Genomic DNA, 65447 nt, shown 5'->3' on the forward strand with positions numbered 1-65447 from the left:
GCATACCTTTCATAACACACTACATAATGCTCTTTAGTGGCATTTTCCAAACTGATCTCTGAAAAACTAAAGTTTCCAAGAGATGTTGGCAGGTATTTCACAGAAGACTGAAAACCATTACAAACCTTAACTTACCCACCTTCACAGTATCCAGTAGCATTTTAAAGACCTCCAAGTTCAGCAGTAAAGAAACCTGCCTTACTTTGTTTAACCTACTGTATACCACGCTTATTTCACCACATAATTTTTTCTTGGCACGTAAACATTTTTGAAAATTGCTCTGAGGGGGGAGAGGGAAAGGGGGATAGAGAAACTGGTAAAGGGACATGAAGATCAACTACATTGTATATTGATAAGTTAAAAGAAAAAAAAAGGAAATTGCTCTGTGGTTATTCATATGAATTCTCTATACCCAGTCCCCCTACCCAATCTGTGTCTAGCTATTAATATATATTGCCAATATACATATAGACTAAAGAAATGGACGAATGTCTTACCTTGTGTCACTCATTCCATCACAGCTCACTAGAAGTAGTTTGGGCATGACTAAGTACTGTGGAACAACTTAAGAGCTAATTAGTGATGCAGGGATTGGCTTCCACAAAAAGCAAATACGTCATGCTTTATAAGTAAAAGGAGGAAAACACTGTATCAAACTTTGGTTTGTTTTAAGTAACAAACCAAATAAACTTTTAAGTAGATAAATCTTAATTTGGAGGAATTATTGAGAAGGGAGAAAGTAAATTAACAGTGTAAACTCAGAGCAGTTTATTTAATTGTGGACTCCTGTAATTTTAAAGTTTAAAATGCACCACACTGATGTCATTTCATACCGTGTAGATGGATGTGAGTGTTCTGCACATAGATGATGGCTCATCTTCCAGGCATATCCTCCTCTAATTTCATAGGGGATGCAACAACCTATGTATGTACCCAAACCTGTCATTTATTCAGCAGTGCCCTGAAGTGATGAATTTTGAAAGTGAGTTAATGAGATACTCAAGATTATCTTTTTCTTTTAAAGTACAGAATAATACAAACAACAGAAATCACTAGACATTGAACAGCATTTTTATGTAAATATATATATATATATATATATTTTTTTTTTCTTAAAAGATGACTGGTAAGGGGATCTTAATCCTTGACTTGGTGTTGTCAGCACCACGCTCTCCCAAGTGAGTGAACCGGTCATCCCTATATAGGGATCCAAACCCGTAGCCTTGGTGTTACCAGCACCACACTCTCCCAAGTGAGCCACGGACTGGCCCTCTGTAAATAAAATTTAAAACATCCCAGTCAGTTGTCTGTACAAATCTTCATTTGTAACAGAAAAAGTTGTTTTACCTTTGGTGTATTCTATTCAATTTATCTGATCATATGACTGCTTTGCTTTTAAACTTTTCCTTAAAAGTTTTAAAACTAAGACTCCAGTAATTTACATTACTTTACCAAATACATAAAGATCTCCCTCTGAAAAATGTCAGTTTTGACAGAATTACATTTTTCCTTTCAAAATGTAGTCAAATAAGTCATTAATAGTATTCACATATACACAAATTTAAGCCAAAAATTCAGGCTTACAGGCAAAAATCTTGAGTACACTTTCTGCTGTGCCAAAGGAAAAAGCTTAGCCTGTATTCATATTTATGAAAAACGTATAAAAAAAATCATGATCTCTGATTAAAGTAAATGACCCTTAGCAGAATGTTAGCTATTGCCAAAAAGCTATTCTAAGAGCTATGGTTTTACACTTGCAGAACTAGTTCCTAGCAGTCATTATCATTAAGCAAAGGAGGTGACGACAGGCAGTTAAGGGTCATTGGCGAGATTTTCAGGGAAGTTAAAAAGAAGTTCCTCTGAAGTATCAATATCAAATGTGTTAAAGGGGAGAAAACTGGATGCAACGCTGATAAATGGCTTTGAAAATGAAAATTACTGTCAGTAATAGGCATTCTTTAACACCTTAAAGTAAAAAATGAAAAACCAAACATTTATTATTAATATACACGGTAGCAAAAGGTAATTCTTACTGACTGTCCTTGGTTAGTAGTATTACACTTGCAAATAAAGTTTTAAGACTTCAGCTATTCCTGCAAAACACCAAAAAATAAAAATATCTCTGCAACCAGTTTTTCTTTGCTACATATTGGCACTCAAAACTAAGCACTCGGGGAGTTCAAGTCAAGATGGAGGAATAGATGGTCCCCAGCGTCAGTCTCTCCCAGAAATCACCTAATTTACAACTATAAAAATGTAACATCAGCCAAGCCCGGGCCACTGGAGCTCAGGGGAAGAGGTGGAGAGACCTACAGAGTGCATGAAGGTGGGAGAAGCCACGATGAGAGAAAGAAAAAACTGCTCTGACCATTTTATGCCACAGCCACTTTCAGGCTGAAATTGCTGAGCACACAGAGCAGGAGCTGGCAGAAACCACAGCCGTGCCCTTCAGATGGAGTTGCTTAGAGACAATAGGGGAGAAGAGGGCTTTGGTGGCCCCAGGACAGCAAGACCACTAATAGGGTTCCCGTGGACTCACATAAGAATAAGGAGCCACAACAACTGAAAAAATGGAGCCACTCAGAGGACGATGAGTCATCTCAAGGAACTGGTACATGGCCCGTCCCACGGGAAGTGTGTGCAGCATGGGCAGTGGGAGAGACAGGCCCACAGGGGAATCATTGGGGCACAGCAAGGATGGCTGATCTGCCACCCAATCAGCATTGGACCACTCAGAAGACACTGGTCAGGAATACAGAATTGCATGAGGTGCAGTTTGATGAAAAGACTCAGGCCCAGATCAGAGTTTCTACACAACGCAGGTACACCAAGTCTCTGGAGAGCCAGAAGTACCTAAAAAGTCAACTGTTATAACCTGTGCTGCACAAAAGCCTCCCCCAGGAACCAGCAGCAAAGCAGCAATTTAGCTAAACCACAGAGCTCAAGTACCAATCCCAACAGAAAGATCCCCCACTTTAGAAGTAAGCAAAGGACAAAAAAATTAGTTCCAGCTCAGACACACTGCCATCACCTCAGGTCTGCCAGGGACCAGAGCCCCCTCCCACAACCAGGCACACCACCAGTGCCTTGAGGGCCGCCCACAACCAGGCACTCCACCAGTGCCTCAGGCCCCCCCCAGGACCTGAGGCATGGAGCCAGGGACTGGACCCCCCCCTCAACCAGGAACACTGCGCCAGTGCCTCAGGGCCCACCCAGGGACCCAAGGCATGCAACCAGGGACCAAACCCACCCTCCCACAACCAGGCACTCCACCAGTACCTCAGGGCCCCCCCCAGAGACCCAAGGCATGGAGATGGTGACCAGACCCCCCTCCCACAACCAGGCACACAATGCCAGTGCCTCAGAGCCTGCCCAGGGACCCAACGTATGGATCCAGGGACTGGACCCTCCTCCCACAACCAGGCACACCATGCCAGCACCTCAGGGCCTGTCCAGGGACACAAGGTATGGAGCCAGGGACTGGACCCTCCTCCCACAACCAGGCACACCACACCAGCACCTCGGGGCCCACCTGGGGACCTGAGGGATGGAGCCAGGCTCCAGACCCCACTCCCACAACCAGGCACACCGTGCCAGCACCTCAGGGCCTGTCCAGGGACCCAAGGTATGGATCCGGGGACCAGACCCCCCTTGCACAACAAGGCACACTGCACCAGGCCTTGGGGCCCACCCAGGGACCCAAAGCATGGAGTTGGTGACCGGACCTCTCTCCCCTCAACCAGGCACACCATGCCAGTGCCTTGGGGTCTGTCCAAGGACCCAAAGTATGGATCCAGGGACCAGATCCTCCTCCCACAAGAAGGCACACTGTGCCCGCACCTTGGGGCCTGTCCAGGAACCTGAGGTATGGAGCAGGGGACCTGATCCCCCGACAACCAGGCACAGCACCAGCGCCAAGGTGCATGCCCAAAACATCACCTGCATGTGGGTGGCCCACCACAGCCACCACAATAACCATGGCTGCTGCGAAAGCAGCTAGATGCCACAACCACCACGCAGATGGTCCGCCAGCCACTGGAGTGCATTGACACAAGGAGAGTCACCAGCAGAGATAAAGAAGAGGATGTCTCTCTCCACAAAGCCCATTCCACAGTGACAGAAGCATCTGCTCTATGATAATATTGGGGGACCTGATCACACCTCTCAGCATTGGACAGGTCATCTAGGCAAGAAGTCAACAGAGTAACCATTATCCTTTCAGAAGGAGAGAAGAAATGTAGGGTAACTAGAGGGGGGAGGGGGGTAATATCAGACAAAGTGCATAAAAAATAAGTATGATCTGTACAATACATATGCTAGTACTATTGATTTGATCAACATATCTCAACCTTGGACCCCCAAAATATGTATAATCAATTTTGATTCAATAAAAATTAAAAAAAAAAAAAAAACCTAAGCACTCAACAGGAAAGGAAGAATGTTAATCATCTATACTGTGTACTTATCAGATCTTATTTCTGAGCAATTTACGTTGAAAGGATCATTTAATTACTCTCAAACAGGGTCAGGAACATCTCTCTACCTATTACTAGCATCTGGGAAGATAATTTACCTTAGTAAAATGCTTAGAAAAATAATTATACAAAAATTTAAGTCAGTTGTCAAAGTTAACAATGAGTCATTTGGCTTCAAGTTTTAATGAACAGAGTACATAAATTCTTTCTTGTTATGGTAAACACTTTTGTTTTCTCTAAGACAATAAAATACTGTTCTTCATTTTAAAATCTCAATGATAAAATTAGAAAGATAACAGTTGAGAACAGGTTTGAATGTAGTTTATAAAATTAGGAATGGTCAAACGTGGATTTACTCGTTGATTTGAGAATACCCTAGAACAGGGGTCACTAATTTGGTCCATAAGCTAAATCCAGTCTGATCCTTAAGAATGATTTTTACATTTTCTAATGACTGAAAAAAAAAAAAAAAAAGTTAAAAGAAGACTAGTATTTTGTAACACATGAAGATAAGGTGAAATTCAGCTTTCAGTGTCCATAAATAAAATTTTATTGGAACATGGCACACTCATTCATTCTTGTGTTGTCTATTTCTTTCACACTGTAACAGCAGAGCCGAGTAGTTGCAACAGAGACTTAGGTGAGTGCTCTCATCATTTTGCACTGTTTGGCATTCTATAAATTGCAGTGGTGCAGTTATAACAGCAGCATTTTGATTGTCACACATATTGTCATAAAACAGTATTTCTTTACATTTTTTATTGCATATCTATAATGTCAAAACAAGAAGAAAAAAAACAGAAAAGTAGAATTCAAGTGACATGTTTTTAAGGCCCTGGATATGGATTATATTTTGATCAAGTTAGATGGCAAAGCATGGTGTTAACATGCAATGACATTCTATCTGTTCTGAAAGAATACTATGTATGTTGGAATTACCGACTACACACTCATCACAATATTCTCAATTCATAAGAATGCAGTGGTCAGAAAAATTAGAAAATTTTAAAACAAGATATCTCTTTTTGGCAGAATTAATTTTCAAAAATATAAAATGAAAATAAAACTGCAGCCAAAGCATGTAAAAAGCCTTTTGCCAGTGGTGAAAAAATGTGTCCAGAGTAAACTATTAAATTAGCCTTTTAGCAAGAACAGTTGCTTGATGAACTGAGAACACTGGAAACAAGGCCAAGAGTCAATTAAAACAAGGCAAATGACTCTGGTTTTCCTTGGCTCTTGATGAGTCAGCAGATGTTACTGATATTGCCTAGTTATACTTTATTTGATGAATCTACACCAAGGTTGAAGTGACTGAAGAGTTATTTTCTATGAAATGTCTGTGTGAGACAACTACAGACACGAATATTTTCTTAAAAAGTTAAAACATGAATTCCATAAATCTGAAGTAGAATCTGCTAAGATGTGTTACAACTGGTGGTGGTAAAAATACGTAGGGAGCAAAAGACCTCACTGGTTAAATTTACAAAGTTTGTGAAAAATTTAAGGTGTTTAAAGCCTATGGCTAATTTACTGTATTATTCATTTGATGCCATCTTTCTTGTGTTTTTGAACTAGTAGTGTCAATGGTGAACTTAATTTGCTCTCATAGATTTAACCATCAACAGTTCCATGATTCTTTGTCAGATATAGAAGTTGAATGTCCTGATTTGCCCTACCACATAGCAGTTTATTGGCTTAGTACTGGTAGTACTATTGTGAGTTTTTGAGCCCAGGACTGATATTGACAATTTTCTGAAGAAGATATGCCCTCAGCACTATTATGGAACACTAAATGGCTTTGGATTTAGTTTTTGCTGTAGTTTTGATAATGTTTTGTAAAGAACTCGACCAAAAGTTACAAGGCAAAAAAGTGTTTATATGTGAAACATATGTAATTCTGATGACAATATCATTTGAATTACAAGTAAAATCAAACTGCTTTATACGCATCCCATGCTATCAAAAGGTAAGAAAAAAAGCAAGATCACCATTCTCACATGAGTTTGTAGCTCAAACTACACTTCCAGCAGCATTTTTTGGATCTTGATGCAAACATAAATGAAATTTCAATTTTTCAAAATGTATTTAACTGTGCAATTGAGGAGTTTCCACCTAACCTACAGTTGCAAGTGATTAATGTACAATGTAATAACTAAAAGGTAAATTTAAAGAAAATAAATAACTAACAGAATTCTATCAATGTCTTCCACTAACTTTGAACCCCAATTAAGTGAAATGTTATCCTCCCCCAACGTATTTAATTTTTTTTGTTAGTAGAACCATATTAAGTTTATTTTTGGTATGTTTTGAATTTTGTGAGTAAAAATTTTGAGGAAATTTGTTCTCTCTCTAGTTATTTAAGTACCTACCTAATAATCTTAATCTTGCCTCTTATCCCATAAAGCCTAAATTATTTACTATCTGTCCCTTTACAGAAAAAGTTTCCTGCTCTAGAACCAGAAGACACCCTGGACACTTTAAAGCCAGATGGCCTGAGTATGCTGGCTCTGCCACTAGCAGCTGTATGATCATGAGTAAATTCCTCAATCTTTCTTTGCCTCAGTTTCCTCATCTGTAAATGGGGTTAAGTAATGACATCTATCTTACAGGGTTGTTGTGAGAGTTGAATTAGTAAATAAAATCATCAGAAACAGTGCCTGGCACAAACTAAACATTAACCTAATGTTAGCTGCTAGCGTAAGATAAAAGCACAACTTTACACAGCTTGTAGTCAAATTATGTATCTCCCCCTCAAAAGGCTCACTGAATAAAACATTTAAAATATTTACATACATTCATGGATGAAAAGAAAATCCCAGTGCATGAAAATAACAATGGAGGATAACCAAGCCCTTTTTCAACTGGCCCTTACTTCTTCCAACATGTTGTCCAACATGATCACCACTACTAGTCTCAAGTGAGACTAAACACTTGAAATGTGCAACTAAGAAACTGAATTTTTAATTAAATTTAACTAAAATGAAATAAAATAGCCACATATGGCTAGTGGCTACTGTATTTATTATACAGACAGTTCTGCAGGATCACTCTAGGGTATGTGGATGTTGGAATATAACATTTTGCCTCTGCATTAGTCTGTATTAGTCCATTTTGTGTTGCTATAACAGAATACCTGAGACTGGTAACTTATAAAGAACAGAGGTTTATTTGGCTTACGATTCAGGGACAGCTGTATCTGGTGCAGACCTCAGGCTGCTTCTACTCATGGTGGAAGGCGACAGCTAGTGGGTACAAGCAGATCACATGGCAAGAGGAAGCAAGAGAGAGAGAGGGGAGGTGCCAGGGTATTTTAAACAACGAGCTCTCACAGGAACTAATAGAGTGAGAACTCACTCATTACTCCCACCACCTAGAGAGAACATTAATCCATTCATGAGGGATCTGCCCCATGTCTAAAACTGCCACACTGGGGGCCAAATTTCCATATGAGTTCTGGGAGGACAATACATCCAAACTCCATCAGCCTTGAACAGAAAAATGAATTTTATTAACTACACAGTTAACATTAGTTTTCTATTCAAAACGGCCCTGCCTTTCATGCCAAAAAATATTTCCCGTCTACTTTCTTAGTAGCAGAACTAAATCAATTCATTATTGAACAAAACATGTTTGGTTTTTTTATTTTTTGTCCACCTCACAGCCCTCACTGTAGCTGATTTCTAATTATTTAAGGTGCTGGGGTATAGGGGGGAAAAATACACACACACATATACATATATAAATGAAATCCACACTTTTTTTATATATACAAATAAAATCCACATACAATTCAGAAGCCTTGAACCTTTCTCTCTGGCAAATTTTCAAGGCATCTGCTTAATAGTTGGAAACCTATTTTGTTTAGTAGTGTACTTCTTGTTCTTGATTATGCCCATTTTTTATATTGGTATAATCTAGCAGTAAAATGGAATCCAGAAGAAAAGTGGGAAAACTGCAAATTTTCCAGTTGAACAGTTAATGTATCAGCTCGAAAAAATAATCCTAACAGATGGAAAAACAAGTCTCTCTCCCAACTAGCTCTGATAATTTTGCACATATCAAACAAAATACTTGCCAGGTCATAAGGCTTACTAATAAGACATCCTTACGTGGAAATGTGAAAAATAAACTTTATTTTTGCATAAACATCATGACACTTTATTGCTCAAAGTATTCCTTTAAAGATAAGTTACAATTTTTCTGTATTATTATTTTATTAATCATATAATTATTGACTAAAGCATAACAGCAATGGTTAACATAAGTTAAAAAGAATATCAACCACTCACATATTCTTGAAGAAAAGTGCTTGCAATATTTTGTGAAAACATTTGCTTACATTTTTTCATGTTTTAATGGACAATTTCACATATTTCTTTCAAATCTACAAATGTCTTAATTCTCACCATTATAAAAATTAAACAAAACCATCCCCCCAAAAAACCCTACCAAGGGACATGAATTTTATTACAGAATATATACTAAGTCACTGAGTAAAGCTCTTTTTTATGTACACTTTTGGAAAGCTTGCATTCAGTTCTAGCACAGCTCTGTTATCAATCTGTGAACAGAAGGACACATCAAGTAAGGAAAGATCTTTACAAGATTCCAGGAGTCTTCTTAAGGATGCCAGACTTACCATTCTCGTTCCTGTTTAAAAAAAACAAAACAAAACACCATAAGTATAAATTTATATAATGTCCTAATAATGATAATGTCCCTTTAGTATTAACTGTTTGAAAAATACTTAAGGGACCTTTTAAAAACTTAAATGTATTTTTTAAAAACAAAAGATTTCATATTGAAATTGTCCTGTTAAAAACAACTGAATTTTCCCAGCCAATTTGGCATCTAGGACCTGAATCTTGTCAATACTCTACCCACCATCTTCATTCCTACCTCCTACCCTTTTAAATCAGCTCCACCAGACTTTCCTATTTCTGTCACCCCAGTTGTAAATGTTTTTCACATCGCATTTGATGTGAAACATGCAAGTGCTATCAGAGTTCACAAAGTACCAATTGTGTAGACAACTATCACTACTGTGGCACTGCTAGCCCCTCTGGCTAAAGTAAGAAGTGACAAAATCTCATAAGGTTCCTTGCTGATGAATGCAGAAAGGATACAAGGAATCCCAGAATTGGAAAGGATCTACAACAGATCTGCCTGGTGTAGAAGTAGTCCTAAAAATTAAAAGTATTGGGGATAAAGATTTCACAGCACTCCTTAATCAGAAGTTTAAATAAGAAGCTTTTTTAAAAAATCAAACTTGAATTCATTATACAAACAGCCTCATTTCTTTTTTTCTATCCTTAATAAAAATGTAGAACACAGGTAATGTAATTCTCATTCTTCTAACTAAACCAATAATTAATGGTTATTTAGAACTTTTGATAGGTCCAACTACAGAATTCTGTTTTTGTCCTCAATATTTTACTTAAGTAGATAATATTAATTATTCCCTAAATCAATCTATCTTGTACTTCCTATCAAGTAATCTTATCAGGACAAAATTTTTATTGTATCTCAGAAATTTTCTTTTTCCCTTGAAAAAAGTCTGAGATTAACTTTTATGTCATAGAAATAGGCTTGAAAATAAATTTACTATTGAATCCTTACCTAATATGTCCAGTTGCTGTAATCTGGTACAATTACTTGCCAGTTCTTCAATGTCTGTGTCACATACAGACCTGTTAGCTGTAAGAAAGAGTTTCTGCAAGTTTGGGAGCTGGCGTGCTAGTCTGATGAAGCACCCGGTGCTGCTCTGCAGAGTGGAGCACCAGCCAAGGTCAAGTTCTTCCAGAAGTGGACACCCAGAAGCCAGTTCTGCTATTCCATTCTCAGTAAAACTCTTACATCTCCACAGATCCAGGGTCCGGAGTTTTTTACACTTGGCTCCTATCATGCTAGCTATCACATCACAGTCTTCAATCTGTAAATCAAACAATCCAATCTTTTACATATTATGCTCAGAAACACACTGTTTAGAGCAAATTAGAACATTCTTAATCATCTCCTACTGTTTGCTTCCATGTAAACATATCCACATTCTTATTAATACAGATCTGCCCACTTATCTCACAGATTTGCCACTATTTCATAAAACAGCAAGAGTAATAACTTACTCAAAAATCTATTTAACAGAACTCCAGGCAGAGGATGTTAATAAATTAAATCCCAAAGTAGTCTGATGTCCCCAGTCTCTCATGAAGAATCTGAGGATTATGTGTTATCTTTTATGCCTACCACTTTGGCCTTGCTGCTGCTACTTGTAATCATGCCTAGTTTCTTCTATTTTATATATGATGAATACATTTTGGTAGATACAAAGATCTTCCTGATACAGGGGTGCACTTGGTAGCCTCTAAAACACCATGAGGAAATGCTGGTAGTACTAATAATGATACTAGTTTTGGGTTAAATGCATATTTGGGGACTAAATATACAATCTGAAAAAAATTTAGATTATAATATGTTAATCACTGTCAGTTACTAGAGGTGTCCAATACTTCACATGATTACAGAATAAGTCCCTACTAATCAAGGACTGAACATTTCAGTTCTTGGCTTTATATGCTATAATAATGTTTCTTTAAGTAGGATCTTTTTAGAAGTTCATTTGATTTTGTTATAATCACTTATCAAAATTATTACCAGAAGTCAAAAGGAAACCATATAGTAAACATTTACAATCATTATTTCCTTTTGTTCATTTGTTTTGTTAAAAGAAAACTTTTAGACAAATTACATGTATCATAGTTTAACTGAACAAAGGACGATTCACGAATTGGGCGGTCCCCAGAAACAGAATAGGTTCAGAGTGACTCCAGGGCTGCCATATGGTTAGATAATATTAATGAACAGAAAAAGAAAAGCAATATACAGAAAACAGAGGTACAGAAACAGCTGGTTTGGTTACAGCTGGGCGTTTGTCTTATTTGAAACTGGTTTGAACAGTTGGCTGCCTGTGGTTGACTGAGACTTGTCTACTTTTTACGAGAGTAGGTTACAGTCTGTTTACACATCATATTCATTATGTCAAGAGAAACCTTTAGGCCAAATTTAATTTAACAGTTTATTCATATTTTCAACAAATATTTATGCAACTACTATGTGCCAGCACCACTCCAGATGCTAGGAACAGTAGTAAACTAAAAGCACTGTCCATGTTTTTGTGAAAGACATACAGACTAATAAATGAGCAAAATAAATTCAGAGGGTGATCCTTATCTATTCTGTCATTGCTTTCCATTACCACGGATAAAAAACTTTAAATCAAAGAGATGATCAGCCCCCCACCTGACAGAAGGCAGGAGCATGCCTGGGGACCATAGCCCCCACCACTGCCACAAACAGTGCTTTCATATGGGTAGTCCACCACAGCCACCGCCACACCCACTGCCACTGCAAAAGTGGCTAGCTGCCACAGCAGCAGCCATGGCCACCATGCAGGTGGCCCACCAACCACTTGACTATATTGACAAAAGGAGAGTCACCAGAGGAGTCCAGAAAAAGAGGAAGTCTATCTCCTCAAAGCCTACTCCAGAGTAAAAAAAAGAAGCAACTGCTCTACCAGATGACTAGACATCAACATAGAAACACTAGAAATATGAAAAAACAAGAAAATATGACACCACCAAAAGGAATACAATAATTCTCAAGTGCTAGACTCCATAGAGCAGGAAAACCTTGAAATGACTGAAAAAGAATTCTGAGCAGCCATCTTAAGGAAACACAATGAGATACTAGCCTATGAAACAACTTACTAAGGTAAGAAATTGACCAGAGAGAATCTAGTGGGCTCCCAAGATTGCTTCCAGAGACCAGGATGGCCTGAGCCCATACTCAGCATTTAATAAGACCTAATCACCATGATTAATGACCATGGGAACATGGATAAATATGTCATTATAAGAGGCTTATCTAGTTTACATTGCCAAATCTTGGAGCATCACTGAAACTACTGCTGAGCTCTAAAAAATGTGTAAATGGGATCTGTTTTAGGTCAGGCACCATGACCACTGATTGCAAGCCTAAGGTAACAGAAGAACTTCTCTGAAATCTTGTAATCATCTTGCTTATTCAGGTCTTCCTACTAAGTGGATGTAAAACTGGAATGGTTTGGGGATCTCCTAAATCTGCCTGTGTTAGAGGGGGGGAGGGTGGAAGTGAAGAGGAATGGATTGCTCCACTGTCAGTTATACCAGAAGATTCATTTCCAGTGAGTATGTGTGTGCCTGCACACATGTGCAAATACATGCACCCCTCCCCAAGAATTCTACTGTCCTTTAAGTTTCAGCACTATTTATAAGCTATATAATTATGTAATTTAGACAAGAAAGATTTATAACTCTTTCCATGAGTTCTCTCGGGGACACAAAAAAATCATAATTTTAAATATGGAAGGAAAATTTTAAATATTTAAAGCTTACCTAGTCTAACAGACCCTAGGCTTTTGGATTTCACAAGCCAAAAAAATTTTCAAAAACTATGAGTTCCAGTGTAGGGTGTCAATCTTTTTATTTTGCACAGTAAGGACAGCAAAACAAATGCAAAAGCAAATAAAACAAACCTACCTACTATCATCAACATTTTCAGGAAATAATCTCAAAATTTAGAAACTAAAATTAGCCTTGTGAAAAACTTACTAAACTATTAGCATTTGGGGTATGACTGACATCTTATTTTGTAAAGAAATGCAGAGACGTAAATAGCCTGTCTGAGGTAACATTTGGCTTGGGGCAGAACTGAACTCTCCCACCACACTATACTTCTTTCCTTGCTCTTGTAGATAAATAATGTCAGTGTTTCAAAGACATACTCTCCAATTTAAGAAAAATGTTTGAAAGTGAAGTATGAAGTAGTCAACCATAAATATGAAAAGTTGTGAGTGGCTATGGGTGGCGTGGGTATGGGTGGCATGGTGTGGGTCAGGATAAAATTCAACCATGGGAAGAAAAAGAGAAGAAGCAATTGAGCATAAAGAATTTTCAAATACTTACCATGATACAACTGCCCAAACTGAGGTGCTGAAGCTCTGAACAGAAGTTCAAAATGCTGAGCAGTGCTGTTTGCTGCCATCAGGGACCACATCAAAGGCAAATATGGAAAGTGAATGAAAGTGAAACAAAGAGAAGAGGTCAATTAGACATTAAAGGCTGTCACTGCTTTTCCTGAAATACAGCTCAAAACCTAAGTTACAGATTCCACAAATGCCATTTAATGAGTCCCCAGATGCTCCACCATTGATTGGCTTGGAGTCAGGGTAATCATTACTAGTCTCCATGTTAAGTTGTCACTTTGTATATGGTTTCTCATGCTCTAAAGGTACGTATAATCCCCATGACCTCTCAGTTCATTTCCCAAAGGTAAGCAATTTGAAATTCTGGTTAAGACTGATTAACAAGACAAGCTAAGCCACCCTTTCCCCTCACTGCCCCCTGCCCCCAAATACCCACACGGTGCTGGTGACACTCTTGAAGAACAGTGGCAGCTCTGACATTCACTGATCAGCTGCAGCCTGATAGAACTGCCAATAGAGTCACCCAAAATCAGGATTGAGCTGGTGACTTTAATGTCAAAGGATTCTCTTTGCTGACAAGGATACGAACAACCATTGAGCACCTGTCAGTAGCAATGTGCTGACTGAAACTTATATAAACATGTACTTTCCAGTCATGTTCCTGCCATTTAAGCCCATGTATCCTGTGCAATGAAAACGGTCTCACCACTAAAGAAACCCTAAAGTATGCTAGAGTGCTACATAATCGTGGCACCTAAAATATCTTTAAAAAGTCATTTCATTTCATGACATGCCTGCCATGAAAAATTGTAAAAAAACAAAAGAATGCAAAATATTCAAATTTCCAGTTTTTCTTTTATGAATTCAGGAGAAAACTATTCAAATTTACATGATAAACATTTGAACTAAATCATATCTAACACAATGAAGATATCATAGAACCTCTGTTAAATCTGTTCCAAGCGCACAGAGACTGAAACGGAAAAATATTAGTTGAGGGAGGGGATGAAGACTGTGTCAATGACAAAGCAAAACATTTGGCCAAATCCCAGATAAGATTCTCACTGAGAAAATAAAATAATACAGTATTTCACATAAAGTAAGGTCATTTAAAGCAAAAATAAAATAATAGTAGTTATAACAGGCCCTAGAGGGATATTAAAGTTAAGTCTAATTATTTCATTGTTGAGCATTTCTTTTAATTTAAGCAAAAAAAGTTTATACTGATTTTATACTTAAGTTTCCACATAACTTATAACAGTTACAAGACAATCCCATGTAACACTCAGAATGTTCACATTAGAAAGGGTATATGAAGATAAATTAATTTGAGTTTCTCTACAGTACTTAGTCATTTCAACTTACTAACAGATAGGGACAGGCCATTAGGTTTTGTTTTATAAGATTTTCTCATGAGCAATATCCAGACCATATTGGAGAGAATTTTTAGAGAAGATCCCATATATCCTTGTGGGTAAGAAATTTTAAATTAAAAATATATACAGACATAAAAATACACACAGATACATACATGTAACTCATGGAACTTGTTTGTTAATTTATTTTAAAATTATTTACTATGAAGAATCAGATGAAGTTCAAATATGCAGACTAGTATAGGGTCCAATAGAATATCCATATAGCCACCACTCAGATTAACTCTTAATATTTTGCCTTCTTTGATTATCTACTTTTGTAACCCTCCATCTATTTATATATTTCCTCAGAGGTAATCCTTATCATGACTCAGTGTTTAAAAACATGCTTGAAAATTATATAATTTGACTACACATTATGTATCAATAAGTAACATATAATATTGTTCTACATGGTTTTTATATAAATATTACAATCTGCATATACTGCTGCATGTTCCTCACCAGCATTTGTGAAAGATTTGTACATAAAGATTGTCCATACACACAGCTCTAGTTCACTGATTTTTTAATGGTTGTATATACTACAACACGTATTCTCATTTGATGGATATTTAGTTGTTTACAATTTTCACCATTACAAACAGTATTAGAACAAACATTCTCATACATGCTTCCTGTGTATTTATAGGACAGTACAATATTTCTCTAGAGCACATCCCAGAGGAAGAATTTCCAGGTGTTTGGGTATGCTACAACTTTATTAAATTTTGCCAAATAGGTCTCCTGAATGCTTGAATCAATTTATTCTCCCACCAGCAGTGTAAGAGTGTTAAGTCTCCCCACATTTTTGCCAACATATGGTCTTTTCATTCTTTTTAACATTTGCCTATCTGACGAGTACAGAACAGTATAATTTACATAAGTATGACTGCTAGCGAGGTTAGGATCTTTCATTTTTTCATATGCTTATTGGCCACTTATACCTCCTGCTCTGTAAACTGCTTAATCATATCCTTTGCTGATTTTTCCACTGGGTTGTTTCTTCCTTCTTGATTAGTACAAATTCTTTATTTATGCTGGATAGCAATCTTTGTCCATTATATCCATTACAAATATCTTCTCTAAACCTGAGACCTGTCTTTTCATTTTATTTACGGGATCTTCCGAGATGTGAACATTTTATATTTTAATATAGTCACATTTATCTTTTTTTTTCCTTATTTGTATTCTGTTACTCTTAGTCTATTTATGTTCCATAATTTCTAATTCTTTTTAAAATGATGTTTTCTTTTACTTCTTCAAACTCTCACCCCAAACCCCACCCTTTTTAAATTTCTCCCTGTCTTAGGGTTATGTAGTTTGCCTCCTTCCAACACCAGGATGCCTAATGAAGGTGTAGACGATTTCTAATTCTTTTTAAAATGATGTTTTCTTTTACTTCTTCAAACTCTCACCCCAAACCCCCCCTTTTTAAATTTCTCCCTGTCTTAGGGTTATGTAGTTTGCCTCCTTCCAACACCAGGATGCCTAATGAAGGTGTAGACATCCTGCCTTGCAATAGCACAGGGTATACTGCAGAACCAGTAGGAGGCATGGCCAATGCCAGGTCACTATATACTTTTTAGGATATCTGCCCATGCAAAATTCCTCCTTTCTCTAAGACTTCTGAAACCCTGGGATAGCTTGGACAGCCATAGAACACTGCCACCTAGCTCTAACTGATTATCCTCAGGCTGGGACAATAAGATTCCCTGGATATAGTCTGAGATAAATTCTCTGCAGAATCAGTTCTTCTAATTAAAAATAAGAGTAAGACAAAAAATTTACTATCAAGAACATCATATTAACCTATCTGGACCTTTCCTTCTTTAAGGCATACTATTGCTTATTGTCTATCTTAAAGATTATAACTTTAAGGCACAATCCTAACAGCATATCCTCCTAATTCACTTTTGTACTAAGAGTCTAATCATATATATCTAGAAAACATCTTGTGGAATGGTAGTTGCATTCTTTGGGAGAATTTCATGTCTTAGAAGAGGAATTCATGGCGTACTATACTATTTTACAATAACTTAAAGACTATGCACATTAAATTGGGAATTGGAAAATCATTTAGGTCATTAGAAATATCATTTTTATCTTCACTAAGGAACTAATATAGAATAAAAGAGATTCATATTGAATGATATTACTCATCTTTGCTGAATAAGACATACAAGATCAAATGCTGAGACCGAGATAAGGGGAAACGGAGGTGATGTCTAAAGGAAAAAACAATGATGATCTTGGAAGAGATGCTGTGAGGAATGTAAGAAGTCAAATAGAGATAAATAAAAGACTGACTGGCAGCATTGAGGTGACCAAGCACAAATTAACACAGTTCCATGGCTTTCTTCAGCAGAGTTCATCAGTGATAAGCCAAAGACTACAGGAGTACCCAGGCTCACAGAATACATGTATGAAATCAGTTTGCAATCTCTCTAAATCCAGTTAACCCATTTCCTCTGAGAATATCTTTAGAATATTTTTTCTCTATGCTGTTAGCATTCAGAATTAAAATATTGCTATTGATGACAAAGCAAAGAGGAGAAACTATGGAGAAACCAACTCTTCATTTCCAGATATAGAGGGACCTGATTTGGCAGAGACCACAGACTCAATAGTTCAGAGCAGAAGCTGGTAAATTACTGCCCACAGGCCAAATCCAGCCCACCACCTGTTTTTGTAAAGTTTTATTGGAACACAGGGCACACCTATATATTAATGTATTGCCTATAGCTGTTTTAGCACAACAGCAAAGTTGAGTAGCTATGACAGCGACCATACGGCCTACAAGGCCTAAAATATTTATTATCTGGCCCTTCACAGAAAAAGTTTTCCTACCCCTAAGGAGAACAAAACCATTCTACCATAATAAGTATGTGCAGCACTTCTACACATCTAGAACACATAAATGGACAAATCAAAGCTATATTATTAAGTAAATTATAAAAAGGCATTCAGAAATAAAAAGTGAAAAATTTTAGGAACCTTAAGACTGAAGGTTAAACTTAGATTTAATACTAAACTCATTCAACAGAAGCACAGAGTAGTTCTATAAAATTAAAATATAATGTAAATAGTTAGATTTAATAATGCAAGGCAGCATATTCATTTTCAAACAAGTTTGTAATTTTCAAAGACCAACCTTATTTATGGGCCGGCCCGGTGGCGCACTGGATAGTGCGCCGCTTGGGAAGCGCGGCGGCGCTCCCGCCCGAGGGTTCAGATCCCACATACAGACCGGTTCCCGCTCACTGGCTGAGCGAGGCGCGGGAGCAACGCTGAGGGTTGCGATCCCGTTGCCGGTCCCGGTCTGGTGCGGGGGCGACACTGAGGGTTGCGATCCGTTGCCGGACACGGAAAAAGACAAAAAAAAAAAAAAAAAGACCAACCTTATTTAAATCACTATGGAAAGGAATTCACTAAGGAGTGACTGGATCCACGATAATTTGTTCTACAGAATTATCAAAACATATTCTAGGTGAATGCTGTCATCTGGTAGTAGAACATATGTTCATAAAGAACTAATTATTTTACATTCCACCTAAAATCCACCTACCAATACTGTTCTGCAGCTTCAAAACCCAATGTATAACTAAAAGTAATATATTCAACATCTCTCCACATCCAGGTAAAGAAGCATAAATAGCTTTTTAACATGGGACCAAACTGGAAGAGTAAATGCGTAATTAAATGTTCAAGGAGATCAGATGACACTCAGCCATTTCTGAAAGTAAAATGACAAAAGTAAAGGAAGATATAGCAAAATATTATAACAGGTTATGAATGAAAAGAAGAGACAAGCTCAGTGTGAACAGTTTTAACTAATGCAATTAGGTAACAACAATTGAAAGCATGCTTACGGGATCGAGATTTTCAACTATCCACTATAACTCAGAAAAGGATTGTAAAGGAATTAGTCCACAAACACCAAACACAAATGATTACAAAAGGAGGAACACTGTCTTCCTCCTTTCACAAATGCTCTCCTATCTGTTTAGCTATTTTATTCCTCACAGTGTCCTTGGTAATGTCTCCAAATATTCAGATGCTACAATGACGACTTCTTAAAAAAAAGGATTTCAACTTCAAAAACAGTTTTAGTTAGTGAAATGATGGATAATAGAGGTGAAAGTTTGGTATAAGCAGATATGAAGTATCATGCGGCTATAAAGAATTATTATTAATGCCTTTACTTATTACAAGGAAATTTATTAATACGTGAAAGAATGCACAAATTCAAATTTTCATTGACAGCTTTTTAAGAAATGCTACCCATAAACTTTCTAACTTCCCATCCTCCAGATTTCTAAAGTGCTAAGCAAAAATACTTAATAAATATGATAACTGATGTTCATTTAACTCACATATAACTTTTAGATAGTACAAGTTTATGGGTTAGTAGTTATATTTATGCATACCCTGTACATCTGATAACATATCAAGACTTTGTTTAATCAATGTACACAGTACTGTGTTTGCTATTTTACATTAGTATAGGTTTATAGTTGTTATAACTAGTTTATGACTTTTTTTGCTAAGTGTTAAAAATTAATTTTTCCTGTCTTTAATAAAGAATGCAACTCTTGATTATAACACTCATTACAGGAAGGTAGGATTCCAAATTAGTATTCTTCACTGTAAAACATGAGTTCTAGAAAGCATATTGATGAAAGGACATATAATAACTTTATACATTACAGACACAGACTAGCTACAATAGAGACTAATGATATCACATGACCATAAACAAATGTACTTTTACTGATCATAATACATTTCGAACACATCAGAGCATTACCTCCAGGTAAAAACATGGAATTTTATAAAAGTATATTCATCAAATGAAAATTCATAAATTTGCATAACAAATACCTCCAAAGAAATCCTAAGAACACTATCACTCAATTATTGGAATTTAAAATACACATATATATATGAATCTCTCTCTAATTTTAATTTTTTTTTTTTGCCCCAGTGCTCCAATCACAATAAATTTGGGGAAGGGGAATATGGAACAAAAGTTGAAGTATACTGAGAACTAAAGTACTTGAAACTAACCACATGTAGAAATAAACAATCATCCTTCAGGAATTTTTAAATTCAATTACTTTAAAGAGATTTGCTATGAACCATCTAGCGAAAGAGAATATTGTTCTCTTTTATACAGTTTAAATATGCAATATGGTATAAATTATGTACTGATGCATAATCACAACTTGAAAATACTACTGTCTTCTACAAGTTAAACTTTAAGATCAACATTACGGGGGGAGTTAGAATTCTGACTGATCTCTTAAAAAAAGGTTAAAGATCATAAATGATATAAATTAATAAATCTTACACATTTCTTTGAGGAAAAAAAAGAAAAGTTTTCTAAACCTAAATGTAGATGTTTTATAGCTACCTTAGACCACAGACTCAGAATTTTAGCTTTAAAGTACAAGTTTTGGTGATAATTTGTCAAATTCCAATAATGCACGTGTGCGATGAAACAAAATCTAAGACTAAATGTTCACACACCTTTGCCTTGCCATGCAGTCTCATTTCAGAACCTTTTTTTTACCACTGTAGTGGATCTCTCCTACAATTATAATTGAATGCATATTTCCTCACAGATAACTAAACTGATCTACTTCTATAACAACCCATAATGGATGATAGCAGAGATTTGCAGTCAGAAAGACATGGCAGTTTCCACACCAGCTGGACTTGACAGTAACCTTATTGAATACATAAAGAATGTTTCAATCAGAGGGGTAAGGGTTGGACTGTCACAGAAGCATGTAAACAGAGTCTGAGGCATACGCTGCTTGACACTATTCACCTAAACGATACCCAGCTAAGACAGTGCTCTGGTCCAAACACTTTATCTTCTTCCAAAAGCACATCTTTCCTTCCTGTTCAGATAAAGGTGTCAACCTGTTCTGTGTAGATGCCTTTAAGCATTTAAGTCACATAATTAATTCTCAATGTCTCATTCTAAGCTCACCAAACAAGTCTTATAGCTGTAATTTGGCTTCCTTTAGGACATGCCAATGGTGAGAGAACAGGTTAATCAGCCATCTCTGATGACAGTGTCCTTCCCAGGCAGATTTCTTATACCTGGTTTACTGGTCACTGTCATGATTGTGCTTGATAATGAATCTGCCTCCCAAGAGATGATGTCCCTACTCACTGCACTGACAAGCCGGGCTTCTTCACCATAACTAAACTACAACCCTTCCGCTCAGGTCACACAACCCACCCCCATCAAAAGCCTCATATTCCCATTGGAACTTCTACAAGGCCTTCTCAGGATAGAGAAGTATAGAAATATTGTTGCCTGGAGAGTCATAAACCGAGGACTCTAAGAAACTTTGTTAGTAAACTTATGTTACTACAAATTGTATTCTTGATTCTGTTTAAGAACAAATTACTAATATCCTTTTGTTTTATATGTTATCTAGCTAAATTCATCTGTCTGAAATAGACTGCATTTTAGATGACAGCAAATGACAGTCTACATTAGTCAACTTAGGTGACCAAAGTAGGTTCTTCCTATTTCATTTTCTCTTCTTGGTCTTAGTTATCAGGACTGGCCTTGTCAAGTAAGAGACCATCCTCTTCATTTGCCATACAAGTTTGGTATTACAGTCTGAATTTATTAGTTGCATTGGATCTACTAAAAGAAAGGCCATCCTGCTCTATTTACCAATATATAATAATGTGTTCTTTAAATCAAAAAAGTATGTAGTAAAAAGACCACTACATCTGCATGTCAGAAAGCAATTTTATGGCACTAAATCAAATCATACTCTTTTCAAAAGACAGTGTATAATCTTTTGTAGGAAAGCCCTGGTGCTTTCAATAGACAGGGTGGTACGCATTTATACTTCTCTATATACTGCCAAATAAACTGGCACAGAAAAAAGTAGCAGAGTGCTGATATGCTGAAATCCAACAGAGTAAATATCAACTACTTTTGTCGTCTTCCAGCTCATGAAGATGAAGGCAGAGGGGTGCTTGAAACTATCGACACAGCTTAGTTGGCCAAGTAAACAGTTGCTGAACCACATTTATAGATTACTGTCATATACTACTCCCCTACAATACCTGTAATCAGTTTTCACTTCTTCAGATTCTTTCAATTTATGCTCTATCATTCTCGAAGTGAGGCAATCAAAACTGAATGCAGGTGTTCCATTTATAACTCCAACTTTTAAAAAACACTCTCGGTTTTCTTGTCTGCTGCTAAGCAACAGAATGACATTCTTACTGAGCTGCCTAATGTGACCCACTCTCACCCGCCACTCCAGATATTTTTTTTCCCCAAAGAAAAGGTAAACAGGCTCAAACTTCAAACAGTAATCAAGATTGTTTTAGTACATGCAGGACTTAAGACTCTTCTTAAGCAGTGTGTTAAAAAGTTATTCTTATGCCATCCTTTACAAGGTGTATTAGTTTTCTAGGACTGCCATAACAAAGTACCACAGAATATATATACTTTAACCAACAGAAGTTTATTTTCTCACAGTTGTGGAGGGTAGAAGTCTGAGACCTCTTTTATTGGCTTGTAGATTGCTATCTTCTAGTGTCTTCACATGGTGTTCCCTAACTCTTTGTGTCCTAATTTGTTCTTCTTATAAGGACACCAGTCATAGTGGACTAGGGCCCACTCTAATGAACTCATTTAACTTTAATTATCTCTTGAAATACCTGTCTCCAAATACAGTCACATTCTGAGATACTGGGGGTTAGGATTTCAACATACAAATTTTAGGGAGATGTAATTCAGCCTAGAACATACGTATTTATGAGTAGGTTGCAGATATAGGCCCCTTTAGGGGTAAATCATGTCTTCTACTTAAAATGCCCCTGTAGGGATAAGAGCCATTATGTTTTCAACTTATTTTCAAATGGTTCTGAAAAACGATTACACATGTAGTAGAGGAATCTGGATGGATCAAAGTATATGGGAAATCTCTTTTTTTTAATTTTTGCAACTTTTCTATAAGTCCAAAATTATTTCAAAATAAAAGTTTTTATTTTTAAGTATTTAGAAGTCTATTTAGTGAGTTAGATTTTTATGGCCCTACTCTCACAAAAATACATCACCATGTATGGCTAAAGTAGTGCTTACAATCAATGTTTATCATACATAGTAAGAATATTATGAATAGAGAAGGAAAGGGATAGAACCAAAGTCCTTCCAATCATTACAATACCTAACTCTACTATAATTGTTTCTTTGCCACAGACGGTAGAAGAAACTAAATACAAGTAAAGTTTCTTTCCTAAGTTCCCATCTCTTGCCTAAAGCATTTTCTATTCAACTCTAAAAGATCCACCAGATTCAGTTAAAAAAAAAAAAAAAATTCCCCTATCTGCCAACACATTTCACAAGTTATTCTGCGATCACATAGTAGACAGGGCCAAAATCTCAGCTCAAGGGTCATTTCGTTTAAAAAGGTTTCCCAACTCAGAGCACCTCCAACCAAATGCAAACCTGTGACATGACATTGCTGGCATGTATTTTTGGGCTTATCGTATACAAGTCCGCTCTGTCTCTCATTAATGTAATAGTATCTTGTTCCTTACTATGCATAATATTTAATGCTCTGCACCTACAAAATTACATATGCCACTGCTTCTGCAAATTTAGTGATTTTTTTTTGGCTGATGTTATAAGAAGACATCTGTATTTCTCTGATGAAGTGATTTTTCACTGCAATCCTAAACACACCTAAAGAAAGAAAAAGATCTCATGAAAATAAATTAAGAAAACCAATGGAACTGTATTTTACTACCTTTTATAAGGCTAAAAATTCTGAGCAACCATTGGTGCAGGGAGGGCCACATAAGCATCCCAGCATATAAAGCTATTCTAACCATGCCACAGTTTCATTCTCCTGAGGTCTCATTCTTATTGAGTAATCAAGCCTGAAGAATGCCTGGTTATGGTTAATCACTGAAGAACACATCACCTAGCTATCAACAACACATCATTTTATATGCCAAAATTATTCTGAGGATTATCTGTCCTAATGCTGCTCTCCATTATATAGAATAACACTGAAAGTAAGCCTATATAAACCATTCCCTTGAAGCAGCTCATTATGTATTGATTCTACAAACTTTCTAAAAGTAATTTAAAAGTTTCTAAATATAATTTAAATAACTAAGTATAATTTATAAATTCAGAACAACTAAGACTTCAAACTAAGTTTGTTCATAATAAAAATAAAAGACAAAAATTCCATTTTCCTCTAAAAGATATGAGACAAGAAGATATTTATAGAATATGACTTAATAGTTTGTATTTTACATTGGATTATAAAGTTGTATATGTTAGTTACAATGTTATATTTCCTCAGCAATTGCAAATTATAAAAGGAATAAGTAGTGAAAAAAAAATACCTATTATAGATAGAGGCAGCCAAGCTACTAAAATAACTACCATTCTATGCTCTTACATATCTTATGATTTTAACTACAACACCCAGGCCACAAGACCTAGGTTCAAATCCTGGCTCTAATTACTGCTCTGTGCCACTGGGCAATTTATTAATCTTTTGGGACCTTAATTTCATCATCTGCAAGAAGGGAATACCACCTCCCCTTATTGGACTGGTGTAAAATAAGTAATAATGCAAAATGTCTAGGACAGCAAACAATATATTTGGTAAGTTTTCCCAAACTCTGGGGCTAAAACCCAGGTCTCCAAAATCTTCTAAAGCTTTATTCACTATGCACACAGACTTCCTTAAAATGGCATAAATGTACGTTTCCTATGTACTATGTATGTTTAAATGTACTATGTTTATAAATGTACTATGTTATATATAGGTATATAAAATTTAACTGTTACATCATAATTTGACCTCTCTGAGGTTAATATGTTAGAGTCAATATTTTATGATATTAATTTTTGCTTATTTTAAAATTAAGAAAAACAGGAGTAAAAGTAGCACTGGATAATTTGTAGGTCTTTTAAAACAAAATAACCTCTCCCAAAAAGCTCAAATTCATATCTTCTTTTTCTTCTCATATACTTCCTTAGAGCAAGCGGAGGCTTTTGAAATCAGTTGCTGATCCTGCTTTTCAATACAGACTCTATAACATCTGAATGTACTGCCAATGATTACGTGGAAGGTTTAGAGAGAGACCAGCCTCCTAAATCTTGTCTTCTCATTCCATTTGATCTCTTGTATCAGCATCATTAAGTGCAGGATTAAAAGGGCACGTGTATTAAAGGGAGAAAGAGGTGATGTAATGCTTTGCTTAAGTGACAAGAGAAGTGTTTAGAAATAGATATGAATACCAATGCTGTGGCTTCTATCTATTACAAAAAAACAAAAACAAAAACAAAAAACAGCTGACTGTATTGCCTTCTCCCCTTTTTCCTCTGAGTTACTTAGTGCCCACATGGGAGTCTGATGTAGATCCCCAGAATGAAGAGATAACAGAAGTGAGTAAAGTATAGGTAGAGAACACTGAATACAGAGTTGGGAAGCATTAAAAGAAAACACTGGCTGGGTAAGTTTTGCTCAATTTTAAATTTGCCATTTATAGCACTAAAATAACATCAATTTTAATTTTATTATAAGTCAACTATAGAGCAATGAAAATCAATTTTATAAATTTTCACATATTCAATGTCTGAAAAACTGTGGAGTATATAAGTGATTTTTATGGTATTTTAGCAGATGGCCTAATAAAAAATTTAATAGAAAGTAACATAGGTTACAACCTAAACTTTATTTAATGCATTCATACAATGATTTTACAACTTTAAGTAACTGAGGGAAGCTAGAGCTGATGCTATCTAGACTTAGGTACACATGTATAAATTTCCACTCTCGACACAGAAAATCTTCTCAATCCTCATAAATCACACCTTTAAAAAAATGTAGTCATATTCTAATAGTCTCTTGAGGCTGTAAGTTTAAGAAAACTGTACACTAATGAGTCTCTGACACTTAGATCATGTTAATAAATAACATTTCAAAAGCATCTCATGGGATATATTTTCACAAAATATCACAGATGTAAGATGCCTGGCAAGTTAACATGATATTTTGGTTTTTACTCTATTTTTTTTCTCAAAAGCTCACTTAATAATTAAGTATGCTATATTTCTTCTCAAAGTTAAACAATCAGAAAATTTTTAAATGAGGCATTATCTTATTCAAAGGATCTCCGACTTTACAGTATACAGGCAGATAAAATGGTAAATGAATCAATGAAAGCGAGTATGGCGTAATTTCAGAATGGACAGTCCTATCAAAGAAAAGGTAACTGACAATTTTACATCCACGGATATGGTGAGTCATTTCACCACAGACCAATGAAAACACGGGCTAATACCATCCTTAAACTGGCATTCAGGGACAACAGTCCTCTTATTTTATAAATAAAAAAATCTAGCAATCTGAGACTATGTCTTAATTTAGATCACTAAGCTTGTCATTGGCAGATGCAGAACTAGAATCAAAAGTCTTCTTCCCTCCATACCAGCTCACCTATTAAACTCTAGCTAAACATTCTGCCCAAAACTGAGAATACTACATTAAATATAAGTTCTCATACTCACATACTTTAAGGCTTCCACAGATTGGAAATAAAGCTATGTGCTAAAAAAAAAATGTAATTACTCTGATTTACCACTAAAAAGACTATATATGCTCAGATGCTTTTATAGGTAAATTCTATTAACAGATAATTTCCATTTATTCATATTATTCCAGATCAAAGAAAAAGATAGGGAGTTTCCCAATTCATTTTGCTAAGCTGCCACAATCCTAGCCCCAAACCTGATAAAATAGAATGAAAAGGAACACCATAGCTCAGTCTCACTTAAGAAAGCAGATGTAAAAAATACTTGTAAATATAAGCCATAATATAACATTTAGTATGAGCCACACAGTGTTGTAGACACTTTACTTATATTAAATCATTTAATCCTCACCACAACCTTTTGAGATGTGTGCTATTATTACTTCTACTTTATAGAAAGGAAAGCACAAGGAGTTGAGAAATTTCCCCAGAGTAACACAATTAGTAGTAATAAAGTCAGCATCCAAACCCAAGCAATGTGGCTCCAAAACATGAGGAAATCAACCTAGCTATGTATTAAATAAAAAACATATAGGGATTACCCTGGGAATGTAAGAACTGTTCAATATAAATCATTATATTCATAAATAAAAGAAACAAGATGAGAGTGTTAACAGAGGTTTTAAAAAACCTAATATACTACACATCTTTGATAAAATATTCTTAATCAAATTAAAAATGATAAAGACTACCACTTATCACAAAGCAACATGAAACAACATATAAAAACAGTAAACTGCAAGAGGAGTTGTCTGCTTAGTTCACTACTGAAGTTCTAGTGCCTAGAACAGTACCTGGCATCTAATAAGTACTCAAATGTTTGCAGTATAAATATAAAAAAAAGAAACATCAAAGACATTCCCACTATATTAGGAATAACACTGGTAAACCTGCTATACTCTATTATTCCACATTATTTATGAAGTTCTACTTAATGCAGTAACATTTCCTACACTGGAAAATATAATATTGTAAAAATATATATTTGGTCTTCATCCTCCTAAAAATCCTAAAGTCCAAAGTGCTGTCTTTTTGTATGCTAAAGAGCTGACTGATGGCTGGCAAACCCTAGGTAGCTTCAGGATGAGGACTGGTCACCCACCAGAAAGACCAAAGCAGGACTAGAGGGTTGGGACTTTCAGCTCCACCCCCCAACCTCCTGGGAGGGAAGAAGGGCTGAAGGTTAAGTTGATCACCACTGGGTAAAGATCTAATCAATCATGCCTATGAAATGAATCTTCCGTGAAAATCCAAGAGCACGGGGCGGGGAGAGCTTCTGGATAGCTGAACACATGGAGGTTCCTGGAAGGTGGCAGGGAGGGCACAGAAGCTTTGCACTCCTTCTCCCATACTTCACCCTATGCGTCTCATCTGTATCCTTTGTAATAACCTTTATAATAAACCAATAAATGTGTTTCCCTGAGTTCTGTGAGATGCTCAGCAAATTAACTGAAACCAAGGAGGGGGCTGTGGGAACCCCATTTTATAGCCAGTCAGTCAGAAGCACAGGTAAAACAACTTATAGCTTGCGTCTAGCATCTGAAGTGGGAAGCTGTCTTGAGGATTTAATTTGGGGGTTCTGACACTATCTCCAAGTAGTTAGTGTTGAAATTGAATAAGAGGACACCCAGCTGGTGTCCACTGTGGAACTGGTTGCTTTGCTTTTGGTGAGGGTAAATCCCCACCCATTTGATCACAGAAGTCTGTCTTAGACTGAAGTAGAGGAAAAAATATATGACAGAAAGTGGGTGTTCGCTATAGGGGCCCAGACACATACTCTTTAACCAAGCAATACCACTTCTAGGACTCGATCCTACAGCAACAATAGCATGTATATATAAAATTACACACAGAAGAATGTCATTGATAGACGGTTTGTAAAAAGAAAATGACTGGAAAAACTAAATGTTGATCATTTGGGGAATGTTGAATAGATTATGGTATAACATACACTACAGTTAGTGAAAAGAATTAAGATAGTACATCTACTGACCTGGAAAGATGTCCTAGAGATATTATATGAAAAAAAGCAAGTAGACTAATATGTAGCCTGATTTACAATGCATATGGGAGTTGATTCCAAGAATTTTCAGCCCCCAGAACTTGATGTATCATGGGAATTATACACCCCACGCACTTTCTTTTAACTTACATTCCTTAAGGGTGTTTCAAACCATGTACTTGACAAATAATACGCTGTATGGCCTTCATTTTGATAGTTAAGTCACTTCGCGGTCTTCAATAAAGTGCTTTCTGGGCCGGCCCGTGGCTCACTCGGGAGAGTGCGGTGCTGATAACACCAAGGCCACGGGTTCGGATCCCTATATAGGGATGGCCGGTTAGCTCACTGTGTGAGCATGGTGCTGGCAACACTAAGTCAAGGGTTAAGATCCCCTTACCGGTCATCTTTTAAAAAAAATAAATAAATAAAATTTAAAAAATAATAAAATGAGACTCATAAACAATTGTACTAGAAATTTTAACCCCTAAGTCTGATCCTGGATAAATTCCATTTTTCCTTCCTCCCCCTCCAAGCAAATGTAAACCTTGCATACTATCCTCCTCTTTCTGTAATTCATTCCCTGCTAGCATTTTATCTCACCTCAGGCCACTGCTTGTTTCTTTACCTGAGAACATGAACAGCATCACAAAAATTTTAAGAACACAAAGAAGAAAAACTTTTCCTTATAATTTAAAAACATAATAGACTCTAAATAACATTGAAATGACTGGATCAGCTCTAATGATTTTAGTCGGATGGCATCATAAGCTTTATTTAAAAATCAGAAATCACATTATAAGCAACTAAAGACAACTAAATATTCGGTTGGCTATGACACTAGCAAAGATATAAATGATGAATTATTCTTACTTCTATTTTTGTTCGATAGAGAACAAGTCGTTTAAGGCTGCATAATTTGGCAATGTGGCTGAAAGCTTGAGGTGGTAGTTTATAACAGGATGAGAGATTTAAGTCCTGCAGATTTGGACACATCTCAGAAATAACTTCCAAGCAAGTTTCATTAAGGAAGTGGCTGCAAGATAATTCAAGTCGTACTAATTCAGATCCACAAACCTTCAGAAACCTGTTAAAAAAAAAAAAAAATCCCTGTTTTATAAAATTTTATGAAACTAAAATCATTTTTGCAAGAACTTTAGAATTATATCAACTCCAGGCAGACATACTTAGAAGAATGGATTTCTATTAGGGAAAATGTAAAATTTGTTTCACTTAAATTGTCATTCACTACATACTGAAATATGCACTGTTAGGCTAAAATAACTCAATCTGAAAAGACACAATGGATTCACATCATTTAAAGAGTCAGCTAAGGCTAAGTGGACAATTAAGAAAGCAGAGAATGTAACTGAGTTGGTAAAGTCAAAACACAAAACATAACAAAACTCTAAACTCTTGGAAGGTATTTCCCCCTTAATGGTACCCATTCAGTACTGTAAAATATATTTTGAGCACTGCACACAAAGTGACAACTTTAATTAAATAACCTCAATCAGACCAGCCTCCTCTCAACTCAGAAAATTTCTAGGTTGGGGCCGGCCCGGTGGCGCACTGCTACAGTGCGCCGCTTGGGAGCGAGGCGGCGCTCCCGCCGAGGGTTTGGATCCCACATACAGACCGGTTCCAGCTCACTGGCTGAGCGAGGTGCGGGCGCAGCACCGAGGGTTGCGATCCCGTTGCCGGTCCCGGTCCGGTACGGGCGCGACACTGAGGGTTGCGATCCGTTGCCGGTCATGAAAAAAGACAAAAAAAAAAAAAAAAAGAAAATTTCTAGGTTGGTTTAACTGCACTGCTGAGATATTCCTTGTAGCTGATACTATTTAGCACCTGGACTGCTTGAGGTTGAAATTATTTCAAAATAGTCAATTGCAGCTTCACATAAAATACATCGAAATAATCTAAGGTAAAGGACATAAAATGCTTTATCAGAGTAGGAATCGCAGAATTTATCTTAGTTACATTACAGTTACATTACATTACAGAGGGAAAAACAGTCCTGTCCTTATGATCACCTCCTGAAAACAATCTAAAGGTAAACATGAATCTAGGAGTATTTGAATCCATAAAACTTTATCAACTAAACAAACTGAACTCTTAACACAGTGCACCAATTATTACTATCCAGGTCTCTTGACACAACCTGACCCATCAGTGTCACATCAGTGATCTGCTGTCACTTAATTTATGCCACATCTTTTTTCCTGAATGACTTAATAAGCTTATAAATACAAATACAAAATAAAAAAATTTTTTTCCTTTTTGTCTTTTTTACTGAACAGTAACGGGATCGCAACCCTCAGTGTCGCGCCCGTACCGGGGACCGGCAACGGGATCGCAACCCTCGGTGTTGCGCCCGCACCGCGCTCAGCCAGTGAGCGGGAACCGGTCTCCACATGGGATCCGAACCCTCGGCGGGAGCGCCGCCGCACTCTCAAGCAGCGCACTCTCCAGTGCGCCACCGGGCCGGCCCCAAAATAAATTTTGATGAAATCAGATCACCTGTATAAATAAAGGAAGTTAATACTGGACTAGAAATCAAAAGATAGACTTTTTTGCTCTGTTCCAATACTTCTTTGGAAAAGGCATTTATCCAAGTCTCAGCATTCCCTCAGCTGTAAAAGGCAGACTTGTAAAAGTAACAGCACTTACCACACTACCTTGTGGTTCTGAACATCAAATACTGTGTGAAAGCAGTTTGTAAAGGTCAAAGCACCCCACAAACATTAAAATGTGAGTTAAATCTTGGTCAACTCACATTTAAACAACAAAATTCAGTTGCTATCCATTTATTTTAAATATGGCTAGTAACCCAGTAGCCCACACATCTTATTTAATATATTTGCGACATTTCAGACAACTGCCCATTCCTTCCTTAAAACTCTGACACCCTTCATGTACCTCCCTCTCCTGGATCTCTTCCAGCCCTTCTCATTTCTGTTTCCTTTGCTAGTTGTATTAGTTGTATTAGTCTGCATCAAGCATTCATTCATTCACTCACTCATTCAACAAATATTTATTGAGCTTCTACTACGACCCAGGCAGTAGTCTAGGCAACAGGGAGATAGCAGTGGACAAAACAAAGTCCCTGCTCTTTTGGAGCTTATTTACATTTTGGTGAGAGAAGGAGACCATAAACAAACAAACGAGTAAAATAAATACTGTATTAGAGAGTAAAAAGTGCCAACGAGGAAATAAAAGCAGGGAAGGGCAACAGAAAATGTCAGGAGTGGATAGAGTGGTCAGAGAAGCCTCAGTGAGGTGGTGAGTAAAGACCGAGGGAGGTGAGAGGGTGAGCAAAGCAGGTATCTGAGGAAGAGCATTCCAGGCAAAGGGAAAGGTGAGTGCAAGGGCTCTGGGGCAGGATAATAAGCAGAGTGAGGAACAGTATGGAGGCTGGTGCAGGGGGCACCAAGTGACAGGGAGATAAGGAGTAGATTAGAAAGGTGAGGGGGCAGTTCATGCAGTGTGTGTCACTATAAAGACACACAGTATACTATACTTTTATCAAAGACATTATAAAGCCACACAATATACTACACTTTTATTTTGAGAAGATGGGATTCCCACTCATCAGAGGTTTTGAAACCAGAAGTGATGCAACCTCCTTGTGTTTTACCAAGATCACTCTGGTTTTTGTGTGGAGAACAGACTGAAGAGGAACAGGGGCAAAAACTGGCAGACCATCAGGACACCACTGAAATATTCAGGGAAGAGAGGATGGCACACTGGATCCAGGTGGCAGCACCAAATGTGGTGATAAATATTCAGATTCTGGACCTACTTCAAAGGTAGGCAATATATACTAAATTATGACATATCACCTATATACTAAATTGAACTCTATTATCTATTTCCCAACCACTATTTTTCTCTTAACCACAATTTTCTTACTAACTTTTTAATATTGAGTTTTACAAGCTGCCTCAAATCCTTTGGCAATGGAACAGATCCTTGGTGTACTCAGCACACTGTCAGGCACATAAAAAACAGTTGATGACAGTTAGGTAAATCTTCCAATTATGAAAATTCACCTGATAAACTTAATTTTTCTCTATTCTTGAACAAACTAAGTTCTAGTGACTCAGGGTATTTTTCCCTTAATAGGGTCAAACTATTCCCAAGAAATATGGCAAAATTAACATTTTTACCTTCAGTACACATAGTAGTTATGGAGAGCTCATTATTTATAAGCTATCAGTCTAGAAATGGATGTAGGGTTTCAGAGAATTAAAGCATATCCTATTTTGATTTGATAATTCTAAATTATTTGCAGATTACAAAGTTAAATGAGTATATTAACTCAGAATTAAAAGCTTTAGCCATCTTATCTAAGGTCTTCATTATTTGGCAAAGCATTTTGTTCTACATTTCTTTTTCAAATTTGACTTAGAATGTCTTGACATCCTTTTCTCTTTACTCTCATTATTGATCTTTTCCCCTCCAAAGAATTTATAGAGTGCTATGAGCCAATTATCAGAAAGCCTATTGTTAATAGACAGTAGAAAACTTCTCAAGTTGATTTAATGAATGATAGAATTTGAAAACACAATAAAGATAATGACTATACCTATACTATCTTTCTGACGCACTCCCTCTCAAAATTCCTATAGTGCATATTTTTACTCTGAGCAGATCTGGTCAATATCCACCTATTTTCTCTTCTTAAATTTACAAGGTCTATACTATCTAATTTTTCATATCTCCATCCCAAGAAGGCAGAAGCAGCAGCAGACTCAATTAGCTGAACACAATTCTTTTTTCCTTAATGCTCCTCATGTAAGTTTTATTTTAATGCATAATTACGTATATGTTTTTGTCTAGGCCAACTACGTATTCATCTCACTGTGATACTGGTCAGTTGAAAGGAAAACTATAGCCTCTTTATTTCCTGCAGTCTAGTCACTCTATATTGTAAATTCTCATAATATATTTCTTGATATTGAAGGTTTTATGGGAAGACCTAAGTTCAGATAAACAATTCCGAATTAGGTCTCCTGCTATGAGAAAAGGAGTCTCTGGAGAAAAAAATAAATTGCTTATCTTTATGAGGTTAATTAATTTGTCCAGAGTAATACAAATACCTAAGAAATAATTTACTAAATGTTAACTTACACCCTTAAAATATTTAACATCACATGAATGAACAATTTAATCTGAGTTTACTCTTTACAAAATAAAAGACAGTAATCCTCACAACCCACCTGAAGTATAAAGGTAAGGGAAGAATTAGATATAAATGTCCATGGCTTCTTCTTCCTAATCTTATGTTTAGTTATCTGACCCTCACTAAGTCTTATAAAACAGAGTATTTAACATAATTAATTCCAAATAACTTGGAACATTATTTAATATATATCATCCAAAACAAAGACATTAAAAACAAAACTTCCTGCTTAACTATTATGGTATTATCCAGCAATGGTAGAAAGAAGGGGGAAAAGTCTTAAAATTGTCTCTACTCTCTAGGAGTTGACAATCTAAAAGAGACAGCTGTATAAAATATAGGTAGACAAGTGAATAAATATGAGTGGGCAATAAGCTCTTTATACCATAAAACTGTAGCTCTGTGTCAAAATATCTAATAAGGTTATTGAAAACAGAAAGCATTCAAGAATGTTTCCTGAAGGAGTGAATATAAACTACTTCATCCAAGTAGAGGGGTTGGGGTAAAAACCCACACATAGCCGAGGTAGAAATCAGGGTGATTCAGCAACTATCTGAAGGCAAATGGTCATGGAAAAATGAACCTAAGGCTTTTTGAACAGAATGATGTGATTAATCTTTAATGCACAAACAGGCAGCAAAGCAAAGGAATATCCAAGATTTTAGGGGACTGTATTATAAAAGAAAAGTGGAATTATAATAGACATGATTTTAATGAGTAATGATATGCATGAGTAGTACTCAAAGATGCACATCACAAATCTGTAGCTGGAATAGGATTTTAATAACTGATTAAAAGTTTTAAGTTATCTTTATTCCAATTTAACCTATTTCTCTGCTATTCTGAATACAAATTCCTAAAAAGTTTTTAAAATCCAGTTAAACAGTTCTAACTTGTGAGCATAAGGTTTTTAAGCAACAAAAATAAACTACATCAAACTTTTTCCCAAAGACTTGCTCAAAGAGCAGCTCATCATCACTGCTCTCTAGTTTTAAAATGTACTTTTTTTCTTTAAAGTATTATAAATAAGTCTTCTTCACAGTAATGAGCATAAATAGACCATACTTATTCATAGATTATTCATTAATAATCAAGCCATGAATATTTATTGTTTATTCTGGGAATGCTGCCTACAAACCATAATGACTATGAATTCAGCAGTCAAGGGGCCAACAGCAATCAGTAGGCAAAACTCTAAAATGCCCCCATCTCTCCCCAAAATTCTCTCTCCCTGTTATTTAAACTTTTTCTTTCTTTAATGGGAATAGTCACTACGTTTGAAGGAATGCTATCAGGATTTCTTTGCCAGATGAAATACTACAGTAAAATATGGAGAACTCAAATTTATGTCTGCATTGTTGTGATTATTCAACCGGCCCCACAGCAACTAACCTGGGTGAATTGAAAACAGAAGATGAATTGCTGGTGAAAAAGTAGATTGGAGCTCTAACTTTACAAAGGAAGATCTTTATCCATTACCAGTCTAAAATTTATCCTTTTCGTGTGTGTGTGTGACTAGCCAGTATGGGGATCTGAACCCTTGACCTCAGTGTTACAACACTGAGCTCTAATCAACTGAGCTAAATGACCAGCCCACCAGTCTAAAATTTTAAAAATAGCGCTGCTAAGTTTTCGTCTCACAACTGATGTTTCTTCTCATGGATGAGAATGAGCTACATTAAAAAAAACTTCTAAAAAACTGATTTAATATTACCTTTACCTTTTACTCATTATTATCGTGGTCATATGCAGCACTTGGCCATAGGAGCTCGATTTCAGCCATTCACTACCAGTGCTTTCTTTAATGTCTACGATTATCAGTTGCCACCCTGTTATTTTATTTATAAAAATATATAAATGATATGTTTATATGTTTATCTTTATATCTTTACCTTCCCTGTATCCTGAAAGCAGGAACTAAATAATCTCATAGTCTCTTCACGTGGTCAACACCACCCACGACAATGCCTTGCACATAAAGGGTGAAAATAAACAGTAAATTCCTAATAGTGGAAACATTGAAGAAAGAGCCATGAGGGTAATTAAAATACCTTGAAGGTCCTTATAATGTAATATAATGCTTACTGACACCACCTGTTCTATCTGCTCTCATATTCAGTCAGGCTTGGTTTATGATTGACAGTACATGCTGTAAATACTCACAGTCGTCATTAGCTTCAGTTCTTGGTCCTATTAGCAGAGAAGAAAATTTGCAGATGAAGAATGTGTGTGTTGGGGCAAGGGAAAGTAGGAAGGACTAAATTGTGTTCCACTGGCCAGCTGTCAAATGTCTAGCAATGAACCCCATCCCCTTGTTCTATTTCTGGCAGAAAAGAATGAAACTCAATGCATCCATGGTTTCAACATTTGCCACAAGTCTTAACTGCTTGTGTTTATTTTTTACTCTGATGCATAAACTATCAGTGTTAGCATTTATAACACAATGTTACCATTTCAAACATTATTACTTCATCCAAATCTAATAATATCAAATATTTATTTCTGGAACTGCATCTTTATTTTTATAATAGAAGTCAAGAGGACAAGGCTCCACATACAACTTTCTAATTCATAAACCACTGTTCAAGAATGCATCCATGGGGGATACATGTAGGGATAGCTGTAGTTCATTTTTCACTTTCAAAAATAGCATAAAAGGGTATTCATTAATTAAAAACAAGTAATTTCCCCAAAGTTTCTACTCCATTATTTAACTTTATGAAAATGATGGGATTATACGTAACATACAATGAGAGCAACCATCATCAAGGTTAAGAGAAAAACATCTGTTTGTATCATAAGAAAAATTACTATGGCATTACTAAATGAACATGCACTTGTGTAAGCTTTCAAATGTTTAACAGGTGACATTTAATAGTAAGGAAAGTAAATGCTTAAATAGAAAGGAGCAGAAACACCTGGGCAGGTCTGCAAGTGTGGTCGTCTATTTAGCATGCAACTGCCTTTTCAGCATAATTAGTTTAAATGAGCTTCTAAATTTGGGTGATATATTGCACATGTAATTAAGATTTAATTAAAAATGTTCTATAATAAATTGTTTTCCATTTCTGACAAATCACATTAGAGAGGTAGATTTTGATTTGGAAATAGTTTTTTAAATGTGTTAATCATCTGTGCTGAAAATATGAGAAAGAAAAAAAGCTGTGTTGAAAGTTACTTGGGATTTAAAAACTATCAGGTAAAGGGTATAGTTTCCCTTCATATTATTATTAAGCTTAGCTGAAGAGGATGGTAAAACACATTTATTTTTATAAGCAGCAGCATTCTGGACATAATGATACACAAAATGGATTTACTTCTATAAAGTACATCATATAAAATTTCAAACTTTTATTATGAAAACTACTACACTGCAAGTATAGCCTGCTGATGAAAAAACCTCAACAAGGCTTTGCACAAACCTGCTAAATCCTGCAACAGAGATAAAGCCCCTATTGCCAGTCCAAGATAAATTAAGCCACTGGATGAGAGTACATCGAGTCTGTAGAAATTCCAAAGAGGTGTCATTCAGTTTTGCCCAGTATGGTTGCAGATTGAGATGGATGTATTGTAGAGGATCACAGCAATGCTGGTTCAGCAGTTTGCACGTCTGTGCCAATCTACACAAGTCTGGTAGTGTAAGATGACTCAGAATCAGTTGAATGAGCTATATAAAGGAGAAACCAAGATCATCAAGAATGAAAAACATACGACTTTATTAAGAACATAGAATGTGATTTAATAAAGAACAATAGTGTCAAATATTTTATGACAATATTTTCACAAAGTAAATAAATCAACATTCAACAGAATTATCCAAATGTGAAGAAATCATATGTGCATAAGACTATATTGCATTTCAAAAGTGTTCCAAGTATGCTCAGCTCATGCTGACTACTCATTTTCTAAGGATACAAAGATATATTTTGGTAATCTATTGAATAATACGATTTTTCAGACTTGACATTTACTGAACATCTACCACATGCCAGACACTCATGATAGAAAAGAAAAAGTTCCCGTTCTCAGAGTGTTTACAGTCCAATGAGGATTGGTAAGTACAAAGACATGTTTTCATAGCTTTGAAAAAGAAAAGCACCGAATGCACCTAGAGCCTCACACAAGACATGGGCCTAACTCTAAAGTGAAAGTGTACTTATGCCAGGAAGGCTTATCTTTAAAGGGCGAAGAGAGAGAGTCTAGTGGTAAGGACCAGGTTACAATGACCTTCACAGAGGAGTTTGGATTTATCCTGAAAGCAATAAGAAGTCTTGAAGGGATTTAAACTGCAGAGTGACATGTCAGGTTTGTATTTTAGAAAGATCTTGCAAAAAGAGTGCTACTGGAGACAGGGAGGGAAACCAGCCAGGGGGCTAACACAGATGTCAAAGAAAGAGAAAATAAGGAGCCTGCTTAAGACAACTGGCAGGGATGATGGAGCAGCAGCAGATACAAAAAGTATTAAAAAGGTGGAATCAACAAGACTTTTATCTCTAATTCAAATTTTCTCCTTGAACTAGTCCAACATTTGTTTTTTCTTAATGGTGAACAGTTGGGGGCTTCTAAACTAGGTTTCAAAGAACTACCGCTTAAATAGCCTATTCTGAACCAAGAATCATAGAGAAAAAAGATCAAATATTTGCCAAATGTTAAAAATCTTATTTAGATGAGAAGGCTGAGTTTTTTATTTAATGCAGTATATTTATCTAGCTAATTTTTTTGTTTTATAATTATGCTCTTTAACCTAAATGCTCTTCAATTTCTTTGACTATCTAAGCTTAATTTGAACTAAGATTTTTAAAAATAACATTAGGGAGGGAGGGAGGGAGGGAGGGGAGAGAGGGAGAGAGAGAGTGTGTGTGAGTGTGTGTGTGTGTGTGTGTGTTATAAAAACAGGGAAATATAAGGAAATTTTAAAAAGTAGTCCAAAAGCTGACAAAGATTCTCTGTTTGACCAAATTCAGTTTTAGCACAGATCCCTGTTAAGTCAGTTTAGAAAGAACACTTTTCCTCTCTACCACCCCCCAGGTAATGAATGTCTGATCACCTGTCTTCAGCAAGAATCATGTTACGTTGGTTTATCCAGAATCCCCCTTACTTTGATGTTTCCTCTTAGTAATTTTCCATCCATGGACCACCAACCTGCTCCTTGGCTATAAATTCCCACTTCCCCATACTGTATTAGGAGTTGAGGCCAATCTCTATCCCCCACTGCAAAATCCCATGGCAATGGTTCCTATATGTATTGCGACTGAATAATTATTTCTTTAACAAATCTCATCATCCAGATAACTCTGCTGAAATGTAAAATATTATACCAAAAAAACAAAAAAAATCCAGGTAAAAAATTAGAAAGACCAAACACTGAAGAAAGATACAAAATGAGAAGTTTCTCCCTTTCCACCCTCATTTCTAAATCTCCCCGAAATAAACATTGTTAACAGTTTTTCTGATCTCTTCCAGATAAATGTGTATGAAATTATACTTGTAGATTTGGACTAAAAGAATGATACTAATATACAATGTCCAGCACTTTGCTTTTCTTAAAGATATATCCTATAGATATTTCTATATCTGCACACACAGACCCACCTCATTCAATTTCGTAGATGTAACATCATAACTCAACTAGTTTCTCATTATTTCCTGTTTTTCCTCTTGCAAATCATGCAATATCATTGTCTTTATTTATTATTTATTATTGTCTTTATGTGAGTATGTTCATCTTGGCAAACTTTGCAAATATATCCTTAGGGCAAATTACATGTATTTAAAAGTTTTGATTTAAGTGCAAAATTGCCTTTCAGAATGTTCACATCAATTTATATATCCACAAACTATATATAAGTACCCATTCACCTACATCCTAGATAGCACTGGTATCAAACTTTAAGTTTTGTCATTCTGAAAGGCAAAAAAAGAAAAAAAAGATGAGACTTTTTATTTGCAGCCCTTTTTTGTTTTAACTATAGAAATTTAACCTTTTGCCAAGGGAGTTTCCCGTATGTTTCCTTCTTTCCTCTTGCTCTGTTCCTGGACTCCATTCTGTTCCATTTATCTATCCATTATTTCTCCCACAATACCCCTCTAGGTGAAATAAATTAGTTGTGTTCTAGATTTTTAAAAGTGTGTGTGCTGGAATGCATTGGATTGTTGGGTTGCAAATGATAATAAGGACTAATGCCCTTCCTCCTTGTCCAAACTTTTCCTGAGCATTTTCATTTTATTTTTTTAGATAAACTTTTCAATTAAAAAAAATTCTGTTTGTATTTTGATTATGACTTCATTAAATACATAGACGACTTTAAGGAAAACTGACACTCTGACTTTATTGTTTCTTCCTTCTCAAGGGCATGGTATGATTTATCATTTAATGAACTTTTATGTTCCTAGAGTTCTTAAAGCTATTGACTTTTGTCTATTAACTTTGTAACCTGCCAACTTACTTATTGTTCTTAATAGTTTTCAGTCTATTATCCTGCGTATTCTTATATGTAATCATATTGTCCGCAAATGATAGTGATTTTACAGCCTCCTTTCCAAAAGCTGTGCCTTTTAATTCTTTCTCACATCTACTAGTATTGGCCAGTACTTCCAGAACAATATTAAATAACATTGTTTTCTTTTTCCTGACCTAAATTTGAATGTGAGCCACATGTGTAATTTGTGAAACACATACGCAATTTTTAATTTTTTAGTAGCTACACTTAAAAAAGTAAAAAGAAACGAGTGAAATTAGTTTTGGTTTCTGCAATACGTTAAAAAACTGTCATGTCAACACGTAATCAATGTAAAAAGTATTACTGAGATATTTTACATTCTTGTTTCATACTAAGTCTTTGAAATCCTGTGTGTTTGTTACACTTTCAGCACATCTCAGTTTAGACTAGCCATGTTTCAAGTGCTCAATAGTACATATGGTTAGTGGCTACCATATGGGACAATGCATTTCTAGTGTTTTATAATTAAATATGAGATAAGCTTTTGGTTTATGATATTCAGTAGAAGACAATTAGTAGATAGCTTAACAAGTATTTATTTTTAAAAGAAATAGGTAAAAATTTGGATATCTATCTGGCTGTCATTTGTTACCTGGCTCTGCACAATGACTGAGATGATTATAGGATTTTTCTCTTTTTGACCTAGTACCATGATATTATTTTAAGATTCTCTAATATCAAAACACCCTTGAATTTCAGTAATAAATCCTGAATGATTTTGTTGTATTATCCTTTTAAAATAATTCTACTTGCCATTATTTTATTTAAGCTGTTTGCATAAATAAAATTGGTCTGTAGTTTTTGTATGCTGTCTTAATCAGTGTTATACTGGCTTCATAAAAAAGTTGAAAACTTTTTTTATGTTATGAAAGAGTTTAAATAATATAGGAATTGTCTGTTTTTGTTTGAAAGAACCTATGAAATCATCTGATTTTGGAAACAGTAGGACTTTAAAATTTGTAGAATTAATTAAAATTTTGTTGTTTTAATTACAATAATCAAAAGTTATTTCAGTAGAATTTTTAAGCAGTTAGTGCAAAGAAACATCCCGTATCAGAAGATAAATAATTTACTTTTTGCAGATAATTTAAATAACTCCCAGCAATTCTGCCATGGTTCCAAAATAAGTCACCATATTAAAAGGTGTATATTGTATAAAAACATTCTGACACTTAATATTACATTTTAAGTAAATATCAAAATAGAAAAAGAATAATGAAGTCACCAAAGCCATACCTTGTGAAAAAGTACTTTTGGATTTTGATTTAATAAAAGATAGCAGCTTTTAGGCCTACGGGATTATACCCATTAATCATCAATTATCTAGTACATATCTAGTATCTATCAAAACATGTTTTTATATGGGGGCTCCTAGTATAATGTACCACTGGATAACCCCATGAATATAGGACGTGATGTGTTGGGGAGAACTCCCAAAACAAAGGTGATCTATCTGCCCTCAGAACTCATTCCACTCATAGCATGATTATTTTCAACTAAAGACACATCACATTATTTGACATATTTAAATGTGCTTTTTTGGGCCGGCCCGGTGGCACACTGCTACAGTGCGCCACTTGGGAGCACGGTGGCGCTCCCGCCGAGGGTTCGGATCCCACATACAGACCGGCCGCTCACTGGCTGAGCGAAGTGCGGGCGCAGCACCGAGGGTTGCGATCCCGTTGCTGGTCCTGGTCTGGTACGGGTGCGACACTGAGGGTTGCGATCCATTGCCGGTCACGAAAAAAGACAAAAAAGAAAAATAAATAAATAAATAAAAATAAATGTGCTTTTTTCCCCTTTAATAATATGGGTTACCTTCAGAGTAACTTTTTTTAAGAGTTTCTCTTTGCACCCACTTTGAGGTCATTCAGTGTTTTGCAGCATTAACTCTTCACGTGGTACTCTTCTTCCATCAATGGCTAACGTCCCTCTAGGACTACCAATTCTATCTTCTGGTTTCTTCTACAGGACCTTGTTTTGTTGATTAAACCCTCTGCATATAGGGTTTAAACTCTTGAAGCTTTCTTTCTCTACCGGCTCCTTCCCTTCAGCATATAGACACACTGAAATCTCTCCCGACCTTCCTGCTCTCCTGCATCCTCCACCACTTACCCTTATCTCTTCCCCTTCAAAAGTTAAGTTAGAGCAGATCACAGCTATAGTAATTTCATACTCTCCCTCATTTTGATATGCTCTTTTTTGAGTATGATACAAAGGAGTGGCATATTAGCCAGGATGTCAACTGTCATTCTATTACTGGTTAATGCTCTTTCCATGTTACAGCCCATAATTAGATACCTTAACAGAAGTATTTTTCTGCTTATACCCAGAGATTAAACACTTTTTGTCTCTGCTGCTGCTTCTCCTTGATGCCTTCGCCAAATATGGTAGGGTTTTCTCATTCCTCACTCTGCAGTAATGGCTCCATTGAACTGATCACGATAAAGTCTTATCAAAGATCTCTCAGTGACCAAAACCATAAGGCACTTGTAAATTAACCTTCTGCAGCAATGTGGTTGACTACATCTTTTTATGGTTTCTGTACCTTTTTAGCTTGCTAATGCTTTGGTTTTAAGTCTCTGTCATCTTTGTCCCAAGTCCCTTTTCTGATTTATCTTACTCTTTGGGATTCTTAGATGTTAGTATTCCCAGAATTCTATTCTTGGCCCTTTATTCACATACTACAGAGTTTCACTGGTCAGCTTCATCGACCATGGTGGTGCCTCTCTCCACTTTAGAGCAGACTTACTCAAATGTAAACTCAGACTTTGTTTCAAACTCAAATAGCAACAGCCAACTGTCCTCAACCAGACAAGTCTGCTTAGATGAACCACAGGCACCTCAAAGTCAGTGTCCCCTTACCACCTTCACCCACAGTTTTATGATTAATGGAATATCGATCCACTGAGTCATTCCAACCTGAAACCTAAAAGTCCCTCTGATGTTTTGCTTCACCTTCACATACACTAATTATTTTTGATTACTACCTTCTGAATCTCTGGAATACTCCTCCCACCTCATCTCCTCTCCACCATTTCAATTTCCAAGGCTTCATCATTTCTTGCCTCAATTATTCCAATAACTTCTTCACTGGTATCTCTGCCTCCCACCACCTGCTGTTCTATTCTTCATTTACCACCAGTGTAATCTAAAACAGAAATCTCATTTTGTTACTCTCTTCTTAAGTAAATAAATTAAAATTAAATAAAATAAAACCTTCAATGTTCCCCTACTGCCTACAGAAAAGATTCACAATCTGTTTTATGCCATGGCACATATGAAAGTCAAAATTCACGTGAGACTAAAACACCTGAGCAATTATTTTAATTGGCGGCCAAAGCATATGCAAAAATACCTGCATATTATGGATAATTTCTGGAATATTAGCTATGATTCCACATCTCTCTTTCCCACTCCAAAAGAGTAAATGAAGAACACAAGAAAGTCACTGTGAAATTATTATAGCTATGATCTTGAATATCCGCTCTAATTTTTTTAGCAAAAGTAAATTATTTACAAAGTCTAAAGTATCTGTAACTCCTCTACCCCCAACTAACTTTGCTGTACACTGGAGAAACACAGCACCCTGAAAACCACTGGCTTAAGGGATAAAATGCAAACCACTTGGTAAAATCCAGAAAGCCCTCTATGATGTGGCAGAGGAGACCATGCACTGCCAAGGCTAGGGTGTCCCACTCACTGTCATCTCCGTGAGTGGTGTTGTGCACTGAGGCAGCCCCGAGGCTCCATCCCATTTCATCTCTTCCAGCTTCCCCTATCAAGTCATGTGTTCTGGCCATACTGAAACACTGGAGTTCCCAAATAGGTCACATGGTTTCACTTCTTTTTGCCTTTGCACATTCTCTCCCCTCTGCCATTCATTTGAATGCTATGTGTCTAGCATTTTATCAGGCCTGGATAAAATTCAATAGACTTTTAAAAATATATTTGAATTTAAATTTCTATTTTATAGTTTTAAGAAATGGTGATTCACTCTCCTTCAGATGAACTGCTTCCACTGCTGCCAGGACAGATCCTCCTCAGAGCCCTGAGGAACAACACTATCAATATCTCAATCTCCTCTCTCACTAACTCCACTCTTCCTTCATCTTTCCTCCCTCCTCCCATTAAGAACCAGACAGTCTTGTCCAATCTGTGAAGCTTCCTTTTTGTAACACGAGACAAGACCCAGAAGACCTGGCTGGGATCCTGGTCCTATGGCTTACTGACTGAATTACCCTGGACCCTTAAATGTATCTTTATGTGGCAACTTTAGCTACTTCACAGGATGTTCCATAGCGTTTTAACCATAAACTGTTGTGCAAGCATTACAGTTATTGTGATCGTCAGGCATTCAAGAGACCATCTTATCGTTCCACACAAGTTAAGCTACCTGTGTTATTAGAATTAAGTCTGAAATACTCATCAATTTAAAAGGGGGATAATCTAATTTGGTTAAAATTTGAATCTATAAATCTTTCTTAAAAGAAAATTGGTTATATTATTTTTAACCACACACAGCAGTTTTCAGCAGGAGACAGAAATGGCTGGCCCTTGAGCCTGACCAGCAGCCATCCTCAGCCCTGGCCAACTACTGTGTTGTCTCTCCTTCCCTGATCCCCTTTTCTGGAGGGCACCCCCATCCCCCACCCCCACCTTTGTCCTCACACCCTAACCTGGAACGCTTATTTATTTATTTATTTTAGTGTCTCCTCATATCTTCAGATCATTTGAATCATTCTGAGGACTTAATCATGTACATTGACAAGTGTAAATTATGATTTTTGATTTTGTTTTCTGTTATTTTTTAAGGATTTCTGTAAAACAAATCTATTTAATTTGAAGTTATTGTTCTATCTGATGGCCGAAGATAGCAGCAGGATTTTCTTTTATATGTTCATTTGTTTCATTTGACTTTTTATTATTATTCCTTATTGTCTGTTTTTTTCTTCCCCATCCCTGCCTTGAGATTTCTCTGCCACATTACTGGAGGTTTCAAAGGAAATAAATGTTTCACAGAAAAAATAATAATAATATATGCCTGGCCCTACTTCCACCTCCAGAGGATATTTGGAAACAAGTGGGGAGAGGTTCTGGTGTCACATGGCTGTGGAATGTTACTGGCATCTCACACCTGGGAAACAGTGATGTTAAATATACTACAGAAGTGCCCCTGTTGAAAAACACTGAAAATAAGACTTCACACTAGACGCAGAAAAAGTATTTCCAGGTAAAGGCATTCTGTATCTGCCTATACCAAAAATTATAGTTAGAAGAATGTAGAATAGAGTTAGCACAGAAGAACAAATGACACTTAGAGAAACTGTGGATTATTATATGGAATAAGCTTTCATCTCACAATCTTAGCAATACTTTTTTAACAGCAAATCATCTTTAAAATAGCTGGTATAAAGTTAAGCACATATTGCCCATACTTCCTTGCATAATTATGAATTAGAGTTTAATTTATTATTGGTTTATGTATTTGGTTATGTTAATTAGTGACATAATATATATCATATTTAACAGCTTATCTACAATCACTAAAGTCTATCCAAAACAAAAGCAAAGAAATGGGCTAACATAATTTTGTCTAGTTTTTCCCAAATCAAAATACACAACATATCAGATTACGTACACCTTACCAATGCTCTATTCCTCTGATATCTAGCAAAATAAACATTAATATCTAAACATTTAAAAATCTATAGGATCACGTCCAATATTGCTACTGAATATTTTTGGCTTACCTCACAGGGTAGTTTATCAAAATATCCATTATTTGACCCTTCCCTGAGGGCAGCATTGCTAAAATTTTGGTTAAGATTGTCCATTCCACAACCATCATTTTCTTCATAGTCATCTTCTTCTAGATCGTTCATGTCAATAAGTGAAGTACTGAGAGAAAGCATTGGCTTGTCCTTCATACCATGTAGCACAACTGCATCTAATTCAGTGTAATAATCCAGAAGAGAACTATTTACTTCCAGTCGTATAAGATTTGTGGGAAAATTTATCTGCTTAATACAAGGTTTAAACTGGCGAGCCTGGGAAGCATTCACCTTCGTAAGTCTTTCTGACCACAGAATCTCCCATCTGCCAAAGAAAGAAACTTCCCTATAATACAGTTTAGAATGAGATCTACCAGTACCTTAAAGTTATGGCCCCATGCCCAATGTTACAGGGTAAAACAAAGTCATCAAATAAGTTGATTAAAATCAAACACAAGTACTGTTTCCGGGATATGAAAAGCTTTAAAAAACTAAATACCATAGTGTCAAGCTAGGGCTGGGTCTGGTGCTCACAGACCCCTCAAGCCCGTTCACAGACTGAGTCACAAACCCTTCACATGCAGGTCTATGAGCTAGGGAACTGGCAAAGAGGTCCTTGGAGCCATAGGATGGAGAGCATGCCCATGTGGGGCAGACACCTGAGGCAGTAGATGCCAGCCACCCATGTGCACTACCTCCACCCTCACACAACTCATCTCATTTACAAAGAATGCACTGCACCACCCCCAACCAGACCTAAGGTGAGGGGGCCTGATTAAATTATTCTATTTTGCCAACACATAGACCTTATTATTTAAATTATTTTTTAAGTAACAAAAAAGTTTTTTTGCAGATTTCACATTGTCAGTTTAAAAACTAAAATATGTGGGGTCCTCAAAAAGTTCATGGAAAGCTTTGTATTATCTTTTAACTCTATTTTTCCACAAACTCTCCTGTGTGCACGTCCTAAGCCAACTGCAGAAACTAAACTGATCATCCTGCCGTACAAAGGTCTCCTTCTCCAGCTTTTCCATTTCTGTTATTGGCCTCATACAAACTCAAAACTTTCACGTTATCTTTAATTTTCTCTCTCATTTATCCAGTCATTAAGTTTTGTTACATTTTTCAGGAAATTGCTCGCCCTTTTCCATTTTTGGAAATTCCATTTTTGTCATCTTTAGTCATCCTCGTATCCTCAGTACCTCTAGGGTACTGCAACAGTATCTAGCATGGAACAGATGAATAATATTCTCTCCTATCCCTCCAAATGAATCACCACTTCCCAGCCAATTAGTCATTACTTTCGATACAATAAACTTATTTCCACAAAATAAACTTATTTCCTAATAAACACCTTTGTGTCTTTATTCATGTTATCTTCCTCCAATGAAATGCACTTCAACGCCTAACTCATATTCCACCTCCATTTGTCTTCTCATAAAATTATTTTCCAAAATTATTTAAAGATTCTTCATAACAGTATCATCAGGTACTTAATTCTCTCATATATGTCAAAATTAACTTTCTCTAATATTTTTTCTAAGATAGCAGTGAAAATTAGAAACAGATAAAAATACTTCAAAATATCTTTACTGTATTTCTAATTATTTACTTTGGCTAGCAACATATTTTAATAAAGATTTTATGTCAAAAAATACGAATATTTTTAAGTCTCTCAATATATATTCTAAACTGATTACAAAAATCTTATGCCAACAGCATATAAGAATAACCACTGAAAGCATTATCAAGTTTTTTCAAATAATCTCTAATTTAATAGTGAACAATATTTCTTTATGATATAATTTAAAATCCACTGATTACTAATAATACTTAAAATGTTTTTATATATTCATTAATCATACAAGGTCTTTTCCCCCAATAAATTGTCAATTCATTTCCTTGGCCCAACGACCTACTGAGATCTAAGTAAAAACTGATTAACCATGGCAAGGCATATAGAAATGGAAATAGACAAAAGAGTGTGAAATTCAGAGGAGAAATCTGAGCCAAAACTATAGAAGCCATCAACATATAAGTACCCTAAATGGTCTTTAGGCCAAAAAAGGGCAAAGAGCCCCAATCTCAGAATGGAGAAGGGAAAGTATGGTAATTTCTACCTTCAGGAATAAAAGCAGAAGGCACAAGTTGAACAGGAATTCTAGCAAACATATCACCAATGGAATCAGGAACCACAGAATAGGGAACTATAACAGTAGGACTGCTTACAGTTTCTAGAACCTTTGTAATCATCCTATATTTGTTATGTTTGCTGATTCTCTCCTGAAAATTAGAAATAAAACCCATTAAACATAAAGAGGTTGTGAGCATTTGTATTCAGAGACAACATGAAGGTAGGAATGGAGAGATTAGTCACACTTCTATAACCAATCTTGGGAGGCAGAAGAAGAGCTCCAAGGAACAGAGCAGGTCACAGTAGGTTCAGAAAGGAAAGGAAAGCAGGCTGGGCATTTCTTCCTGTGATGAAGCAGAAAAATAAACTTGGGAGTGCCAACTAGACCTAAGAAGTGCCCCTAGAGATTACCCACAAAAATCTCACGGCTCCCTAACAATGGAATTGATTTGAACACTCTAACACAAATCTATACAGTTAAATAGAGTAAGTCATATAGGTACAGGAGAACAGAAGTAAACTAAAACAGTGTTTGTGGGAAAATGCATACCTGATTTTGAATGGCCAAGAATCACGAGGGAAACTGTGGAATGTATGACAAACTGGTTTTACTCAGCCTTTTGTTGCTGCTGCAAAATGACACCAGATGATGTTGGAGGAACATCTCATGTCCAAAAAACAAAGACCACTCGGGACCCTATGAAATAACTGCCTATACTGGTTCACAGTATATGTGGAATAAACCAGTCTATTTTACCACGTAGCTTCTGCGAGGGGTTTTGAGAGGCTTAACACCCACTGAAAAAGTAATACTGTATGGAAACCACCTCTGCCAGGTGCTTTGCAATAAGTAAAAAAGTAGACAGTACATGTTCTTCATATATAGTTTGAAATGCATTACCTGTATAATGTAAATTAAATTATAAAATTACAAATATAAGCTTAAAGAAATGAATTGATTAGAGCATAAATATTCCATTTTAATAATGTATTAACCTACTAAAGTCCTTTCTACCTTGCAGAATATGCAAAATAGACAAGGTTAAGATGATGATTTAAACTGAGTTCCTTAACATTTCTAGTATGCTTAAACATATCAGGATTAATGCTATTTTAACATCATTTTTTCTTCTGACTTCTATATTGCATGAATATTATATATTTAGTTACTCATATATCAGAAGTTGTAGAAATGATAGCATACCTAAAGAAGAATATCAGGATATTATAAGTTTTTACAAAAATTTTTAAATGTCTAAATATAAAAAATTTCCAAGTAAATCATTATTTTATTTTATTTTTTCCTGATAATCTAAAAAGTAACAAGGAAAAATGATAAAAAGATAGAAATTATTTTATAGGTCTGTGGACACTAGAATTAAGTTAACATTAACTACAAGACCACTACAAATTGATTTTATGATATCTGCATCACAGTGAATTTTTTTAGATGAAGCTTTATTTTTAATTTTTTAAAAAATTCTTAATTGACACATAATACTTGTACATACTAATAGGGTACGCAGTTATATTTCAATACATACATACAATGTGTGATGATCAACTCAGGGTAATTAGCATACCCATCATTGCAAAAATTTATCATTTCTTTGTAATGAGATCATTTGAGCTCTTCTCTTCTTCTTTTTTTTTTTTTTTTTCCGTGTCCGGCAAGGGATCGCAACCCTCAGTGTTGCCCCCGTACTGGACCGGGGACCGGCAACGGGATTGCAACCCTCGGCGCTGCTCCCACGCCTCACTCAGCCAGTGAGCGGGAACCGGTCTGTATGTGGGATCCGAACCCTCGGCGGGAGCGCCACCACGCTTCCCAAGCGGCGCACTATCCAGTGCGCCACCGGGCCGGCCCGAGCTCCTCTCTTCTAATCATTTGAAAACATACAATAAATTACTGTTAGACACCTAGCACTACCATAGACCATTATAACTTATTTTTCCTATCTAGCTGTAATTTTGTACATTAAATTTGTGTTTAAATGTTAATTGTACTGAATGCCTACTATGTGTCCAATGCTCAGAAACCATAAACAGACCACTCTGTCTGACTGCTGACCTGCTTTTACACCACAGAGAAATTCTCTTTAGGCAACCAAGAAACACCAGGTAGACAAAAAAGGAAGAGAGATGTTTCATTAATGAAAACAAGAGAAAACAAGTTTTCTAACTTGTATTCAGGTTTGAAGTCAGGCACACGGGTGCAGAAAGCTTCCCTGTAACCAAAAATTCTCATAGTAAGCATATCTTAGTAGCCAGTGTAAACAAAGTTCTCCTGCCATCCCTGTTAAATTTTACTGGGTGAAAGTAAAGGGATAATGTGAAAGTTAATTCTAGGTGTAAACTTGATTAGATTAAGGAATGCCGAGAAACCTGGTAAAGCTATCTTTATACGTGTGTGTTTCCGCAGAGATTAGCATGAGAGTCTGAGAGGAATGGGTGGGAAAGACCCACCCTCAACGTGGGTGGGAACCATCCAATCCGCTCGGGGCCTGGAGAGAACAAAAAACAGAAAAAAAGTGAATCTATCTGCTGGAGCTGGGATACTCTCTTCTCTCCTGTCCATTGACATCAGAACCCGAGACTCTTCAGCTTTTGGGTTCCAGGACTTACAACAAGAACACCATCGGCTTCCCTGGTTTTGAGGCCTTCGGACTTGGAGTGAGCCATGCAACCAGAATTCAGTTTGCAGATGGCCTATTATAGGACTTTTCTTCATAATCTCATTAGCTAATTCCCCTAATAAATCCCCTCTCAGATATTCATAACATATCCTATTGATTCTGTCTTTCTGGAGAACCCTGACTAATACAGATACTGTAGGAAAACAAACAGGAATAAAAGAAACAAGTATTCTGATAGATGTACCTACTCACTCTCTGCCTACAAGCCCATCTCTAACTTGAAACCAACAAACTGGCATTCCGCTTTGGGAAAAAAAAAAAAAAAAAAAAAAAACTAGTGAAGGGCCTGGTCAACTCCAACTTAAATGACAAAATCATGTTTCTTGGCCCACAGTGTCAAGGGGACCAGACAATGACAACTTTGTGAAATCGTTGCTTGTGAGATGCTATCTTGGTGTGGTTTTAATTTACATTTCCTTGATGATTAGTGATTCTGAACATTTTTTTCATCTATTTTTTGGCCATTTGTATGTCATCTTTTGAGAAATGTCTATTCAGATCCTTTGCCTATTTTTTAATTGTGTTATTTCATTTTTGCTGTTGAGTTGACTCCCTTATATTTTCAGGATATTAGTCTCTTGTCTTATCTTTTGAGAAATGTCTATTCAGATCCTTTGCCTATTTTTTAATTGCGTTATTTCATTTTTGCTGTTGAGTTGACTCCCTTATATTTTCAGGATATTAGTCTCTTGTCTGATGTGTAGTTTGCAAACACTCTCTCCCATTCTGTAGGTTGTCTCTTCACTTTGTTGATTGTGTCCCTTCCTGTGCAGAAGCTGTTTAGTTTGATGTAGTCCCATTTGTGTATTTTTGCTTTAAGTTGTCTGTGCCTTTGTGGTCTTGTTCAAAAAAGCACTGCCCACTCCCATTTCATGTAGTGTTTCCCCTATGTTTTCTTCTAGTAGTTTCAGGGTTTCAGGTCTTAAATTTAGGTATTTACTCCATTTTGAGTTGATTTTTGTGTGTGGTGAGAGAGAGGGACCTGGTGTCAATCTTCTGCATGTGGATATCCAGTTTTCCCAGCACCATTTATTGAAAAGACTGTGATGTCTCCAACTTTATTCTTTTTGTTCAAGACTGCTTTACCTATATGGGGTCTTCTGTGGCTCCATACAAACTTTATTCATTTTTTTCTATTTTTGTGAAGAATGTCATTGGTATTTTGATAGAGATTACATTGAATGTGTATATTGCTTTGGGTAATATGGACATTTTGATGATGCTAATTCTTCCAAACCATGAACATAGGATATCTGTTCATTTATTTGTGCCCTCTTCAATGTTTTTCACTAGTGTTTTATAGTTTTCACTGTACAGCTCTTTCACCTCCTTGGTTAAATTTACTCCTAGGTATTTCATTTTTTTGCTAGTTACTGTGAATGAGATTACTTAAATTTCTTCTTCAGCTATTTCATTATTGGCATATAGTAAAGCTATTGATTTTTGTGTGTTGATTTTGTGTCCTGTCACTATACTGAATTCATTTCTTAGTTCTAGTAATTTTTTGGTGGAGTTTTTAGGGTTTTCGATGTATATGATCATGTCATCTGCAAATAGGGATAGTCTGACTTTTCCTTCCCAATTTGGATGCCCTTTATTGCTTTCTCTTGCCTTACTGTGCTGGCTAGAACTTCCAGTACTATGCTGAACAAGAGTGGGAAGAGTGGGCATCCTTGTCTTATTCCAGATCTTTTAATGTATGCTTACTCAGCAAAGTAAATAATCTGACAACTCTAACGAGTTCCCTAATTTTTATAATCATTATTATGCTTACTGGGTTATTGAAGCTGACTCCTCCCACCTGTGCTCCATTCAGATCCCCTGGTCAGTTCTGTGTGCCCATCCTCCAGATGGGCTTGCTTTGCCTGTAAGGGCTTACACCTGCAACTTTCTTCACAGAACTACCTTGGGCTCCTGGAGCCTCTTCATCCAGAGAGTAGCATGTGCCTGAAAGATTTTCAGTCCCCTTCCTAACCCTCCAGTCCACAGCCAAAGACTGTGGTGCATGAGTGTAAGAGCCCTAGTGACTGGGACTTCACAGGAAGTCGCACCCTTGCTTGACTTTTTCCCCTTCCCTACCATGCTTTCCCCACCACATTACCAGTTTCTCCTGGAGCACTTCCATAATAATTGCATAGGAATAGTCATCTCAAGGTCTGCATCTAAGAAGCTCGGTCCAAGATATCTATGAAATCCCGAAGTCTAGAAACCACTAGTTTAGATCTTAAGAATGTCATTCCCACGTGTTCAGCCTCCAACAGCTTTTTCTCTACACTCTTGGACTTCCCCCACTTCCTCAAACACCATGATCTCATCTCATGATCTCACTTTGAATGTGCTGTTCTCTCTCTACCTTTCCTGTCTATACTGGAGCCACACTCAACCCTCATTCCTCAGAGAAGCCTTCTCTGAGCCCCATAGATTAGTTTCTCCCCTCTGACAATGCATGTTCCCTACAATCTTGTGGTCCTCTTCCAGGCTGGCCTGTAACTGTAAGCTCAAAGAACAAGAGCCACCTGTGTCTCGCTCTCTATTTTGTTCCCAGCAGTGAAACGGCAGACAGGGTATTAAATAAACGTTTCTGATTGTCTAAAGAAATCGACCAAAATGTTAACAGTTACTGAAACTGGGCAGAAGAATTATAGGTTTTTTAAAAAGTATATATTCCTTTTTTTATATTTTCTAACAATTTTTTTTTACACTGAAACATCTTTTGATTTCATAATCAGTAAAATTTTAAAAGGCCTTTTCTTATAATGTAATAATATATATTGGTCGGATTCTTTTTGTCTTAAAATTTGATGTGTTTTCTGTGGGATAAAGCTAAAAATCAGTAAAACAAAATCTGAGAAACGTCTATAAATAAAGTTTTTAACTTTAATCACAATCACAGATAACTCTCAGGACCCCAAGAGCATGATCTGTATTCAAAATCAATTAGGTAGCCATTAAGTTTTAGACTGGAGAAAAGGCATTACCTGTTTCATAGATCTCATCCCCAAATTTGTTTAGCTTTTTAGGAAAAAAGTGGATAACTATGTAGGAAAGAGACAAAGAATGACAGAGTCCTAATAAAACAATTTTCACATAAGAAAATACTTTTTTTTTTCCTGAGAGGAAATTTCCTGTATATTAAGGAATGCTGGTTTTATATGTTTTAAAAAAATGATTCATTAGTAACACTGTTCACCATGAATTGTCAATGTAGTTCTGAAAGTAAAAGATTATACCTGTAGTCTCCACCTTAAGATGAGGTGTACTCTGTATTTGTCTCCTGGTAGGCTATAGAGGTGTTCCCTTAAATTTGAGGGTATAGAGACATCAAGAAAGCAGTGTGCCACAGAGGTGTTGGCTGATTCCTGCCCCCACTCCTCCTCCACTAGCAGCTGGAGTCCCACAGTTGAACAGGTACCTACCAACTGCTCTCAGGCTAGAATAAGCTCACAAGGGCAGGGATTTTTGTCTATTTTGTTCATTATTCACTGACATATCCCCAATACCTAGAGCAATGCTCACCACATGACAGACACTAAAATATTTAATGAATGAATGAATAAAGTGATCTAAAGATCTAAAAACTGGTAAGAGCAGCAAGTAATAGAAAGACAGGTAAATAACAGGATCAGATAATTCAAGGAAAAGGAAATAAAAATGGCTCTTAAACATATGACAAGGTATTCCAGCTCAGGGATAATAAAAAATTTTAACAAAATTAACATGAGATAACATTTTTAACCTATTAAATTGCAAAAATATAGAAATTTATTAAGATACTCTGTGGGCAAGGCTCTGGCAAAACACGCATGCACATACATTGCTAGTGGGAATATAAATAGGTACAGCCCCTATGGAGCGAAATTATGCACTATATATTAGAATTACAAATGCATACACCCTTGGTCAAACACCCCTTCTGGGAAATTTATCCCACAGATATATTTGCACACTTGTGAAGTGCCTTTGATAAAGTTATTCCTTGCATTAATGTTTACAATAGCAAAAGACTGGAAACAATTACGTGCCCATCAATGGAGGACTGGCTAATAAGTTGGGGTACCAATACACTATGCATTACTTGCAACTGTAGAAAAGAATGTGGAAGCTCTCTTTGTACTTAATGAAAAGCTCCAATATATACTATGTGAAACAAACAAGGTACACAACAATGTGAATAGTACAATTATTTTTGTGTATGAAGAAAATAAAAATATATTTGTACTTGCTTGTATCTGCACAAAGAAACTCTGAAAAGATACAAAGGAAGCCAATAAAAGTGATTTCTTTGGAGGGATAGTTCCTATGCACATGGAAAACAGGGTAGGTGAAAGACTGCATTATGTACTTTTTAGATTACTGACCTATGTGATTATATTACCTACTCAATTATATTTAAAAAACCAGGAGGCTGAACCATAAAAAACAAGAGATAGGAGCTGCTATGCAAATTAATGATGTAAACAGGCTTGTGGGGAGAATGCATGAATTACTTAAAGCATCATTTATTTTTAAATGAATATGCTTGTTATAAAAACATCCACCTAACATTAAAGCTAATCCCATAAGGACCTCCTCTAAAGTATCACTGTGCAGGCCTATTTTAAGTTGTTCAAAGTATTTAGAAGGAATAACATGCCGCCTCTTTAAAATATCTTAGATGTTATATTTCTTACTAACTCCTCAGACTGGCCCATATCCCTAGAGTTCAAATTGTGCTTTTCATTTATGGTAAATTCTATGACATACAAATATCACGATCTATGAATATTACAATGTGAGGTGTTACAGATATAAAGCATGCATTAAATCTTCATCTATACAATCTCTCTTTCCTATCAAAAAACCAAAGAAAATTTCCAAAATCAAATTTGTTCAAATTACTTAAGAGAGTGCTTGCAATTAAAAAAAAGACCTACAATATTAAAACAAACAAAACCTTTCAGCCATATAACTTAGATCATTAAAAAATGAGTCTTACCTTACTTCAGCTGGTGGACCTGGAGAATAGGGATTTGCAGAACAAGCCAAAATTCTAATGACTGCTCCAGGATGGTAGGTTTCCAGAATGTGAATAGCTGTAGGATACACCTGTTCTTCAAAAGTAAGTTCCACATAGTCCTGGCTCTGAAAATTAGGTGGTGTCCTCTTGAATGGTAAAGAAGCACTAGGACACTGATCCCACCATGTTCCATAGGTTCGAAACACAGCTGTCTGAGTAAAGTCACCAGAACTTGGGAATACACTTGGTACACCTGCCAAATTCCACATGGTATAGGACATACTATTCTCACCTCCATAATGGGAACTGAAATCTAATACTTCTTTGGCATATTGGACCACCTCTGCATTGAGAGAGGAAGTCCGGCTATTTGATTCTATAGTCCTATGGCTGTCCATCATTTCTCCTCTTGCAGCTGTCCTAGCTCGGCGTCGAAGGCATATATAATAAAACATAGTCAGAACTGTTAACATGGGAAAGACTGGTGACATCTAGATGTGAATTATGACACTTCAAAAGGTCAGGTGTCCTCTGTAAGACGCGTGAACTCCTTGAAGAATGTTCTAAAAAATGAACGGCTTGGTGAAGTAAAATAATATAAGCAAGCAGAAAAATGCATGGATAAGGTAATGAACAGGCTTTATCCCCAATGTAATTTCCCAGAACAAAACTTTGAAAAAACAAGTTTGAAACTGTAACTGTGAATCTCTGGTATAAATAATTTATCAAATGTATTTTAAAAAAACATACATATTGTAAATGTATACAACTTTATGCTATATGGGAAGCAAAACAGGTATTATAAAGCAATGGAAGATGTACAATCCAAAAAACCCTAGCTTACACGAAATTAGAACCATTATTCAAGAAATACTAAGTCCCTGAACTTTTAAAATTAAAATTATTTAAAATAAATAGTGAAACACTAAAATACTGCTGTAAATTCAAAAGAATCTTAGGTATTGCTGTTATTGCACATTTTAACAAATAATTTCCTATTAATTATTACTCTATGCCAAACATGCTATGTACAGATTTCATATTATGGGAATATAGTTTTTTGGAGGTCCTGTAAATTCAAAAGAATCTTAGGTATTGCTGTTATTGCACATTTTAACAAATAATTTCCTATTAATTAGTACTCTATGCCAAACATGCTATGTACAGATTTCATATTATGGGAATATAGTTTTTTGGAGGTGACAGTTAATCCAGACCATCTAAATTAACTGCCTTACATATCACACATCACCAGTGTTTAATTTATAACTTTCAGCATTATTTTTTAGGGCAGTCCATGGCTGGCTGGCATCTGATTTGTTGCCAGTAACTCTTAGAAATCACTTACTCCAGGTAGAATTCGGTCACAGGATACACACAGAAAATGCAAAAACTGGCACTCACCCATGTGGCCTGAAATGTGCATGCTGATTTCAGGTTCATATACTGAAATGTGACATTCTTTTACCTGTAAGATAAGAGTTTTGGGAAATATTTTTATTTCCACCTCAGGAAGTCAAATATCCCAAAAAAGATTATTATAGATAAAAAGTCACATATGAGACGCAGAACTTTCAAATCAAACAAGTCACAATTTTTTAAATTTTGTGGACAGTTCTGAATATTTTTAAAATTTTATGACAGAATGTAATAAAGATATAATAATGATCCCTATCTATACAGAGGTTGCAAACCTATAACTATGCCTGCAGACATATTTTACTGGGGCCCAACAGTGTTTTTAAAAATCTGATCTAGTTTGTAGCCAGTAATAACCAAGAGGACTGCAAGAGGCCTAAGTTCTCCCAGTGGCCACCCTTCTTCCCACACAGCTCCACTCATCTATGACACAGGCCTGGCCCCTGTCCTCATTGAGTAGCTGACCTCTTGTCCATACAAACAGGAAATCAAACCTAGTTGTTTTTGTACCTGTAAAGTCTGAAATTTAAATTCTCCTAAGTAAAAGAAGGGGAACATAACAATTTTTCTTTAGTAGAGCAATGCGCTAGCTTTACAAAACTTTAGCACTAAGATTACAAAAAATTACTTGCATTAAATGTCTTCCTACTCAAAAACCTTTTCTTACCTACAAGACACAATCTAAATTGCCTGGTTTGGTGTTTCAAGGCTCTCTTCAAGCTGGACCAATCTCTTCTTGTCTAACACAGTAAATGCAGTCAAGTTCTAACTACCCTTCACATTTTACTTTAAGTCTTAATTCTTCTATAATTTCTTTCCCAACCATTTTACTCCATATTAATAGGTTTACGTTCTGGCACCTACTGGCACTGCATATGTATCAGATATATTCCCTTGCTCCACTGGGGTCTACATTAGGAGTAAGTTTCTTGAAGAGACTGTAGCCAAAGATCTTCATTTCTCAAAGTACTCAATACATATAGCAGGCACAAAATATGTGACATGTTGACAAAAAGGTGATAAGCAAATAAAAAAATATTATGAGTCTAAAATAATTTTAAGTCATGTAATGGCATCCCTCTGCCTCTCAATTCCAGCCAGATCCAAACACACTGAAATGCTTGATAAAATATAACCAGTGAAAGATTAAATAGAGCTGAGCTTAAAACAAGTGCAGAGAATACAAGGTTGAGAGAAACAAAGAGGAAAGTCAAAGAGCAGAGGGCAAGAGCTGAAGCTAACATGACTCCTAGAACCAAGGGGACTCTCTAACTCCCACGTAGTGAAGTTATTTCAAGACACAGATCACATTTGGAAGGACCTTCATAAAAGCAAAGCTCGGAAAGGATCACCCTATCCATGGAACCAGGACTACGAGAACTTAGCTCACCAATCAGGAAGCTGGAGTAGGCATGACACCAACTTAGGCATCAGGGGCAAAGTCACCAGAGGAAATCAGAACCCTGTTACGTATGTACCATGCATAGGGTGTGGGCCTAAATTTACACTGCCTTCATGGTTTAGAATTCCACCCCATCCCCAAGCCAAGAAATGAAAAATATAGTAGTCCTGAACTGGTAAAACTTTAGGACCTGTAGGGGCAAATGTGAAAAATCCTTGCAACTTATAGGCTGGGATGCTTCCACAACACAGAACTGACTAAACCTTTATTAAAGATGTATCACAGTAAAAAATCATAGACAACAAAAAATGAACAGTGGTGAGGGACAGTCAGTAGATTCATCAAATGGAGGAATTTGCACCCCAAGAACAAGAAACAGAACAACTGGAACAAACCTTTTTCTGGAGAAGGGTAACAAAGCATTTATTAAAATAAATAGTTTCTGTAGCACATGTTCCTAGGATATATCATGAGTCAATGAACTAGATTCACCTAACATCAAGTGAAGTATATAGGTCACGTTATAAATGTGGGAAAATAACTACCTAGTTATATCACTTCTTTATTCAAACATTTCACCTGCCAGAAGTATATATCTGTCAAAAAATTTTACAACTATATAAATCTCAAATCCTTAACACAGAAACTTGAAAGGGTACAGATCTTTCTTCTACCATATATACTTTATTTCAAAATAGGCCCCCAAGTAAATTAAGAAGGGTCACTTTTCAAAAAAGTTACTTGATCCTTCTCTTTCTAAAAAGAAAAAGAATTAACAAAATAAAGTTACACTATAAAAATTAAATTTAGGAAATAAAGAACAACATACAACGAGTATCCAACTAAATTGACACATCATCTAATTTGGAAGACTGTGGATGTTTTACTCCTGTAACTATTCAAGGAAAGCACAGAAAACCATCTGCCAAGATGGATGGACAAGTTGACTGTATGATCTTTGGACATCACTTCTCACTTCACAGTCTATAAGTTGTTTCAACTAAGCTCCTTCCACTTTCTTTATAAAACTGTGTTTATCAGAAAGTAAAAGTTTATAAAACGAAGAGACATCTGCAAAATAAGATAGCATCATTCATGTGAACTCTCACAGTAATCCTTGGCAAAAGAAGATTAAGACAAATTGTGAAAGTCAAATTCTGTTTGACATACCAAGCCACAAACTTTCTGTTTCCCAGCTAGCTTTTACCATTGTAGATTATAGGAAAACATCAGAAGTAGCAATATTGTCATTTGGGCAATATTCTTAAGCTGTGTTAAGGTTAAGTAAAATTCTGCATTAACGTGACATATGTAAAAGTGAGTTATAAACTATAAATATGTGTTACATTTGTATGTTCAAACTTCTTCAGTATAGAAATGTAAAATGGATGCTTTTGGTTTTTTGCAACTATGGATAAAAATAATCTTAGAGCTAATTTTTTGTGAAATAAAGCAAAAAATGACAAAAGAAATTTTTGAAAGATGGAAAAGCATTGTATGGTACACTGAAAAAGCAAATATATTTATTCTTTTTCCAGCAGTGCTAGTCAGAAATAAAAAAGGGAAATGTGCAAACCCATTGCTAACACCCTTCATTGATTCTAAACTCCTTTCCAATCTACTAAGATGACCCATAAAAGTGTTTTAGGGGTGGGGGAGAGCATATGGAGAAGAAAGGATAGCTCCCTCTACTTTTCCCTGGGAAATGAAGCTGAAAAAGGGAATAGAGTCATTGTCTTAGGACTCGTGGGTAACAACGACCAATGGAGAAGCACTGTCTGGACTTTTGCCAAGGAATGGAGGCAATTTGTGATAACCAATGAATATCCCAAAGGGCAATGAACTAAGTGCAAAAAATACAATACCTCTATTTTATGAGGAGAATGGGATTCAAAAACAAAACGATTTTTCCCACCTTTTGCAAATAAACAAATATTAGTCCAAAACACTAAATTTGTCCAAAAGGGTGATTATAAAACGTACCTTTAGAGAAATATATTTTTTTTCTAGATCACTCAAAGACTAATTTTAAAGACTCTCAATATATAAAACTATTGTTTTCCATTTAACAAGAAGTCAGAATTAGAAATAGGGTGGTCATCATTGTATTTGTTGCTTAATCCAATCACTTATCAACAATGATTATGAGATGAGAAATTCTCCACAACACATCAAACTTTTTATACTAGCACAATCAAGAAATATATAACAGCCATTTTAACTTAAGACTTTATCTTGCGACTTTTAATCTTCAGACTCTCATACTCCTTAGGAAACAACTTGCTTTATATGACATGATTTTATTATAATACAACTCTATTTTCAGCCACATCTTCCACATTATAAAATGCTTAACAAAATTAAATAATACAATTACAGAGAAAGCAATAACAGTGGAAAAGTGAAATTAAGAGGTACAGACAAGGGAGAACATATGTTTACTACTGAGATTTGAAGTGAGAAGGGGAGCCGATGAGGCGGAGAGAAGCAGGATGGCAGGCACTGCCGAGAAGACAGCCTGTGTGCCGACAGAGGGAAAAGAAGGCAGGCAGAGGACTTCCCATGCAATAAACAAACGAGGCAATCAGAATGACCCAGGACAATGTAAAGGCTAGGTTCACAGTGTGAAGAAAGAACCTAGGAAACAAGTTTAAAACTCAAAAGAGAATTCTCAGCTTATATTAAAGTGAAAAGACATGGAAAAAGACAAAAATGGCAGGCAATAAGGCACAGGCATATACTGAAGGCAAGTCATAAACCAAAACTTACTTGCAAAATAGCCCCACTTGTCAATGAAGTGATAGGAGAAAAGAGGGTTTAGACAGCTTTGCAGCATAGTACTAAAATGCAACAGAATGAATAACGTGGTAATAAATCAAGGAAAAAGGCCAAAGCTTAAATGTTTATCTTCTCTGAACTCTGCTGAAACTGATCAAAAGATACTATTTTGAGGAAAGGACCTTTTCTGGTTGCATCTAGAAATCAAAACATAAGGCTATGAAGGAAAATATCAATCAAGAAAACAGTGGAATTATATTTGAACTTGGTACAGCATCCAACACTCATAAGCAGCCCCCTGACCTGGCCTGCCCCCTCTAGGCTTCCACACAAACACTTGGTCTCTGGTAACTTCACAGTCTCCTCCCTGGATCTTCTTCCTCCTCATTCTTCTCAAATATATAAAAGTGCCATTAAACGAAGGCTGTCTTTTTGATGACACGATATACAAGAATATACCACCTACCTTTGGGCCTGCTTTCCCCTCTCCATTTCACTTCCTCACACCCACCACCTAGCCACCAGAACCTCCACCATGCCCTCAACAGCGCTGTGACATCATGCCTCAGCTGCTTAAGTCTTCAGCTGAGGCTGGGTGGCTCTGGAAGGCCCTCTCTCTTCCTATGCTTGGCACCCTCTTACCCCTCAAGGTCAAGTTCAGACTGTATCCACCCCCTCCCCTTTACTTTGCTGTTATATGTTACATACTATTTGCAATTTCTTACATGCTGAGATATTTCTCTACCCCAGTAGACCATGAATTCCTCAAGTTTACAGAATGTGTCTTAATTATAACTATACCCTTAGGGTATAGCTCATGCCAATATACACTCAATAAACATTTGTTGTTCTATGGAGACTGGCAAAGTAGATGGCATGAGATAAATAAAATAAACACATTTAAAATAAATATAGAAATGAAATCAGTGACTCTTTAAGATAAGGCACATGTTGGGCCGGCCCGGTGGCGCATTGGAGAGTGCGCCGCTTGGGAGCGCGGCGGCGTTCCCACCGAGGGTTAGGATCCCATGTGGAGACCGGTTCCCGCTCACTGGCTGAGCGCGGTATGGGCGCAACACCGAGGGTTGCGATCCCGTTACCGGTCAGTAAAAAAGACAAAAAGGAAAAAAAAAAAAAAAAGATAAGGCACATGTAAACCAAAAAATGAATCAAAAAAAGTTCTATATCTTGATAGAGAAAAAGAGGAGGAAAATGGATAATAAAAACTGAAACACAATAGGTAAGAACCAAATGAATGAATTTCTTTGAAACCATCCAAGAAGGAATAATATACATATTGAAATTTTACAGTTCAAAGAGAATGTAAAAAAGTGGTAACTTCTGTAGTATAAAAGCAGACCCTGAATACATAAAAGAGACTTGACTCTGGGCATGAAGAAACTAACTGAAATTAAAGAAAGATCCATGAAAGAGATGATTGGAGAGGTAAAAGAATGCTATTTTCTCAAATACAATGATTTTTTTTAACCCTCCAAAGCTATGTTAAGACCATAGGTCAATTATGAAGAACTGGAAAAACTACAGATAAAAAAAGTTCTCAAAAAAAGGAATAACGTAAGAGCTACAATAGAAGAGACAGGCCAAAAGATGTGATAATTTATGAGTAAGGGTAAAAAGGCACATTAATATTGTGCTGATATTAGATGTGCAATGAAGGAGCAAACACCAAGTGTTAGCAAAAGCATCTCTTTTTCTTCATCCTATCTACATTCCAATTTACTATAATGCTTAAAAATAACACGTTGAGGGCCGGCCCGGTGGCGCACTGGAGAGTGCGCTGCTTGGGAGCGCAGCGGCGCTCCCGCTGAGGGTTCGGATCCCATGTGGTGACCGGTTCCCGCTCACTGGCTGAGAGCGGCACAGGCACGACACTGAGGGTTGCGATCCCGTACCGGTCAGTAAAAAAAAGACAAAAAGGAAAAAAAAAAAAAGAAAGAAAACTGCTAGTTTTGAGTTGAGCTAAGGAAAAAAAAAGACTCTGATGAAGGTTCCAGCTGTGTTACAAGCAGCCCTGCTGCTTGGGTCCAACAATGTAAACTCCCTCTCACCAAGGCTGATCTACCTACTGCTGCTGCTAAATGTCTACCCTTCCAGCAGCAGAAACTAATCCTGAGTCCATGATATGGTATCATTCCTTCTCCCCCCATACCCAGCTTTATAGAGGTATAATTGACAAGTAAAAATTGTATATATTTAAGGTGTACAACATGATGATTTGATATACATATACATTGTGAAATGATTAACACCCCCCCTTTTTTTTGAGTTAGAAACACTTAAGATCTCTTTTAGCAAATTGCAAGCATACAATACAGTATCAATTATAGTCACCATGCTGTATATTAGTTCCTCAGAATTTATCTTACTGGTATCTTTCTTTGAGGTGACTAACCAGTCAATTGGTGGTATGTTGTTCATTTCAGTCCCCTCCAGCTCTGGAAAAGAAAACATTTTATCTTGGATGGGATTGATACTTACTCCAGATAAGGATTTGCCTTTCCTGCCTGTAGTCCCTCAACTATTACCACTATGTGAAGGCTCATAAAGTATACGATCTACTGCCTGGGATTGCACTTAACAATGTCTTTGGACCAAGAGAACTTCGTTGTAGCAAAGGAGGTATGTCACTGGGCATGCGATTGTGGATCATGCACCATCCAAAACTGCCAGCCTGAAACAGCAGTGAAATAGCCTCTTTAGGGTACAGCTAAGGAACCAGCTTGAAGGTGACACCCTGAAAAGGATGGGACACTGTCCTTCAGGATGCAGAATATACCTTAAGCCATTAGCCACTACATGGTGCTGTGTTGCCAAATGTAGAAAACATGCATCTGGGAACTAATGAGTGAAAGACAAAAAAAAAAAAAAAAACTTCTGCTAAGTTAATGAACAAATGGCAGACACTAAGCAAAGGGTGCCTAAAAGTCAGATTAGGAATGAATTTATCAAAAAAGAAGGGACAAGATTAAGAACCAATTTAAACTAGGAGCTGATAATGGTTAGTTCTGCAGAATGTGTTTCTCTCTCCTTTCTTAGACTTTCTTTAACCAGCATATTTAAATTTCTGAAATATTTCATAATCAATCCTTAGTAGCAAGAAAAGCAGAAAAAGGAATTAGGGAATTAATGACAAAAAAAAAAAAAAAAGCAGAGCTGTAGGATGTGTAGAATGGTGATTTTCTGATACAACAGATCTAGAAATCTTCTTTATGCCCAAGGTATTATCTCACAAAGTGACAAGAAAGGACATGTTTCTAATTACACAGGTATAATAACACAAAGTATCTTAGATACATATGCCACTATGTTATATTATCTGTATTTTACCTTTTTCTTCATTGTTTGATGGGTAATAATAAACCATCTGAATAAGAACTGTGAATCTAGAAGAACCTTAAACCTTTAGCAGATATACAACATATATTTAACTAAAATATTAAAAATTAGGGATATACAGTTGAGAATAATTTTAATAAACTTACTGGAGAGGAAAAATGGCATCTCTATTAAAATCATACTAATTATGTGAATTTACTTTAGCCAAATATTAGCTATACATTTTTGTTCATTAAAATAAAGAACATTTTACATAATAAAAATACAGTGGATTTACAGTTATCCTGCCTAACAAAAATCCAAGTACAATATCAGAAGTCTGTCATAGTTAGCCAGTATAGCTACAAAAGAAATTAACTAAAACGGTGTGATATTGATAAATTAACACTTTGGGGTATAATTTGTATTCCAAAAAATGTACCCCATTTTAAGTACAGGTTTGATGTGTTTTGACAAAGACACACACCAATGTAATCACCAACAGAATCAAGATATAGACTATTTCTATCAGCCCAAAAGGTTCCCTGGTGCCTGTTCCCAGTCAATCACTCCTCTACAACCTGAACAGGCAAAAACTGATCTGCTTTTGGGGCCGGCCCGGTGGCGCACTGCTATAGTGCGCCACTTGGGAGCGTGGTGGCGCTCCCGTCGAGGGTTCGGATCCCACATATAGACCGGTTCCCGCTCA

General features: G+C 36.3%; 1 protein-coding gene across 1 annotated transcript; it reads right to left on the bottom strand.

Moving 5' to 3' along the window:
- Positions 1–8585: 8585 nt before the first annotated feature.
- On the bottom strand, positions 8586–57265 carry FBXL4 (F-box and leucine-rich repeat protein 4). Its single transcript, XM_008581311.1, has 8 exons — positions 57208–57265; positions 55783–56366; positions 45957–46302; positions 37126–37370; positions 29392–29605; positions 13478–13549; positions 10095–10407; positions 8586–9125 (listed from the first exon to the last, which is right to left on the bottom strand). Exons 2-8 carry the CDS (start codon positions 56292–56294, stop codon positions 8962–8964), a joined length of 1866 nt encoding a protein of 621 aa, XP_008579533.1. The 5' UTR covers positions 56295–56366; positions 57208–57265; the 3' UTR covers positions 8586–8961.
- Positions 57266–65447: the final 8182 nt, after the last annotated feature.

This window comes from Galeopterus variegatus, unplaced genomic scaffold (assembly GCF_000696425.1).
Source record: "Galeopterus variegatus unplaced genomic scaffold, G_variegatus-3.0.2 Scaffold2322, whole genome shotgun sequence".
Taxonomy (NCBI): Eukaryota; Metazoa; Chordata; class Mammalia; order Dermoptera; family Cynocephalidae; genus Galeopterus; species Galeopterus variegatus.

Bases quoted from the DNA above. Each gene is read 5' to 3' on its own strand.
- FBXL4 (XM_008581311.1), bottom strand. From the start codon at position 56,294: ATGTCACCAGTCTTTCCCATGTTAACAGTTCTGACTATGTTTTATTAT. The intron at 46,303-55,782 runs GTAAGACTCATT...TTTCTTTGGCAG, and splicing joins GGTCCACCAGCTGAAGTAAG to ATGGGAGATTCTGTGGTCAG. The intron at 9,126-10,094 runs GTAAGGATTCAA...TTTTTTAAACAG, and splicing joins ACAGCAACTGGACATATTAG to GAACGAGAATGGTAAGTCTG.